The sequence below is a fragment of the Prosopis cineraria genome, unplaced genomic scaffold, assembly GCF_029017545.1.
Source record: "Prosopis cineraria cultivar Desert tree isolate PC_DT_omini unplaced genomic scaffold, ASM2901754v1 PC1, whole genome shotgun sequence".
NCBI classification, from domain to species: domain Eukaryota; kingdom Viridiplantae; phylum Streptophyta; class Magnoliopsida; order Fabales; family Fabaceae; genus Prosopis; species Prosopis cineraria.
In genome coordinates, this window is record NW_026555332.1 from 38,052,022 (window position 1) to 38,124,110 (window position 72,089).

Below are 72,089 nucleotides of genomic sequence, written 5' to 3' on the forward strand. Positions count from 1 at the left end.
CTTAACACCTTTAACTTTCAGATTTATTTAAATTGATTTAACTATCCCAAATTATTAAAATTAATTTTACTTATTTTTCTTTTTATTAAGTCCATACATTGCGTCTTTAAATATATTTTTTGACCAATTTATATATTTAATTTTCTAAAAAGTTACAAAATAAATACAGTTAAATAATAAAAAAATTTTTTTTGGAGATTTAAATGATTGTTGGACAACATTTATACTTAACAATAGGAGTATTTTAATCCAACATATATAATTTAATGGTCGACTAATGGTTAGATGGATAAAAATAAGATCTTAAAAATAATAGGAGGGCTTATATTTTATAACTATTCATACTAAAAAATATTCATATACGTTTCAAAAAATAGAAAAAGGTATTATTAATTAAGACAAAAATAGATAAAATTTTTTTTATTTTTAAGTATAAATTTTGTATGTACTGTTTATATTTAAATAGGAGTATTTTAGTCTAACAAATATGACTTAATGATTAACTAATGGTTAGGTGAATAAAAATAAAATCTTAAAAATAAAAAGAAAGCTTGTATTTTATAATTATTCATATAAAAAAATATTTTATAGGTTTCAAAAAATAAGAGAGAGGTATTATTAATTAAAATAAAATTGATAAAAATTTTTTCATTTTTAAGTACCTTAAGTTTTGTACGTACCGCATCCATGTGGAAAAAAAAAGAAAGAAAGAAAACGCTGGATTCATGAAAAATAAAATAAAAATGAAAAGTCGGACGGACTGTGCATGTCCAGCACCATCTGATGGTACTAAATTTAAAAATAAAAAGAGAAAACGTATGAACCAAAAAAAAAATAAAATAAAATAAAAGTCGGATGGCACTGTGCATGTACAGTACCATTCGATGGTACCAAACTAAAAAAAAAAATGAAAAGTCGGACCTGACGGTGTTGCAATGGCAGAGGTTTAAAAAAAGGAAAAAATTGGGGGCATTTTTAAAAATTTTCTGCTCATTCACTGTTTATCAAACATCTCAAATTTATATAGATATAGATGTTAATTTATGATTTAGGGTTATATTTGACCACAGGTTGTCTACAATATGTCTCATTAATCTGTCCAGTTGTTTTAAAAAAAAAAAAATCAAAAAACAGAAAAATTGACTAGATCACCGTCTAAAATAAAATTGATGTTTAATATTTGAGTTTTTTTTTGTCGGTATATAAATATATGCCCTATTATGCATATATCAATAATAATCTAATTAAAAATACTCACCCTGTACTATATAGCAAACTCTGATTTTTTTTAATATAAGATCAAGTTAAAGTAATTAATTTTTATTTTACTTCTTATTTGTATATTCTAATTAAAATTTCTAAACAATAATTTATTATAGTTATTAATAGTAAAGAAAGATAAAATTACAAACTTGCATATTTTTTTAATAAATTTAAAAATATAATTATTATTTTTGAATAAGAGTAAAATTGGCTAAATTTTGTCGGCCAAGATATTTTTTGGGCTAGCTGGCTAAGAGGCAGAGGGCCAAGAACATTAAAAATGAGCATTATGATCATCATTGAGCCATAAAAGCAAAAAATTGACGACTCGGATTATTATGGATGATGCCGTTCGAAAACCAAAAACCTTAGAGTGGGTAATTCAGACGAGCCAGATATATTTAAATCGAACTCAATTTAAATTAATTTATTTAAATTGAATTTAAAACATTCCATCATTTTAAAAAATTTAATAATCAAACTCTACCCTAATTTTTTTGACTGAGTTTCGACTGGTCTGTCGGATTTAATCAAAATGATCAACTAACTATATATATATTAAAGTTAAAAATTTCAACAATCTAACTTATTTGAATTGAGCTATATATAAAGTTAAAAATTTCAACAATCTAACTTATTTGAATTGAGCTCAATTCAGAGTGAGTTATTTAAATTAAACTTAAAATATTTTTTTTAATTTATATAGTCAAATTTCAATTCATTTTAATTTTTTTAAGAGATTTGAGTTCGCTCAAATTATCTGCTCTAAAAAAACAAGGATTATTATGGATGACACAGAAACGAGTCAGGCCCGCCGTAATTAATAAGCCGAGAGCAACGGTTACTTCGCCGCTCCTTCCTTTCGTTAACCCAATCGCAAAATCTTCTCAGGCCGGACCTCAAAAAAAAAAAAAAAAAAAACCCGTATTCTTCGCCACCTTCTTCATTTTGCATTTAATTAATTAATAATTAATTTGATTGAGGAAATTTTCATTTTTGTCTATATATTCAGTTAGCACCCTCGTTCAGCCTTAAATTAGCCTTCGGCAGTCTCTCAGTCTCAGATTCGATTGCCATTTTCCAAATCGCAGCTTCGAGGTCCTCGCTATGGCGTCTCAGAAACTCATCGGCTTCGTCGGATTAGACGAATTAAGCTTGGAGGTGGCATCGTCGCTGGTCCGTCATGGCTACAGTGTTCAAGCTTTCGAGGTATCTTTCTCTCTGAATCAGAATATTTTACTTTTTATTTCTGGATGAAAATGAGAAAGCAAAAGCAAAAAGATTTGCGGCACAGTTTCTTTTTTCCGGATTCTTTCTTCTTCTTTTCTCTCTGGTTGAATATAGTCGCACTGCTGATTATCATCCATAAACAATATAACTTTCAATCTGGAAGTCTCGAGCTCTGCGTAATTAGTGACCCAGCATGACATCCAGTTATTCCAAGGACTAATTTCATAAATTGTGAAATGAAAGAGGTACATTATTAATAAAATGATCAATTCATCATTTTAATTTATTTATATATGTACACAAGTCACAAGCATATGTTTGCCTGAAATTTTGACCAAAAAACAATATGTTTGCCTAAAATTCATCCGTTCAGTTGATTATTTTTCATGGTCAGCAAACGAACGTCACCGTGTGATCCGGGAGCCAGCGGTGAGTACGGCCACGTCAGCTTTGTTCTTATCTGAGTTTTTATTTATTTTGGTCTGACATCTTTGCGTTTATTAAATAGTATTTTGTATCACGGATCTTTTTTTTTTTTTTGGCCAAGGAATTTTTTTCTTAATTATTTGGGATGAGGGTTTCAATGAGTTATGTTTTGAAATGGTCAAATTATGCGGAGTAGCTAAGCTAAAGGAAAAGTACGTTGTCTCCACATCACCTAAAATGCTTTGATTTGGTATGATTTGGCTGGGACAAAACCCTTATTATTTTTGCCCCCTTTTCCCTTGCCATCTTATTCCCTTTTTGACCATTATATTAGTAGTTGTGCTATTTATATTTAATTTTTATAAAATTATTATTGAAATGTTGAATCATAAAAAATTAAAAATTAAATTTAAACTGTTAAAATTTGATTTGAATTATTTAAAGATGTAAAAAAATTTAAAAAATATTTTATAAACATTAAATCGGAACCATTTTAATATAGTGATTATAAAAGAAAGAAGATGGATGGGGAAAATCAAATGAAGTTTGGCAAATCAAAATATCCAAGTGGAGAACTAGTGATTTCTATTGATACAACTTGGTTAATTTCATTCTAGACAAGTGCAATGTATATTACAAGGAAAAAAAATTGCTACAAATAACAGTCGTGACCTTTAATGGATAGATTTTAGTATAAAACTATGATATTGATTAAACTAAATTATAGCCACCGATCTGTCCGTACTAAAATGAAAATGGCTTAATTTTTTTTAAAACTCAAATAGAAAACTGCCTACCAGCTACAAGACAGGCACCTGTGACCTATATCATATTTATATTAATTAAAAAGTAATAAATTACATGTTTCAGTTGCAATGGGAAGGAATACGTACGCACACGTAGACATATCATAATATATACGTAATGCATCAAGGTAACGGCCGGGGTAGTAATCTCCGGATGACAACATCCTGACTTATGTTCAAGTATATAACTCAGAAAGGGTCACAGTCACAGATGATGCATGTAATTATTTTTTCCTGGCCAGAAATGCATGTAAAAATTAACTAGCCGGAAATCCAATATCTGAAACTAGAGTATTATTAGAATATAAAAGAAGTTTCATATATAAAGATTAAAAGATAGATTATAAATGTATGAGCTTGAGAAGTATATAATCAAATAACTTAAACTATTTTAATAGAGTGTAATATCTTTAGGCATATTTAATACGAGAAATCTAACATTGTAATATGAGTCATTCGATTGGGGGCCCCAAAAGAGACACAGACAGAGACACAAAGAGTGAAAGAGAGAGAGAGAGAGATTAAAGAATGAAAGATAAAAAAAAGAGATTAAAAAAAGAGAGAGAGAGAAGAAATTGAATAGATTTGAGATCTCTGAAATTAAAAAAAGTACAATCCCAAGCAAAAAGAAGAAGAAGAAGAAAAAAAAAGGAGGGAAAAAGTAGTGAAGAGAATATTAGAAAATAAAAAAGTCCCACATCTAAAAATTGAAGGATGGATTGTAATTATAAATATATGAGTTTAGAAAGTATTTAACCAAATAACTTAAACTATGAAAATATTTTGGTGGAATATATTATTCTTAAGCATACTTAATATAAGCAATCTAATAAGTAAGAGGACTTTTTTTTTTTGGGATATTACTAGGACTTGATTTTTACCATAATAAGAAAGTACTAGTATTTGATATCACAAAATTGTGGATTTATTGTGCAAATTCCTTCTTGTTTATTAATTAATGTTTACGGTTCTTATTAAAACTGTGAACACTCGTGCAACATGTTATGTTTTAGAACATATTTTTAAGCTTATAAATTCAAACTATGATAATTAATTATATCAGAAGCAATTATCTCTTGTTGCTAATATCACATTTGAAATAATTTCAAATGGTCTTTAAATATGCCATGATCAGTAGCTTGTGTGGACAATTTCTAGTGACCCACAACATATGGTCTCTTGGCAGAGTGCTGTTAAGCTTGTAGTTCTCAAGGGTACAAATAAAGTATTAGTACCTTAACGATGAGAAGATATTAGAATGTGATCATACAAAATCACACATGTATTGTTTTGCGACAAAAAAAAAAATTGTTTAGGCTTGAGACAATGACCAGCTAACTTGATCACAACACGATCATGAATTCTTTATCTTTGTAACTGGAAAGGACCTTGTGCATTGCACTGGGATCAATAAACAGGGTAAGAAAACAGATTTATGAGAAATCAGTAAAGAAATGGTGACTTGTATTTATATATATGATAACGTTTTTCAATTTGTGTCTGCTACCTCTATTCTTAGAACTATTAGCTAATCTGTGTTTACAAATACTTTGTTAAACTAATTTTTTTGATAGACAAGCGATTCCAAGATTAGTGAACTTTTGAAGTTCGGGGGAATTAGATGTTCAAGCCCAAAGGATGCAGCGAGAGGTAAATAACATTTCAGACGTATGGTGGTTACATTGTATGGTAGCATTTGCTATTGTTGGTTGCAGCAACAAATTTAAATTTCATTCACCATACATTTGAAATACGATTTCTTGTAATAGATTCTGGATAAGATTGTTTAATACTGTGAATCTTTCCTTTGAATTTTTCTAATGTATGATATACTTGTTTGTTATTGATCTAGCCACTGTCCTTCTTATCAAGTCAACTCTGTATGTTCTTAAAATACAAACTTCTTCTGGGTGAAGCAAACCGCTTATTTATGAGATTTTCATTTCCTACGGTATCATTTTTGGCTCATTGATAGTAGGCGCTGTGAGTGACGACATCACAACCTATTCTCACCGAAATTACTGGCAATACACTTGAAGTTTTGGCGTTCTGATTAACGCCGCATCAGGGGCCATCATTTTGGTTTTACTTATTTTTCCTAGGCGTCTTTGTGGGTGGTTGTTTTTAGTGGACACTTTCTTTGATAAAACATCTCTTGTACTAAATCTTGCGTAATTTTTCCAAGGCATAAAAATGAGTGTGCTTTATGCATGTCATGTGCAGCAACAAAAGCTGAAATCTAAAGGCATGGACCAGTTAAGGAATCATACTAAGATCCTTTTAAACAACTTGGTCGTCAAGTTTTGTTGCACCACAAAGCTAATGGAGGTTTAGTATTTCATTATTTATTTTTCTCATGCATTAAAAGTGTAGAAATTTAACTGGGTGGGTTTGCAACTGATGTCAAATCTCCAAGTTGTCAGCATATAACATTTGCTCAAATTGAGCATTTCAGATGTATGGGGTGTGCTTCACCATATTTCCAATTAGTTGTAGTTGAGCATTTCATCCTTTTACTTGAGTTTTCAGCCAGTTAATATCTTGGCAATAGATATTCTTTTTGATTAATTATCTATGTTGCTATTACTTTCTAGCAAAATATATGTATTTTGTATCTGTTTTCTGTGTTACAAGATTAAACTGTAAATTTAAATAGATTCCACGGTTGTCTTACGATCTTCGCTAATTCATCTGTTTCTCTTCCTCACTTTCAGATGTGGCTGCTTTAGTTGTCCTAATATCTCATGTGGATCAAGCTAGTGATCTATTTTTTGGAAATGAGGGTGCTTTGAAAGGTCTCTTTTTGAGCTGTTTGGCCTTATATTTTTATATATTTCCTAGCATCTTGGTTTAGATATGGAATTTTTATTTTCTGCACTTGCAGGTTTAGACAAGGACGCAATTGTTATTCTTCATTCAACCATATCCCCATCGCTTGTTCATCAACTAGAGAAGGATCTTGCAGGTAAAGATACATGCTTTTGCCTTCAAAATGCTGGATTCTTAGTAAATTGTGGGATGGTGCTTCTTGACATTTTTAAAAGTTGTCAACTTATCATGCAATGTTTTCATACTAATGAATTGAATAGTGTTAATGGTTTGTTGTTCCTGCAGAAATTCAAGGGGTAACTTATATTGTTGATGCATATATCTCTCGTGGGAGGTCTGAGGCTTCAGATGGAAAAGTCATTGTATGTTCATTTGTTACTATCACTTAATTTTACCTTGCTTATTTCTGGTGGGCTAGTCTATCTTTTGTTGACTACTTAAGACTATGCAGATTACCTCATCCGGAAAATCAGATTCCATCAAAAGAGCACAGCCTATTCTTTCAGGTACTCATCATGAGATATTCTTTATATATATATATATATATATATTATAGAACTTTGTGTATGTTTGTGTTCGTGTGTTAAACATTCGAGCTTTAATTCTAGAATTTTATTTTTAATTTACTGGTTTATTTCTTCTGACAGCAATGTGTGAAAAGCTTTTCACTTTTGTGGGTGAAGTTGGTGGTGGCAGGTTTATTTCCTTCGTGCTCTTGCTAAAACATACATTTACCATTAGTGCCCCCCCTTTCTAAAAAAAAATTTACTTTTTAACAGATCCTTGAAGTTTTTTCCAAGCACTGTTAAACTTTACACTAGATAATTAATTTATAAAATAATTTAAAGTTACGTTTACAGGTTTATACAACCTATCAGAATTGGAAAAAAAATATGTTATTGAATGTTGCATTTTGTTTGGGTTTCACAATGAAATTTTACTGTTCCTTTCCATTGCAGTAAAGTTAAATTAGTTGTTGAGCTGCTTGAGGGCATTCATTTAAATGCTTCAGTGGAGGCTCTCTGTCTTGGTGTCAAAGCTGGAATTCATCCATGGATAATATATGATATCATTTCCAATGCTGCTGGAAACTCATGGTACGTGTTTGTTAATAAAATTTAGCCAAGAGGACCCTTGCTTAGTACTTATGATCTACACTCTAGGATGCTTATCTCGTTGAAGGCTACTTGGTCGTTGGGCACTTGACTTCACACATCATAAAAATCCTTAACTATAACTTATCTATTCCCTGACGTAACTTATATACTTCTTATAAATTATTCAAATTTCTAATAAACTTTACAAGATTTTTATGATCTGTGAAGTCAAATGGTCAATATATAAGTTACGTCAGGGAATATATGAGTTCCTAGTTAAGCATTTTTCGCCCCTTCTCTGTGTTCATTATGGAATCTGACTCAATTTCTTCTTCTCCAAAAAAAGGTTGAACTTATGATTCATGTTAATCTCTTGTGATCTGTGAACACTAAAATTTTTGCTCATGCAATACTGAATAATTAGATCAAAATGTGACATTTGCGTTCCTTGTACATTTTTGCTCATTGAATTGCTCCCCCTCATTTTGGGTGAGGGGATAATTTAATTTATCCTGTAGGGTATTCAAGAACAATGTTCCCCAATTGTTAAAGGGCGAGATCAAACATCATATTCTGGGTGCTTTTGTTAAAGAAGTGGTAAGATCTATAGACACGAGAAGCAATTAAATTATATATGGCCCATTTTCTGGGCTATCTATTTGTCATGTTAATACATCACTGTTGTCAGGTATGATATTGTTGATAACAGAATGATTTTACATAAAACTTTTGTTGCAACTTTAGTTGTGCTTTTCCAGCTGTTGTCAATCAATATATCTGATGGAATAAGGGATTATGGATAATTAAATTATTTTATTTTTGTTCTATTAAAATTATTATTTTAATCTTAATTTATAATTTAGATTATCTTTTAAAGGATAGATTTCCTTTATTTGAGAATAAGGTATATATATCTTCTTATCCCACGTAGGATTTAGTTATTTTGATCAATTGAGTAAAGTTTGATTATTTTTCAGTCTCTCCCTTAATTTCTCTCTAATCTCTCCCTCCTTCTTCTCTCTCCACCTTCCCCTCCTCTATGTTATATCAATATCCATATATGATGTAAAATCTACACGAAGCTGGACTATGTAAACTATGGACGGTGATGCACGCCTTAGATTCAGTGCAGGGCATGGGGCCCATAATGGTTAGCTTATGAGGATGAAAACTTTAAAGAGAAACTATCCTTTGAAATGATTTTTGCTGATTAAAATTCTGTTTTCCTTGAGTTTGTGGATGATAAAGGTTTAAAAATGTGAACAAGATAATATTTGAAATTTAATCATCATTATATTTTAAGCTGAAAGGTTTGCGGAAATAAATCATTACATCTTTTTTCCTCTCGGGTTTACATATATGAATAGTCCTTTTAAGCATAGAGCAATTTAAGATTGCATTAACATAATACAAGCTCTTTTTTTAAGTTAATGTCTTGAGATCAGAAGTTAAATAGCTGATCCTCAACTTGAAGATTTGTTAGTTTTTTTAATTAAAAATGATATATGATTCAGCATTAATTGTTTAACTAGAATTTGAGATTTTTTTTTGGGTTGAAAAAGGGTGCTAATATTATGCCATAACTTGATTTTAAATTTGACATTCTATCTGGTTGTTGGCACTGTTCGTGAATATTGTTCTAGTTGTTCTTTTAAAACAATCCTTGATAGCAGTTGAATTTTCTGTCTTCAAGGAAATCATTTTAGATATGGCCAAGTCACTTACTTTCCCACTTCCACTTTTGGCTGCTTCGCATCAACAACTTATCCTTGGTATGGAAATTCAATAGATTAAGCAACAATTGTTCTCTCTGTAATTGTCTAGTTTCTGAAAGCTACCTGATTGCTACTCACAACCTAGCAAATTTCTTTTGTCAGGGCTTTCTCACATAAGCGGAGATGATGAACTTGCAGCACTAATGGAGGTTAAATTCCAGAAATTCTGTTTCAGTGATTTTAATGAATTGAGAGAAATTTTTCTTTTCTTCTATTTGCAGTCTTCTTAGAAACACTGCGATACTACTTTCTTAATGTCTTGTTTTTTCCTTATTTTTCTTGATAGATTTGGGGAAAAGTTTATGGAGTGAATATTACGGGTGCAGCAAATGCAGATGTATATAGTCCTGAACAACTGGCAGCTCAATTTACTGCTAGTTCAAAGAGTGGGAGGCGGGTTGGTTTTATTGGACTTGGAGCAATGGGATTTGGCATGGCAACTCATTTGCTGAATTCAAACTTCTGCGTTGTTGGTTATGATGTAATTCCTCTTTTTAAATTCATAATACTAATTGCATTAATCAACTGGTATTCTTCTTGGTAGATGGACATATTGATTAGCCTCTCCAATAGTTTAAAACTGTGCCCGCATGAGTTTTCATTGGAAGCTGGAAAATCAAGAGTCAGGTTCTTTAAGATGCAATTGGAAACTTTTTCCTTGAGTTAACTTGGGGTTTGTCTTAATGATATATAATTCATAAGGATCTGAGTGAAAATAGCATGGCCCCTTCATTTTCTTAAAATGTTGATGCTTACACATGAAGTGGCCAAATGATGTGAATTATCTTTTCATATTAGGAGCTTATGATGTTGACAGGCATGATCCAAAGGTAATTGGATCACCCTTAACTAAAGTTGGACATAAAAAAGTAAGCCATAGCATTGCGTATATATAATTGAACAATTCTTCTGGAAGTAAGCCTATTAAACATTTCAGGAAATGTTGTATGGACAGTGCTATATATATAATTGAACAATTCTTTTGGGCCAAGATGCCATTGCATTGCGTCACTAAAGAAAGTTCATTCTTTTCCTGTGCTGTTTAATAGGAATTCGTGCATGTGTTTCTAAATCTTCATCTTTATGTTTGTTATTATAGTTTGTGTGGTGGCTAGGCTATAATAAGTGTATTGACTAGTAGACTGAGTTTTGTAGTTTTAATTTTGGTGTTTTATTTAACTTAACTTACGACTATGAATAGTCACCAAAGGAAAATGATTAAATTTGTGATCCTGTGCTTACCTCTCTCTCTTCTATCCCTTTATAGATCTCAACATTTTATCAAAGTCTCTGTTAGGCAAGTTTCACGATAGGGTTGTATCAGAAACCATAGCTCTTTGGTCTCTGCGGTCTGAGCAAAACTGCTCTGCTTTTTCTAAATGTTTCCTTTAATATTTTGAACATGATGATATGTTGTGTGTGTTTTTTGGAACCTTTGTGACCAATAAAGTATGTGATCCCATACACGCGTCTCTATTTTTTTGGCAACCACCTGTCTACTTTTTCCCTTTTCTGACATTACCAATGTTTATTTACTGCTGTCGTGTAATGTATTTGTCTAGTTAAATGCATACCCAAATGTTTTCATATTTCCTTAAAAAGATATATTTTCTACAAAGATTTGTATGTTTGTATGTGGTCTAAAATATGGATGTTTAAGTAAATATCAGGGTATTGGTTGTGCCTATGGTATTGAATAAATATTAATACCACTGTCATTTTCTTTTTTATGTGTATATTCTAGGTATACAAACCAACTCTCACTCGATTTGCAAATGCTGGTGGTTTAATTGGAAATTCTCCTGCAGAAGTGAGTAAAGGTAAATAGTTGCATACTTCTAGACCTGCAAATACAAGATGATACACTACAATAATGCTATATTTATATTCATTAACACATGCAACTTGTTTCTGCGGGGAGGTCTTTCCCTGGTGGGAGATGTAAAGGCTTGTAATTCCAGTTATGGTACTAGGAAATGGCTTCCCAGGATAGCACATCGACTAGAGAAGGAAATTCTTCTCTTCATCATCAATGAACGTTCATTTGCTACTCTTTCGAATCAAACTGCTGTTTAATACTATTGGTAAATCATAAATAAATTGCAAAGTTTGTGATTGACTCGGTTTGAGAGATTCTTGATTGCTTTTTCATGTAGATGATGATTGTAGTAATAGTAATTTGAATGACTAAATGAACGTGTTGTGTAAATCATAACAATTGATGAGGTTTTTTCTGATTTGTGATTGCTGGTACCAACGTTGGTCATTCAGCTAATATGAAACTTAATTCAAATTATATGAGGAAATTTATTGATAGCTTCAATAATCAATCATAACTGCTGATGTTGCAATTGGAAGTAGGCTGATGAATCAGCCAGTCATTTCATTTGTCTTTTTCAGCCGTAAGGGCATTGTGGCAGTCTGCATTCTCTTTCTATTCTCTTGGCTGGTGTGGGTTTAAAATAGGTATAGTTTCAATGAGAGTTGATACCGGGATATTTCAATACTTAATTTGATATCTGGAAATTTTCAGCCTCAAGAATAAAAAAAATGTTCTTTTGGAGTAAAAGAGCATCTTGTACATTTTTATGTTCTAGGGTGTCTTCTTGTATTTTTTCAGTGTACAAATTATTTAAATTGATATTTGCACTTATTCCTTAATGTGGTTTGTGAGCTTTCTGCATTGCAAAGAACTAAAAAAACAGACTTGTAATGCTATATTACAAATTAGCTAACCACTTTGTCATGGGGTTCTTGATACCGTGCCGAAGATAGTGTCAATGCAAAAGCTTAATCTTTTAAGTGAAGTCCATGTATAGTTTGATTCTACAACAACAACAAAAAGAACCTAATCCTACTAGATGGGTCAGCTTGGAATGCTATATTTTTTATGCAAGTAAAATTGTGAGATTCTTATAAACACAAAATCTCAAGCACATGTCACGTGTGGTCCTATTTGTCTACAGATGTTGATGTACTTATAATCATGGTCACAAATGAAGCTCAAGCAGAGAATGCTTTATATGGAGAAAATGGCGCAGTTTCAGGTAAACATAAGCATCTCTGTTTCCCATTTTATGAAACTTCCAACTGTATTGACCCTCCTTTGCTGAATTCTGCAGTCCTTCCATCAGGAGCATGTGTTATTCTTTCTTCCACTGTTTCTCCTGCATACGTGAGCCAACTTGAGAACCGATTGCATTGTATGTTGCTCTTCCAGTGAGATACTTATCTAGTCCTTGTTATGCAAACTGATTTCTTTTTTTTTTTTGGGGTGAATATATGCAATGCAAAGATAATTTCAGGCTTGTCAATTTAATAAAACTTATTCTATCAATGTTTTGTTAGTCCTTTTTCCTTGTTCTAAGCATTTCTTTAAGTTGTATTATTGATTTATTTTCACTTTGTTTGATTTAGGAGGATATTTGATGTATATTTTCTTTCTCTTTCATGTAACCTGCCTTATACATATAAAGATTATATCACCGGTTACTGCAAATCAGACATTCCTCCTTTGTAAACATGTCTTTCTACACTTGTGTCTTGTATTTATATCTTTCCATGGCTTTATGTTCAAGGTTAACGGTGCAGACCATTAAGTTCAGTGCGACACATTAATGTCACGGCCTTGGAACTTCTCTATCCTTAAACCGTGCTGACTTTAGTGTGATCAACTTCTTGATCTTTACTAAATTAGCCGAACCCCCAGTATGCAGGCAAAGGAACTAGGAAACTCAAATATAAGAGAGAAGAGAGCTTGGATGAGAGAACTTGAAAGCCTTATTGAAATGTTTATTTGGCTTGTCTTGCTTGTTCTTTCAAATGAGAGGTATGGCGGGGTATTTATAAGCCTCCCCGTTCTTTCAGAACATTCCCACCTCCTTAATGAACGGTGGAGATCAATCTAATCTTATGGTTTACATTCATCCTTTAGAGGGTTTTATAAAAATATCTACAATAGATATTTAGATATTTACAAAGATATTTTTAGATTAATCTTTAAGATATGTTTGGAATGTTCTAGAATATCCTAATATATTCTAGACATCTCTACATTTCTCTCTAAATTTCTAGAACCTTCTAGAAACTTATAGATTTCTCCAGGTATTTCTAGATGCTTCTAAAACATATAGTAGATTCTTCTTGAACGTCTTGGACTCTCCTGGAAATCTCTGCATCATCCTAGATGTCTCCAAAAGCACCGTAATCTCATGGTTTCTTCTCTTTTTGAACAGAGGTTGTGACATTAAGCTCCAAAAGAAAATTAGATCTCCTACATAAAATTTACTACACCCAAAGAGGAGATTGATGATAATATCAATTTGAATTTACGTAGTCCTTATTTTATTTATGATGGGACTTGGGAGATTTTGGCTGTAAAGAGAAGTGTGGTGCTTCTAACAGTAACAGTAACGCAATATGTATTTGATAAAACAACAACAACAAGCCTTTATCCCACTAGGTGGGGTCGGCTACATGGATTGCAAGACGTTATTGTGCTCTATCATTTATCAAACTTTTAGGAATATTATTAATTAAGAGATCGCGTTCAACAACTTTCAAGAGTGTTCTCTTAGGCCTTCCTCTACCTCTCTTAATCGGACTCAAAGTTATATGTTCCACTCTTCTCACTGGTGCCTCCCTTGGTCTTCTTTGTACATGCCCAAACCATTTCAACCGATTTTTTACCATTTTTTCCTCAATAGGTGCCACCCTCACTTTTTCGCGTACGTGCTCATTTCGAATTTTATCTTTACGTGTATGTCCGCACATTCATCGTAACATTCTTATCTCTGCTACTCCAACTTTATGCTCTTGCTGTCCCGTTAGAGCCCAACATTCACTACTATGTAACATTGCTGGTCTGATAGCAGTGCGATAAAACTTTCCTTTAAGTTTATTAGGCACCTTATGGTCGCAAATAACTCCTTTAGCTTTTCTCCAATTAAACCACCTAGCTTGAATTTTATGTGAAATATCTCCACTGATTTCGCCATCATTTTGAATAATGGCTCCCAAATATCTAAACTTTTCCGCTTGAGGTATAATTTGATCTCCCAATTTTACTTCTAAATTATTGTCGAATAGTCCTTTACTAAATTTACAATATAAATATTCCGTCTTACTTCTACTCAAACGAAAACCTTTCGACTCCAATGTCCTCCTTCATAACTCAAGTTTGCAATTAACCTCTTCTCTTGTCTCTGTTATAAGAATTATATCATCCGTGAAGAGCATACATTTCGGAATTTCCCCTTGAATATGTTCCGTCAAAACATTTAAGATCAAGTTGAACAAATAAGAACTCAGAGATGATCCTTGATGTGGTCCAATTTCTATAGTTAGTACAATTCTGAATATCTCCTTTATTTTTATAAATAGGGATTAATGTACTTCTCCTTCACTCATCAGGCATTTTCTTGGACTGTAAAATCACATTAAATAACTTAGTTAACTATCTCACCCCTTCTTCACCTAAATATTTCCACACTTCGATAGATATACAATCAAGTTCGTTGGCTCTATCATTTGCCATTTTCTTAAGAGTTTCCTTTACCTCCTTATCACGTATTATTCAATAGAATGACAAATTTTGTTCTCCTTCACCAGTTACTAAATCCTCCAAGTTACTAGATGAACCTTCTCTATCATTGAAAAGTTTAGAAAAGTAAGTCTCCCATCTATTTTTAATTTCATCATCTGTAACTAAAATTCTTCCCTCTTCATCCTTAATCCACCTTACCTGTTTTAGATCTCTTGATTTTCTTTCCCTACTCTTGGCAATCTTATAAATATCTCGCTCTCCTTCCTTCGTCTCAAGGCTCTTATAAAATTCTTCAAAAGCTTTAGAACGAGCTTCACCCACAGGTCTCTTAGTTTCCTTTTTAGCCATACGGTACCTCTCCCAATTTTCCTCATTGTTACACAAATGTATGGCTTTAAAACAGTTCTTCTTATACTTGATTTTGTCCTGTACACTATTATTCCACCACCAAGACTCCTTATCTCTCGGACCAGAACCTTTCGATTCTCCCAAAACTACTTTTGCAACCTCCCGTATCTTTTTAGCCATATCCTCCCATATGATGTTAGCACTTCCCTGAGATTCCTAAATTCCTTTATCCAAAAGATTTCGCTTGAAAATATTTTGCTTCTCACCTTTTAATTGCCACCACCTAATCCTTGGTGCTACTACTTGTCGACGTTTTTGGATTTTACTCATAATACACACATCAAAAACTAAGACCCTATGTTGTGTCGTTACAGCATCTCTGGGAATCACCTTACAATTTTTACAAAGTCTTCTATCTGTGTTCCAAACCAAAAGAAAATCAATCTGTGACCTTGAGGCTCCACTTTTGTAAGTGATGAGATGTTCATCTCTCTTCTTGAAATAAGTGTTGGCAATCTTAAAATCATACACCAATGAGAAATCAAAAAGAGTTTGTCCTTCATTGTTTAGCCGCGTGCACTTATCTATAATGATGCCTACTCCATTGCGTGCACTTACTTTTCCTGTATACCAAAGTTTGAAACCTTGAATATCCTTAGCTTCTTCTCCACGCCATTTTGTTTCTTGCAGGCAAAGAATATTGATTTTCCTTTGAATCATAACCCCTACAACCTCTACAGATTTACAATTCAATGTCCCAACATTCCAAGTACCAAATCTAATTTTGCTCTCATGGACTAACTTCTTTAGCTGCGTGCATCCAGAATGATGTGATAGCCCTTGCTCATTTAACACTACATCCGAGCGCCGATGCAGCGGCTCTAACTCACTTATCACTGTACTCGAGCCATGCAGCGCGTTACTTACAGACAACGACCTAGCATTAACATTATAACGTCTATTGTCCATGTTCATGATAGATTCAACAAAATTTTACATTGGCTGTTGATGGCCTAACACAACCCTCCTCTTTTACTCGGGCTTGGGACCGGCTATAAACATAGGCGGAGTTAACGCAATATGTATTTGATATAAGTTATTAATTTCTCATAATCTAGGATGAGTAAAAATTAAAAATTGTAGTTATTGTGAAATTGCGACATCAATCATGTTTATTTTTGTGACACTCAAGCATAACAGTATTTTCCTCAGCTTCAGTTCTACTTTTCATTTCATTCCTTGTTTTTTCTTACTTCCACAGCGTTCTATTGTTCCTTTGTTTATAATGTGGTTATGTAAAAGTTGAAATGAAAACATCACAGATGAAGGTAAGGATTTGAAGTTGGTAGATGCCCCTGTCTCTGGTGGTGTGAAGAGGGCCTCAAATGGAACTCTTACGGTGGGAAATACATCCTTGTCTATAGGGAAAATTGCTTCTTAGGTTTTGTTGAGTAAATTATTGAGTTCATGTATGTATCACAGATAATGGCTTCAGGGACAGATGAAGCTCTTACAAGTGCTGGATTAGTCTTAGCAGGTAATGATTGCTTGGCCTAGAAATGAATATATAGTCTTGCGAGAAATTTCAGACATAACTTAATATTTAACTCAAGTTTTCTGTAATCAGCATTAAGTGAGAAGCTTTATGTTATCAAGGGTGGATGTGGCTCTGGAAGGTAATTTTGATTTTTACAAGTCAATCTCTTTGCCTGAATGATTGTTATCAGTTAACACATCTCTCTATATGCATGAAACAATCAATGGACATAAATTCTGATTGGAGGTGCTAGAGGATTGAAATGCATATTTGAAATTTGTACAAATGGAGATATATATAATAAAGTTATTGTAGTATATTTTGTTTTCAGTGGTATAAAGATGGTCAACCAATTGCTTGCCGGCGTACATATAGCATCAGCTGCTGAGGCAATGGCATTTGGAGCTCGATTGGGTCTAAATACAAGATTGTTGTTTGATTTTATCACAAGTAGTGGGGGAACATCCTGGTATGTGTCATTATTTGCCATAAACTATTTCCCCTCCCCCCTCATACCTTCAATAGGCCTAAAAATAAAATGTGCTTCTAGTTTTTAGATATTTAATCCTTAACAACTTTTTCTTCATGCCTTGTAGTTTTCCAAAAATGTTTAATCTTTTGTTGTAAAGAGGGGTAGAGGAAAGCCAAAGAGTGGTAGAAAATGGTAAAGAATCATTTGAAATGACTTGGACATGTATAGAGAAAATCGTGAGAGGCATCAGTGAGAAGAGTGGAATGAATAATTTTGAGCCCTGTAAAGAGGGGTAGAGGAAAGCCAAAAAGAATACTTATGAAAGTTGTTGACTGAGATTTCTTAGTTAACAACATTTCTAAAAGCTTTGTAAATGATAAAGCATAATGGCGTAGTGCAATTCATGTAGCCAATCCTATCTAGTAGGATAAGGCTTCTTGTTGTTGTTGTTTAATCTTTTGTTCTGCTTAAGGTGTTATGTCAACTGGTTTGTCAATTTTGGTACTAAATGCTAGATTTTCTTTCAGAAACAAACCATATAATAAGATTTTGTGTTATAGACTAATTCAAATTTGAGTCAGGCTAGGACTCATTTGAGAGAATTTCTCCTAAAAAGTGTTTTTCCTTTCACATCAACATAAATTTTATTTTCTATATGATAGATTTTAGCTATTTATATATCATGAGAAATATGGCTTATGGATTCCTTAGATTGTTGTTGTTCATATAGGATTTGATACAAACCTCATTGCTAATCATTAGTGGTGTTTGACATTGCAGGATGTTTGAAAATCGTGTCCCACACATGCTAGATAATGATTACACACCCTATTCAGCACTTAATATCTTTGTGAAGGACCTGGTTAGAGATAGAATGAATCCATCCTTGCACTATATTTAGCTGTAGTGGGTAACACTTTACAGGACATCAACATACCAAAGTAATAATACATATATATATTTTTTTTATCTATACAGGGCATTGTCACACGTGAAGCATCTTCTTTGAAAGTTCCGCTTCATTTATCATCGGCTGCTCACCAGCTGTATTTGTCAGGTGCTGTGTATTACTTTCAGTCTTTTGTGACGCGTGGTCCTTTTTTTCCCCTCTTTTTCTTAAACTTACAATTCTCCAAGTCTACAGCTTTGCATGAATAGTGAAAAAATGTCATCTTCTTTTTCCTAATAAAACTGCTTTACTGATAAAAAACATATTTAATGCTTGCATAAACTTGGAAGCTATGCTGCAGGTTCTGCTGCTGGTTGGGGTCGGCAAGATGATGCTGGCATAGTTAAGGTATGAGCAAGTTACGTCAGTCATGAGAAGACTCTAAAGTTCAGTTCTTCAAGTATTAAACTAGCAGTATAGCAAAGTCTGAGATTTTCCTTCTCAACATCCCCATGGACTTTATTTTTTTATTATGGTTATAAAACTAGAAGTTCTGCATTTGATATATTTACTGCTCAATTATCCATTTTGTTTTCCTGTAATTGACCATGGTACGTCTTATGATGATATTTCCAGGAGTTTTACTGGATGTCAATTGGACACTTTAATTAGTAAGAGATTGTCCAAATTAAGAATATAATGCTAGAAGCTTGAATTGTTAATGAAAATTCAACTAGCATGTAATGGTAAAACATATTTACCCGAGGTCAATATGTTATGTGGGTTCTTAGAGTTTCATCAATATGTTAATTATTTGGTTTTACTGTTGCATTTGGTTGATAGAAGTCAACTTAAATATTACACTTACTATGTTATTTTAATCTGCATTTTCCTTATATATTACAGCTGCTTAGAAAGCTATTATCTTCTAGAGCAAGATTCTTCATTGGGTTTTCGAAGCCATAGTTGTCTTTTAACTCTTCTATTTTTCTTTTTATATTTTCTTGTTTCCATCCTTGGGTCTTAGTGGTCAATTTCTTTCTTTATCGTTTTGCCTCTCCAGTGCCTTCTCTCTATAACGCTTTAGTTGTTCAAGAACAAAGATTAGTTCCTGGTCTTGAAACAATAGTGAATGCTAAGGAAAATTTCCTATGCTATTCATTCAAGTTTAATTTCCAATGAATCTTATGATCCTGAAATTACAATATAATATTTTGTCCCTATTTCCAATCTTCTCTGCAAAAAATATATGCATGAGATCCAAGTTTACTCAATCCACAGCAATTCAGGGAACTTTGTCACTGGACTTCATTAGGGCTTTCTGGACTTTTATCAGGTTTATGAGACTTTAACGGGTGTTAAAGTTGAAGGAAAACTTTCTGCGCTTAAAAAGGAAGCTGTTCTGCAATCTCTTCCTTCTGAATGGCCACATGATCCTCTTCTTGATATACAAAAGCTAAATGAAAGCAATTCAAAGACTTTGGTTGTTCTGGATGATGATCCTACAGGAACACAAACTGTACATGATATTGAAGTACTGACAGAATGGTAAGTGTCTTTGTTGTCTGTCTTTCATCATATATAATTAATTGACAGAGTCGATGCTACTCTTAATATTATCTCTTACAATACCAATCACAATGGCAATTAATTGGTACTATTATCTAGTCACTCATCATTGAATATTACTTTCTGTCTGAGATTGAACTGACAATTTGATAGGAATATCTTTTACCAAAAGACAAATCTCAAACTACTCAATTGTTCATCTTTCTTTGCAGGAGCATTGAGTCACTGATTGAGCAGTTTAGAAAAAGTCCCAAATGCTTTTTCATTTTGACAAATTCAAGGTCACTGAGTTGGGAGAAGGTAAGAGCTGAACTTGAATAAAATTTTACAGTACAAATCCTGTGTAAAGTTACTCATGTTAACATAAATATAGGCAGAAACTCCCTCACAAGGTGTTTGAATTTTTGGAATTTACCCTTACTGCTGTCCCCACCAGGAGAAATTTATCCAATCTGCACCTGTATGTGGGGAATCCAGGGCAGGGATAAATGGATAATTATTATCCCTGATTATTTAAGTGTGCAGGGCTAATGTTCTTATATGACATGCTAGACTGCAAAAACATTTGGAAAAGTTATATTTACAGCAATTAAAATGTTGGTTAGTGCTGACCACGAAGGCACTCAAAAGTAACCTGGCCCCATCAGGGAACCTGATTTCTTAAATGATTTGGTCAACTTGAGTTCATTTTTTTCTTGGACATCTTTAATTTTCTTGGATATCGACTTCTATCAAGTTCTCTAGTATTTTTTTTATCCTTGACAGGCTTGTGCATTGATAAAAGATATATGCCGAAATCTAGATAGTGCAGCAAAATCTGTTCAGAACACTGATTACACAGTGGTTTTGAGGGGAGATTCAACTTTGCGAGGTCATTTTCCAGATGTAAGTTTAAGCTCAATAAGAAAGCTGTAATAAATGCTATAGATGTCATATGTTTCAAATTGAAGAGCAAACTGAGACTGTTTGGTCTTGATTGCAGGAAGCGGATGCTGTTGTTTCCGTGTTAGGTGAACTGGATGCATGGATCATTTGTCCCTTTTTCCTTCAAGGAGGCCGTTATACTATCGAAGACATTCATTATGTTGCAGATGCCGATATGTATGTGTTGCCATTTACTATTCAGTAATGAGAGATGTTGATTTTATTTTAAGATATAGCTATGCCTTCTCAACTTTTTATCTGCAGGCTTGTACCTGCAGGGGAAACAGAGTTTGCCAAGGATGCTGCCTTTGGCTATAAATCTTCAAACCTCCGTGAGGTAATATATTGTTACCTTTTTTACTTGATTCTTGGTTATTTTCTTTTCATATTATTGCTGAAAAGTTACTTGGGTGTAGTGGGTAGAGGAGAAAACAGTTGGACGAATACCAGCATTTACCGTTATATCTATCTCTATTCAACTTCTGAGGAAAGGAGGACCAGATGCAGTTTGTGAGTGTCTATGCAAGTTGCAGAAGGTATTGAAAATTACGGATACCTTGTTATTAATGAACTATAGTTTTTGAATGCACTAACTAAACGTAGTAAACCAGAGAGAGTGCCTCTCTGTTTTATATAATTTTCCAATTCAAAAGAAGTTGATATAAATAGGTGAATTGATTGAATTAGGAAAGCTTCAAATCAGCCTCTTAATTTCAGTCAATCCCAAGATTGTCAAAAAGAGAACTACTCTTACCTAATCTGTGTCACAAAAACAGGGACAAAAATTGACACAAATTATTAAACAAAGTTAAAATAAAGATTTGATGAACCAGTGGCCTTGAGGCCTAGATTTTTAAAGCGCAAGAGAATAAAGACAAGGGAGTGCAATGAGCTGGCCACAGAGAGGAGAAAGAGAGTTAGGAGCTGTGAGTGTCACTTTGGCTGTGAGTGTGTTTGTGCGATTGGAGAGGTTTATTAAGGGGGTCTGGAGGTAGGAATATTTTGGTTTTGTGAGGGAGAGGGCCTGGTCTCTTAAACACCATGCTGGGGTGGAGGAAGGATTCTTTCTTCATCATTGTCTTTTCTGTGTTTTAGTGTGTTTTTATTGTTAGTGAGCTTTGTGTGTGAGACTCCGCATTCCTGTCATTTTCAGAAGTTTATTTCCTGTGTGTCAGCTTATTTATGTTGTAAGTCTTTTTCTTATCACTGAAGAGGAGAGTATTTCAATATTGAATATAAAACCAGTGTCGGATATCTATCATTTTGGTTTTGGTTCCCAACAGCATTTCTTCATAATGCTTGGCACGTCTTCACTTGCACAAATGACTTTCAACACTAAAGTAAGAATAGAAAGGATAGTTCTATTTACTCCTGGTGATTTAGGATGAATTATTGACTATACTTTCTATGCACTTGTCTATTGTATGGTGCAGGGATCAACATGTATTGTTAATGCCGCTAGTGAAAGAGACATGGCTGTTTTTGCACTGGGAATGATCAAGGCAAAAGTTCATATCTATCATTCTTTTTCAGAATTTTTCTACAAATATACATGTTTTTATTGAAACATATTTTCTTCTTAACAGGCAGAATTGATGGGAAAACGCTTCTTGTGTCGCACTGCTGCTAGTTTTGTTTCTGCACACATTGGAATCATCCCTAAGGCTCCAATACTGCCTAGGGATCTAGGGATAAGTGGAGAAAGGAATGGTGGTTTGATAGTTGTGGGTTCTTATGTTCCAAAAACAACAAAACAGGTCAACAAAGCAAATATGGGAAGAATTATTGAATTTAATCTCCCTAGAATGTTCTTTTGCTCATTTTCATCATTTCTTGTAATCACCAGGTAGAAGAGCTTAAACTACGCTGCGGTCAGTTCTTAAGAAGCATTGAGGTGATCTGGATCCTAAATTTATCACTAATTGTTAGCTGCGGATCTGTCATGATTGAGAATCAAGATATCTGTTAAGGAATTAGTATGCCTTGTGCAAATAAATTTTTTTCTCAAAATTATATTTACTGTTGTAATTTGTAAGTATGTGAGAAAAGCTTCTTTGTAATAGGTATCAGTCGAAAAACTTGCCATGAGCTCTACTGAAGACAGGGAGGAGGAAATCAATAAAACAGCTGAATTGGCAGATGTATATCTGAAGGCTCAAAAAGACACTCTTATAATGACCAGTCGGAACCTTATAACTGGAAAAAGTCAGTCTTTGTCTGTTTTTCTTGGTCTTTTTTGTATTCATATCTTCCTTAGCTAATAGTCAGATAGTATTTATGGTAATGTCAACAAACAGTAGCTTAGCTTTGTTCCCCTTCTTTGATAGAACAGGATATGCATTATTGAAAAGTTTTAGGTTTTGTTATCTAAACTTCTTGATCTCTTTCATAATTTGCAGCTGCCTCCGAGAGTTTGGCAATCAATTTTAAAGTGAGTTCTGCTTTGGTGGAAATAGTGAAACGGATTACTGCCAAACCTCGGTATATACTTGCAAAGGTACTCTATGTTTAAATCACTTATTACACTGGCATTTTGATATAGAAGACATGACATTTCCTTTGTCTTATCATCCTTTCACCTATTTGAAAAGTAGGCCCTACTTTGTATGGAAATACAGTCAGCATTGAGTGGCATAAGTGGTCTTTTTATTGGGCTGATCTTCCCTTAGCTGTTAGCAACAATGTTATCTTCTTGTTGGTAATGCCCATCAGATGTTTGATTTCCCAGAGAATTGAGCATTGAGGTTTAGTAGTACAAGTCTATTGGTAGTCAAGCACAAGTTGATATCTGGCAGCATAAAAATGAAGGAAAACATGTTCTTATTCCTTTGATAATATTACTGTTTTTCAATATTCTTTATACAGATAAAAGATAACATTTAGAACTTGCTCATTATTTAACCTTCTCCTATTTGTCTCCGTACAAGTCACAATAATACAATCATGTATTCTGTTTGGCATTAAATCTGAAAGTGTGTCTGGGACTTTAAAAACTATGCCAAAATTCCCATCTAAACACTAATCATGGTACCTTTTCTAGGGAGGGATCACTTCTTCGGACCTGGCTACAAAAGCCCTTGGTGCAAGATGTGCCAAGATAGTTGGGCAAGCACTTGCTGGAATTCCCTTATGGCAATTAGGACCTGAAAGTAGACATCCTGGAGTCCCATACATTGTTTTCCCTGGTAATTGAGTATTGACTTTTCTTTCTATTTCAGGCTTACAGTTTCCAAACTAAATTTTAGTATATAATGCTTCTAAATATTGTATTTCATTTCTTTAATTACCAATGATATTCTGTCTATTGTAGGTAATGTTGGCGACAGCAGAGCATTGGCAGAAGTTGTGAAGTCTTGGACTCGTCCAATCAAACTTTCTTCAACAAAAGAACTTCTTATAGTAAGGACCACCTTATTCAAGCTTTGGAACTTAATCTCCTTGCATGTTGGTAGGTTCTAAATTTTTTTTTTTGCTGGGAGTTTAGAATGCGGAAAATGGTGGATATGCTGTTGGAGCATTTAACGTTTACAATTTGGAAGGAGTTCAGGCTGTTATCTCTGCAGCAGAGGAAGAACAAAGTCCTGCTATATTACAGGTTGGGAGCTCCTCATTTTAAAATATGATTAGCGTGTCCCCTTTTCTTATTTTGACCATTAGAGTTAAGTAAGAATATGTTTAAAGTTGCTAAGCTTCTTGCAAATTCAGTGATGGTTGTTTTCTATGTGTTTATCTTTGTTCTCACTTCTTATAGTAAGTGCATCTCTAGTAACTTTTCTTACTTTTGATATTTTTGAAATTATTTTAGTTTCTTATCACTCATCACAAAAACTTGGATGCTCTCTGAACTAGCACTGAATAAAATAACTTTCAGATCCATCCCGGTGCCTTGAAGCAAGGAGGACTTCCTTTGGTTTCTGGTTGCATTGCTGCTGCTGAGCAAGCAAGTGTAAGTGGCATTCCATTATTCAAAACAAATAGAAACATATAAAGAAAAGAAATGAGAAGTTCTTCGTAGCATTTGAAAAATATTGTTATTGCCATTAGTGAGGTTGCTGAAGTAAAGGAAACTAGTGGCATATCTTAAAACAAACGAAGGTAAATTGAAGGCAGCTATTCTCTTCTATTCTTGATTTGGTTCCTGAACTTCATAAGTATTCATTTTGACCTCAACAGTTTGAAAATTTTTTATGTGGTCCACCTCCGTAAATCTTCTAGTATGCCATCAACTTTGATTGCATCGCAAATTATGTGCCACCATGCTCACCCTAGCCACTTAATCTAGGTGACATCGTTTACCATGCTAGTGATTGAATTTCGCTCCATCTACCTAAAGTCGTTTTATTGACATAGATGATGCTTATTCAGAATGTTAAGATGACGAACAGTTGACTGCGTCAACAAAATTTAATCATTCTGGATTCTGGTGATTGTTTGATGATAGGGACCAACTTAAAAACTTTTAACCTTTAGGAAACCTTTTACTAACTATTGGGATCAGATTAAGCATCGAGTGACAATGGGTAAATTTATTTACTAACTATTGAACCAAATTTAATTATTTTGCCAGAACCAAATTTATTGTTAAACGTTCATTTTCTATGATATTGATAAATTCAAATACAATTGGGTGAAGAAGAATTGAATGGCATATACAAGTTCAGACAAGTGTAAGTTTGAGTAGTTACTAAATTTACTTTTATATATCTGTCAGGTTCCCATTACTGTGCACTTTGATCATGGAACTTCAAGGCAAGATCTTGTGGAAGCTCTTGAGCTGGTAATTATTCTTCTTTTAACATCTCATTTTACTACTGATGATTTATCATGAATCGATAGTTAGAAATTTCACTTTATTATCTTCATTTTGCTCTTAAAGTTGAACTCCATTTGTGAATGCAACGTGCAGGGATTCGACTCTGTAATGGTAGATGGGTCACATCTTTCCTTCGATGAAAATGTAGCATATACTAAATTTATATCATTCTTGGCCCACTCAAAAGATCTTTTGGTTGAAGCTGAGCTAGGAAGATTATCAGGGTCAGAAGATGATTTGACCGTTGAAGAATATGAAGCCAAACTTACAGATGCTGATAAGGTTGCTATCTACTTTATGATAGAAATTTCCTTTCTTATTTCCTTGATGTTACCAAATTCACTGCACCTGCTATCCTTCATATCAGGCACAAAAATTCATTGAGGAGACTGGCATAGATGCTTTGGCTGTATGTATTGGAAATGTACATGGAAAGTATCCTGCAAGCGGTCCAAATCTCAGATTTGATTTGCTCAAGGTGATGAGCTTTTTTTCATTCCAACTTTACATAAAGTTAGCATTGCAAATTCAATTTGTTAAACTGTATATAAATAGGCATAAGGTAGAAGCCATAGCTGAACTTTCAAGCAATGAATAAATTCAATTTGCAGCATAAGTTTAGATAAATAAATTTAAAATACATGGGATTGTGTGATTCCTTTGACTGATCCCATTTAGTTAGATGAAACAGTGAGGTAAGACGACGTTGTTGGTTCCACAGCATAAGTTTAAATGAATAAATTTAAAATTTAAAAGAGCACAACTATGTGCTTCATACCTCATAACTTGAATGGAAACAGGCAGGATTGTTTGAAATGTTCTTAAAAATTACTCTTAACATTTGTACCTGTTTTGTTCAACATGGCATTTGATTTTGGTTCTTTTCTGCTCCGTTATTCTGACACTCAACAATGTCAAGCAATTGCATGCTCTAAGCCTGAAGAAAGGAGTTTTTCTTGTTCTCCACGGTGCCTCCGGCTTGTCCCAAGGACTGGTCAAGGTACAGTTGCAATACTTCATTCTCAACCTTTCTTCAGGAAAATTTTTTTATGTTGCAGTTCTTGTCCACAAAAATATAGCTGCGTTGAGCTCAAGTAAGTTTTGCAGTTTATATAGCTAACATCACGAGCTTATTGAATTCTCACAGAAATGCATAGAGCTTGGCGTGAGGAAGTTCAACGTGAACACTGAAGTGAGAAAGGCATACATGGACTCCCTGAGCACTCCCCATAAAGATCTTGTCCATGTTATGGCATCTGCAAAGGAAGCCATGAAGGCTGTGGTTGCAGAGAAGATGCATCTGTTTGGTTCAGCAGGAAGAGCTTGATTCCTGCCATTTTACGAGTAAGGATTATCATGAATCTTGATTAAATGATACAATCTATAAGTAGGAATACAATTGCTTCATGATCAATGACTTCCTTCTTTGACACAATCACACAATGTGATGTTTTTTTTTTTTAATAATAATTTGGATTCTAACACTTCAGAAATTGCAGTGTGTCAAAATAAGTGAAAATGAATATGGCCTTCATTAACCAAGTGTGGTTTATCAAGCCTATTCACTTGTTAACGTAGCACTATCATGATTTCTTTTTTTTTTTAACCTTTTTCTTTTCTTTTCTTTTCTTTTGTTTTTTTTTTTTTGGGTGAAAAGCACGCTCATGATTTCTGACAGTAAACAAAGTTTTACTAAATTGAGGGTCATGTTTAAACTGTAAGCTCCCATTTGATTACTAGAAAGGAATGAAATAGAATGGATTAATAAAATCAAGACAAAAATGGACTAAATTACTCTTTTCTCATGATAAGTATGGTAAAACTCATTAATATATACTACAAATGTGAAAATCATTACATCATCCAAAAATCTCACGAATCATAACTTCTAACTTCATGTACTAAATTATCTCTCTTCCTTACTTATCTCCTTTGATCATCTTATTTTTATCTTTATTTTTTCAATTCAATTAATTCCATCTTATTTTAGTAAGCAAACATGACCTAAAGGAATTTATTTTTTCTTATATTTCAGTCTTCTCTATTATAGTACATATCCATAACTCAATCTTCGTTTGTCAATTTTCAGATAGGATGCACAAGTGAATCCTGGGATTGCTCAACGGGTTATATTTGACATTCTTTCTTCGTTATTCTGGATTTGCTTCCATACTTCATGCTCCGGAAATATTGGCTTGTTTGGGGAAAGAAGTGGCAGAAAATGTTGTAATTTGCTAGTGGCCCCTGTGGCTTTCTGCTGTTTAGGGATCTTCTGTTTATCTTATAATAAAATGTAACCCTAACACTGTTCACAATCACAAGTCATTTTAACTTTCCTAAATATTTTAAGTTAATAAATAAATTAATGATTTATTGTTGGGATCATACGGGGAATTGAACCAGTTAGAGGTCTAGTTTAATTGATCATATTCAAATCATGGTTTAATCGATTTTAATTAAAATTATAAAATTTAAAGATTATATATAAAAATAAAATATTTTAGATAATATTTAACATTAACTTTATCGTGCATGTCAAATTTATACTAAAATTATTTATTGTCCATTACAAATAACTAACATCATCAAATATGCTACATTAATTGTTCACCCAAGCAAATAGAAATTAGAATAACCCATAAATCCTTATATTGAAAAGTAAGGTAATTTTTTTTTAAACTATTTTTTTAAGGAGCAAGAAACCCTTCTATTAATCAGTCATTAATTTTGTCATTTTTTGCTAATGTAGCATGTATGTGGGGCCTAAGATAAGATTCTAACCATGTCTTTTGATATTAATTTGCCTCTGAACTCTCTTTTTTGAAGAGCTAGATACCCTAAAGTTTTTTTTAGGGGTGCTAGGTTAAAATCTTGTTAAAATAAAATTTAATAAATATTTTTAAAATGTTAAATATTTTCATATTTAATAATTTAAATATTATTATTTATAAATATTCATCCAAAATTTACAAATTATTTTTTAAATATTTTATAAATACTTTATAAATATTCTCTAAAGCAGTACCCATATCGTTATCATTATGCCTTTCGTATGGGTAGGAACTTACTTATATTTTTTTAATATTGGTTAAGTTTTTTAAATTTTTAGGTCCTTCTTTATAATTTTTTAATTAACTAATAATCTTTCTCCAAAATATTATACCATCCAAATTTAATACTCTCTATACACTATAGTGTTAGTTGTAAAATCAAAAACATATATGACAAATCAAGATCAATAATATGCTAACAAAAATATTTATTTGAAAGATATTGCCTATCTCATTAATATGCTAAAAAAATGTTACTTAATAAGAGAATAATGGAAAGATGAGGAGAAAAAATCCTTCCATTAATTTGGAGGTTCATTCCCTTCGTTTTTAATACAAAATTATAAAATATAAAAATATGAAAGTTTTAAATTGGATGGTGTAATATTTTAAAAGAAGACTACTTATTAATTAAAAAAACGATTGAGAATGACCTAAGAAATTTAAATAATTCAATCAATATTAAAAATATAATCAATATATAAAAATATTATAAGTCATCTATAAATTTAAGAAAAATTAGTTTAAATTGTTAATATTTAAAAAATAATTTATAAATTTTGAATGAATATTTATAAATAATAACATTAAAATTATTAAATATTAAAATATTTAATATTTTGATAATATTTATTAAATTTTATTTTAACAAGATTTCAGGATGCGTAATGCTCCTAAAAAAATTTAAAGTGCTCAACACTCCTAAAAAAAGAGTTTAAGGACAAATTAATACTATAGGATATGGTCAGATTCCTACTTGTCACTGTGCATGGGCCTCACATACATACCATATCAACAAAAAATGAAAAAATTAACGGCTAACTAACAAAAGAGGTTTTTTTTTGTTCCTCAAAAAAATAGTTCAAAGTTAAAATTGCTCCACTTATTAGTATAAGGTGCTCAGCATTCCTTGAAAAAAGTTAAAAGATAAAAATACACCTTAACTCATCTTTATATATATATATATATATATAACACTAATCCTTTAGAGAAAAATAATGCAACAGTAAAACTATGAGGGAAAACTTTTATAAATAATAAAAAAGTTTACTTTTTCTGAATTTTTTTAAATTTTGTTTGTGCTTTTTTCTCTATCCAAACCAAGCATAAAGAAAAACTAACCATAATAAAAATAAAAAACACAAAATAACATAGTTTTGGGTTATTATGAACTTTTTGGTTAGTTTTTACTAGTTCTTGATTGGCTCACTTTTATTCAGTTCTACACCCTAATCCGGCTGGACCATAGTCTGGTTCAGTTTATAAATAAAAATTTTCAATTCAGTTTATAAGTTCTTTTGCCAAAGTAGTTCCTTCTTTTTATAATATTTTTCTCAATAATTTGGACTTGTCAATGGAGTTGGCTTTCCTTCTCTGCAAAAGAGAGTAGATAATGAATCACTGTAGCTCTTGACCATTAAATTAAATTTAATAATTTAGATTTAATAATTTTTAAAAATATAACTTTAATTTAAACAGTTTAAATTTACAATGAAGAAGTAGTAGAGAGAAACTCACACCCTTATTAATGGCATTCAAAATATTATCTAGGCTTTTTTATCTTTATCATCAAGTAATCAGCAGAATTTTTTGTTGGGCGATGAACATAACATTTACGAGGAGCCTGCAAATCCTGGTAATTGTTAAACATGGAAAATTTCTTTTAACGCTTTGAGCAGGAATGTTATATGAGCAAGCTCTAGCCATAAGCCAACAATAACATTGGTTTTCTTAAAAGAAATTTGCACAATCAAAAGGAGATCTGGAATAGAGTTTGTTTGTTTGTTTTTTAATATCTGAATTCAGAGTCTTATTCTTTGAGAGGAAATACAAGGTAATTAATTATCTGGAATAGAGTTTGTTTGTTTGTTTTTTAATATTTACATTTTTATCCTTGAACTATCTTTTGAGAAATATGTAATATTCTAAATTATTTGTTGTAGCATTTTTGTCCTTGAAGCAATCATAATGTAGCATTTTTTACCTTGACGTTGGTAGGTATTTAATGTCAAGGTAAAAAATATTACATTTTAATTATTTTATGGACAAAAATGCTATAGCAAATAGTTTAAGATATCAGGTGTTCTTTAAAAAATAGTTTAAGAGTAAAAATACACTTTTACCCATTTCTTAAAACCAACTTTTTCAACAAAAAAAAAAATTTAACAACTTATTCCTTCAATATTGAAATGTTATTAATATTATACTAAATAAAAATATACTATAAATTATTTTTCAAGTATTTTCCTGAGTTTTGGTTAATTATGAACGTATTGTTATTCATATCCGAAAAATTACTTATAAATATTTAATCATGAATTGTTCATATGTTAAAAAAATGGTCATATATATACACACACAAATTATTGTTTGGATATGAACAATACGTCCATAATTAACCAAAACCCATGAAAATACTTAAAAAATAAATTTATAATATATATGTATATATATTATTTAGCATAACATTGATAACCTATCAATTTTGAAAGAACAAGTTGTTACAAAAATTGAACAAGTTGGTTTTAAAATTTGACAATATTTTTTATGTATGAACAAGTTATATTTAAATATTTACAAGTGAATGTCTAGATATGAACAACCACGTGTCCATGATTAATCAAAACCCATGAAAATGCTAAAAAAAAATTATCACATCTATGTATGTATGTATATTATTTAGCATAATATTAATAACCCTTCAATTTTGAAAGAACAAGTTGTTTAAAAATTGAACAATTGAGAGTTTAAAATTTAACAACTTTTGTTATGTATGAATGAGTTATGTTCGAATATTTACAAGTCATTATCTGGATATGAATAACCATGTGTTCATGATTAATCAAAACCCATGAAAATGCTTAAAAAAAATTATAACACGTGCGTGCGTGCATGCGTGCTATTTAATATAATATTGATAACCTGTCAATTTGGAAAGAACAAGTTATTTAAAAATTGAACAATAGGGATTTTAAAATTTGACAACATTTTTTATGTATGAACAAGTTGAATATTTACAAGTGATTGTCTGAATATGAATAACCATGTGTCCATGATTAATCAAAACCCATGAAAATGCTTAAAAAAATTATAACATATGTATGTATGTATGTATGTGTAACATCTTGAGTTTTAATTCCCTGATTAATTAAACATAATTAGGATAATTAAGTAAATTGAAATGGTGTGTGGTCAGAGAGGCTTAATAATTATAATGATGTTTTCAGTGCTTGTGACGTGTTGTACTAGTAGTCCTAAGTTTATTGAATATGGTCCAGGTGTTTGAAAAAGTATTTGGCACTTGTTGAGAGTTTTGGACACCCATTACGTGTAAAAGTGTTGAAAAGTTATTAAAATATATTTAAGTGTCTAACTTTTTAGTGTGACTTGTTTTGAAAGTGAAACCAATGCCATTAGCTAGTTCAGGTAAAGAGCTTTCCGTAGACACTTATATCACATCATTCGGACGTCGAACGAAAAAACGGGGCAAGTTGGAAGTTCCCCTAATTCTGCTATCAAATGACAGCAGAATCAGCAAAAATTTCGTGCAATATGTCGCGCCGCATGGTGCTTGAGCCGCAGTGCGTGGCACAGAGAGCAACATGCAACGACACATTATGCATGAGCCGCAACGCGTTGCTCTATATTACAGCACATATTTTGTTTTCAACTGTTTTTGATTTCTTTCACTTTTCTAAGGTATCTCATGCTTTTGAAACTTATTTTTACTGTAATATGAAAGATTTTAATTGATTTTAACCCGTTTCTATTTAAAAAACTTGGGATTCTTTCCTTTTGAATTAAACTTTGGTAATTACTTTTGGAGGTAATCTCTCGATTACCTTGAGCTTTATTTGTTAAGCGTATTTAGTGGAGTGAGAACATTTTAGTATGTATGTATATTATTTAGTATAATATTGATACCCTATTAATTTTGAAAGAACAAGTTATTTAAAAATTGAACAATTGGGATTTTAAAATTTGACAACATTTTTTTATGTATAAACAAGTTGTGTTTGAATATTTACAAGTGATTGTCTGACTATAAATAACCATGTTTTCATGCTTAAAAAATTATGTGTGTGTGTGTGTGTGTTATTGTGTGTAATATTGAATAACCTGTCAATTTTGAAAGAACAAGTTGTTTAAAAATTGAACAACTGGGATTTTAAAATTTGACAACATTTTTTTATGAACAATTCATATTTGAACATTTACAAGTGATTGTTCAAATATAAATAATAATACATCCATAATTAATCAAAGCTCATGAAAATACTTTAAAAAATAAACTTATAAAATATATATTTTTATTTGGCATAATATTTTTTTGCAAACATAATTTAGCATAATATTAATAACATGTTAATATTGAAAAATAAGTTGTTAAAAAAATTGAACAAATTAGATTTAAAAAATTGACAATTGAAATATTTATAACAACAACGCATCCATTACTAACAAGTCACATAAATGCTTGAAATTAAGTTATAATATATATATATATATATATATTATTTTGCAAAATATAGTTAAAAATATTTTGTAGTTCAAAGACAATATTACTTTTAAAACACCTAATGGGTCGAGGAATCAAACCATTTCTTGACCCCTTTTAGTGCTAGCAATAGAGGTCTAACTTTTAGCATGGCAATGATTTATCTATTGGTGATGGAGGTTTGGCAATTGTGTCAGGGGTAGCAGAGGGCTTTATGTCAAGGTACGTAAAATTGGACCAGTCATTAAACCGATTATGACACTGAGTCACAAATTAATGGTTCAACTAGGGTTAAACCGGTGGTTAAATCGGTCATGATTAAAATAATACAATTTAAATAAAAAGAAATTGATTATAAAAACATTCAATCAAATCCAACCACTAAAAAGTCTAACAGTAATAAAATACAATATTTTAAATATCCATCATTATAATTACAACCCTTCAATCATTAAAAAGTCTAAAACTAATATTTACTAACACCAAAGTCATTATTAACTTCATTTAAATCTCTAAGCTTAAAATAACAATCAGCCAAAGTAAAATAAAAAATGTAAAGGAGAGAGGGAAGAGAAGACGAGACACAAGTTACAGAGACTAACTTAATGCAAAGGGAATGTGAGCATGAACTAGGATGTAGAAGACTTTATTAGCGAAGGTGAGAAGAGAAAGAACATCATGCTAAGCTATCAGGCTAGGCTACATATTGTTGACGGTGAGAAGAATTACAGCATCTGATTAGGTTTACAGTGAGCAAATGAGAAGAGACGAAGACGAGAGTGATTGGCCGATTAGGTTAAGATAAGAGATAAATGTTTGCACTGATGCACTCTGCTTTGCATTTGATTTCATTTTTCATTTCATCATTCAATTTCAAAATTTGAAAACCTTAAAAAAATTAGGAGTTTTGTAGAAAAAATATAATAACTCGGCTAACCCAGTTAGCCCACCAGGTTAGCCGGGTTAACTCTGGGTTAATCGCGTCACACTAGGTCAATCATTGACTGGGTTAGGTGGAAACCTAAATTGGTAAAAAAATTGGGTCACTAGTTTATCGATTGATCCAATCGGTCTGGTCTAAGTTTTCATACTATGCTTTATATATATAAACTAAAGGTATTTTAGTAATTAAAGTAAAAAAAAATTAGTTGTGATCGAGGCCCTTGCACATAATTGCAAAAGAGTTTCAAAATCTATTAAGTCTTAAATGCAATTAATATCCTTTGAGGGCTCTAACTGTAATTTCTCTTAATCCTTAACAAATTTTATGGAACAGTATGATATGAAAACCATGCAATGTTGTTTTACCCAAAAAAAAAGAAAAGAAAAAAAGAAAAACCCATGCAATATTGTCTCTTTTTAGCTATTAATATTCAGTGATAGCAAGTCTTCCAAACCACAATAATGTCAGACTGAATGTTATAAAAACTCATCATTGCCCCATTTTAAAATGTTGTCTCTTTTTAGCTATTAATATTTAGTGACAGCAAGTCTTCCAACCCACAATAATGTCTGACTGAATGTTATAAAAACTCATCATCGCCCTATTTTAAAATATTATTATAGATTTGCATTGCCTCTGTGTGTGTGTGTATGGCTCTAACTGTAATTTTTCTTAATCCTTAACAAATTTTATGGAACAGTATGATATGAAAACCATGCAATGTTGTTTTACCCAAAAAAGAAAAGAAAAGAAAAGAAAAGAAAAACCCATGCATTGTTGTCTCTTTTTAGCTATTAATATTCAGTGACAGCAAGTCTTCCAAACCACAATAATGTCTGACTAAATATTATAAAAACTCATCATCGCCCATTTTAAAATATGTGTTTGTGTGTGAAGAAAAAAAATTATCAAGGACGTTTATATAACATTTATATTAATTAAAAATAAATTTTAATTAAAATTCAAATAAAAAATAAGTATGAATGAACTATTATTACTTTAAAATTAATTATTATTAAAAATTTGAATATATATTTATTGATAAAATACTAACCTAAATTAATAAGTATTTATTTGAGTTTTAATAATAATTAAATCATTGATTGATATAATTTTATATAGAGGCATTTAGTTGCTATTTTTTCATATTTTTAATAACATGTATGCTTTTTATTTATTAAAAAAATTCAAGAATTTTTAGCACCCCACCTCTTTTCTAATTTTCCAATACTTGCCCCCCATGCATGTAATCCTAAAATAATTAATAGCAAAGAGCAATAGGGATCACAGGATTTGTCTACAAAAGATTGCCATTGACTCAAAACTTGAGCGGAGATTATTCAAAGCCACACCCCATAGATAAAATTTATTAATTATTAGTTATTAATTATTAAAGGAAAAAACTTTGTACTTAGTGTTTTATATTTAAAGTAAAATTAATTATTTGGTTCTATAATTTTTATTTGTTGAATCTCAATCACTATATTTTGATTCAATATAACTAAGTTTCCATAATTTTAACTTCATCAAAATTTAATCTCTAAATTTTGATTTAATGTAACTTAGTTCATATAATTGTAAAAATTTATTTATTTTTTTCCAAATATAATTTTAATCATTTAAAACTTTAGGTCCTAACATTAAAGAAATAATTTTAACTTTTATAGTTTTAATTTTTAAAGTGTAAGTATTTTAAATGTTTAAAATTATAGGAAATTAATTATTTGAAATTGGAGTTTAAGTATTGAGTGTTAATTAAGTTAAAACTATAATGACTGAATTATATTAAATTAAAATTTATGGACTATTTTTAACTGATTAAAATATACAAATTAAATGATTAATTTTTCCTACATGTAAACTATTTGTTTCCAATTAAATTATTACAAATGAATTTAGAATTTAAAAAAATGAAAGCATTGACAACAAAAATTAGTTAATAAATTAGAGATTAAAAAAATATGCATGTCCTAATTTAATTAATGACAATTAGCAAGCACTAACTACTGGGACAAAGTTTTTCATAGTATCTTTGGGGAGACAATGTACTAATTTCTCTTGTGTAAAATCAAATGCTGACCTGGCTAATTATTATTGGCCAGATGACAGTAGAATACGTGGCCTGGCCTTAACATTTCCAGAAATTCCTACAGTTAAAGACTTACAAGACATAGCAATAGATTCTCTGAAGCTAAATCTGCATTCGGCGTCCATCTCTCCTGAATTCTCATTTCGACGATGCGTCGACGGTCTCTCAACTGCAAATCCTTACTCTGTCTCCTCATTTTCTCGCTCTATCCCCTCTCTCTCACCGCCCGTCCGTTTGTTCTCGTCCTCTCTCAGGACGACCTCAAGGACGGACCCGCTTCCACCGACGAACCACCCGTCGATCCCGACACGACGGCGGAATGGGATGAGTTTGGTGACTCCGACTCCCACAAGTCCGAGGAGGAGCTCGACCCGGGATCATGGCGCCCCGTCTTCGAGTGGGATACGGTGACTGTTGCTGAATCAGACACCGAGAGCGAGGCGCTCTACTACTCTGGTATTCGCAAGATAATGTCGGCGGTTAGTTCAGGTGATGTGAGTTTAATGGACGAGGCGTCCGGGGAGATCGAGGCCGCTGAAAAATTGGGGAACCCGGCGGCGCAGTCTGTGCTCGGGTTTTTGTGCGGGATGGGCCTTATGAGAGAGAAGAACAAAGCAAAGGCATTTCTATATCATCACTTTGCTGCGGAGGGTGGTAATATGCAATCCAAGATGGCCCTGGCTTATATTTACAGGCGTCAAGATGTGAGGAATCACTAACTCTTACGCTCCGTTGTTTGTTTATTTTAAGTGTAAATCCTTATGAGTTGTCAATCTATAGATTCATCAGTGAACCTCATTCTGTTTTCGGTAGATGAATGAACTGATTTATTCAGGGTCAATTGTTTTGTTTCTAGTTACCTACTCCGTATTAACTTGATCGTATTAGCTTTATCTAGTCTCAAGTTATCAGGTCTTCTTAGCGAACAATCTAAAATCATTATTTTATTGTCTGACGCAATCCTGGAATTTCGTTCGGTTCCTTAGGCAGAAAGGAAACTGATAAATGGTGGATCGGTTTGAAAAACAATTCTCTTTTGTTTAGTGTTGCAGTGAAATCTAAAAATAAAAAAGATACAACTTATGTTCCAGTCGTAGAATTATGGTTCTGGAATCATCTTTCTAGGATTCTTTAGTTGGGTATAGATCACGTAAGTATGGTCCATTATTAGGGAGGGAGAGGGGATACACCGAGCCCAATTCTTTTTAAGAGAATAATGCCTATTATTAATCTTTTAACGTAATAAATTAGTTATTTCACATCACATTCCCTTACCTTGCCCCTTGAAGATTTTACAGCCAATCATAACCAACTATTACTAGAAACTTTTTCATATGTGTTGCATGCCATGCTTGTTTTATTTGATGAATTAACGGGCTTTCTGTAATCACAGATGTATGAGCAAGCAGTAAAACTTTATGCTGAATTAGCAGAAGTTGCTGTAAATAGCTTTTTAATTTCAAAAGATTCCCCAGTCATTGAACCAGTTAGGCTCCATAATGGAGCTGAGGAGAATAAAGAAGCTCTGAGAAAATCCAGAGGCGAGGAGGATGAGGACTTTCAGATACTGGAATATCAAGCACAGAAAGGGAATGCTGGAGCAATGTACAAAATTGGGCTGTTTTACTACTTTGGGTTGCGAGGATTAAGGCGTGATCATTCCAAGGCCTTGTCATGGTTCTTGAAGGCTGTGGACAAGGGGGAACCAAGGTCAATGGAACTTCTTGGAGAGATATATGCTAGGGGAGCAGGTGTTGAAAGGAACTACACTAAAGCTCTGGAGTGGCTCACACTTGCATCAAAACAGCAACTATATTCTGCTTATAATGGGATGGGGTATTTGTATGTAAAAGGATATGGGGTGGAGAAAAAGAATTACACGAAAGTAAGTTTATAATTTCTCTCTTTGCATACTTGAACTGTAGATTAAAGATTTATTTGTCCTGTGTGCTTAAGTTGCATGATTTGTACTCACGTTTGCCATTTCCTATCTTGGATTAGTTAATTCATTTTCCTCTTAATTGAGAAACACTTCTTTTTCTTTCTCTCCTACCTGATTGCTTGTAAGCTGTCAATTTAAATTTGACATTGAGATCCCTCCATTGATTGTTCTATTTGGTTTGAAACTTGCAAACCATAGGAAGTTCATTCTTTTTGGTGAGTTTGGTTTCATTTAAAAGTGAGAAATTTATGTTATTCAAGTATTGAACTTGATATAATCTTTCTTGCAATAATATTAAATATTGAGGTTAAACATGACATGATAGAGCCTTTTTTATTCACTGTTTAGTGAAGGGGAGAATTATAGGATGACATCTTCCATGAGACATGCTCTTGTCTTAGTGGTGTTGTGTTTTAAGCATATTGTGACATGCTTGTGTGTTATGGTCAATTTGACAATATTTTATTGCTTATGTGTATAGGCAAAAGAGTATTTTGAAAAGGCTGCTGATAATGAAGAGGTTGGCGGACACTATAACCTGGGTGTCATGTATCTCAAAGGTATTGGTGTAAAAAGAGATGTGAAATTGGCATGCAAGTATTTTATAGTGGCCGCCAACCATGGTCAACCAAAGGCATTTTACCAGCTAGCGAAGATGTTCCATACTGGTGTTGGGCTCAAGAAAAATATTCCCATGGTAAATACTTTATCTATCTTGTAGTTATGTAAATCCTGATTAGTTTTCCTGGATGATGCTCTCTTTACTCCACTCATTTAACTGTTTCTTTGCTCTTTGATCAGTTACTGTTACTGATAAACTGAGCTGTCTTTTCCTTGAAATCAAGAGAACTCATCAATGTAGCAAATGACTGAAAAACTAGTTAGAATTGTTGGGGATAACTTCATGAGATCCTAATGTCATTATAGCAGCAGCCTATTTGTCATGAAAGAGGTGTTTAGCTAGTTATCAACTTATAATGCTTTAATGCTTGCTTTCAATCATACTAATGTAGGACAAGGGGCAAAAAAGAGGACGAGAAAGCGGGAGAATAGGAGAAATCAAAAGAGAAAGAAAGAAAGAATTGAGGGAGAATATAGTAGAATGATGGGAGAAAGTAGGAGAACAGAGGGAGAGGTAGAGAGAAACTAAGGAAAAAGAAGACAGAAAATACTAAATATTTTATACATCATCCAAAAATTCTAACAACTGAGAAATTCCTAGGACTATTTATATGGCTTTAAGTACAACAATAACAACAACAAGCTTTATCCCACTAAGTAGGGCTAATTACATGAATTGCATGATACTATTGTATTCTATTAACAATCAAACCTTTGGGTACGTTGTTAACCAAAAGATCTCATTTAACAACTTTATTGAGTGTTCTCTTTAGTCTTCTTCTACCTCTCTTCACAAGATTCAAGATTATCTGTTCCTTCTCACTGGTACTTGACACAACTTTCTTTGTACATATCCAAATCATCTTAAACAATTTTCTATCATGTTATCCTCAAAAAATGCCACGCCCACTCTTTCTCATATATGATCATTATGAATCTTATCTTTTCTTGTATGCCCACATCCATCCCAACATTTTTCATCTCTGGTACTCAAACTTTTTGTTCTTGCTATCCCTTTAGAGCCCAACATTCACTGCTTATAACTTTGAGTTCAGTTAATGATAACAACAACAACATCAGTAGTTGTCTTCATCATCATCTAAACTAGTTTAAAGCCTGAATATGAAATAGACCTGGTTAAGATGATGATTGATGATGACTTAAGCTAACTTAAACCAGTAAGATAAAAGGCAAGAGGAATCCTAATTCAAAATAAATTAAAAACTGTAACTTCTAAAATATAGATCATTACTATAATTTAAAATAAGCTTAATTAAATTCTAGTCTTCCATTCTCCATCACCATGCTGTCCAAGTTCTGATTAAATCAATTAAAGAGATTAGGTAGCCAGAAAATGATGAAGAATTATGGATGGTCTAATTGTTTAATTTCATTTTCCATAGTTCTTTCAAATATGATGTGAGATCATGCATTTTGTTACAGAACTGATTAGTAACTGGGAGGTTTTGTCTCACTCGTAAGGGATTTGGATCTGTAAATGTGAATGCAGAACCAATTTAAGTGTGTTAAATTGCTTATGTTTTTATTCCTTAATGACTATCATATACAGCCTCGGCCAATAAATACACCTGCTAGGGCTAATAGTTTGAGCTTTTCTGGTGTTAGGCCACTGCACTGTACAAACTAGTTGCAGAACGGGGTCCCTGGAGTTCTTTGTCTAGGTGGGCACTAGAATCATACTTGAGAGGTGATGTTGGTAAGGCATTTATGCTGTATTCAAGAATGGCTGAGATGGGCTATGAGGTGGCACAAAGTAATGCTGCTTGGATTCTTGACAAATATGGGGAAAGTAGCATGTGCATGGGTGAATCTGGATTTTGTACAGATGCAGAAAGGCACCAACGTGCACATTCTCTGTGGTGGCAGGCCTCTGAGCAGGGTAATGAACATGCTGCTTTACTAATTGGAGATGCTTACTACTATGGTCGGGTATGTGATTTTGGGATGAAGTAGGAGTCCATGCTTTGACCAGTTAATTTATGCTGCTCACTCTATGCCGTCTCTCTAATATTTCTGTTGCATCTCTTTACCTTCTCTCAGGGTACCGCCCGAGATTTTGAACGGGCTGCTGAGGCCTACATGCATGCCAAATCCCAATCTAATGCACAAGCCATGTTCAATCTGGGATACATGCATGAGCATGGCCTAGGACTTCCATTTGATCTTCATCTGGCCAAGCGGTACTACGATGAAGCTCTAGAGCATGATCCTGCAGCAAAGTTGCCTGTCACTCTCGCCCTTGCAAGTTTGTGGGTTCGTAAGAACTATGCTGACAGTTTTTTGGTGAGCGCCCCCCCCCCCCCCCTTTCTCTTTTCATGTTTACAAGCCATTGGGGGAATTTGATATATATTCAGAGAGCTTCCTTTGTTCTTCTCCTCCTCTCAACTACCAGATTGTTGTCTTTACCAAATCATAATAATCTGTTCTTTCTTAGCTGCTAAAGGAACTTAATAACTGGATAACCCCGGTGGCTTACATTCTCTATGACTTTTAGTTGTGTTCCTCGTATGCATATCTCAGTTCATCCTTTTCCCGGACAGTATCTTTTTTGTTTTCTATTAAAAATGGGTGTTTTTGTCCAACTGAAAATGCCGATACCAACACTAATTTGGAAATCTGATACGCACAGCCTAGATCCTTATTGTGGTTTTTTGTTTTTGCGTGTTTAATCAGGTGGATATGATTGATTCACTGCCCGAAGTGTTCCCGAAATTGGAAGCATGGGTGGAGAATGTGCTTTTAGAGGAGGGAAACGCAACGATTCTCACTCTCTTTGCTTGTCTGCTAACAGTGTTGTACCTCCGTGAGAGGCAAAGGAGGCATGCTGCTGTTGCAGCTGGAGGGATGGCTCAGCCGGCTCACCCTAATGAGCACGGCGTGCCGGTTCCCAATTAATCGGTGGCCATAATACCACGAGCCTTTCAAAGATACGGGGCCATTTTTGCTGGTGCCATTTCCATATATGGATGGATGTACAGGGTCTCAGTTTTTGACTTCATTCCTCTTTCCGGGAAACACTGTCTAGGCTTAAGTGTACCATAGATCATAGAGATGCAGTTACATAGAAAATTAATATACCAGTGATGTTGATGCATATTGCGAAGGACACAACATTGGTCTTGATTTCAACCAGAAAAGGAAAAAAATGGAGTGCGTGGTCCAAAGTTCTCTTCTGCGGTCCTGATACAGCATGCTATCTCGTTGCTTACATAATCCATTTGCCTTTTAATTTTACGATGCTGCTACATGGAATTCTTTAGATTTCCTAAATGGTTCCATATTTTTGGACCAAAAAAGAAAATATTTCTTGCGAAGGTGGCAAAAATGTACGAATGTTTTAAAAAAATATTGATTTTAAAGTAAATGAAAAGCCATGTTTATGAGAGTATCACGGGTAATGAGCTAGTGCCTCTCAGTGATAATAGAAAAACTACCTTATCCTTCAATAAATTATTAAATTAGAAGATTTAGAGAAAAAATAGTGGGATGAGTACAATAAAAAATTTGTAAGTTCAAAAGTAGTTCTTGAATGGATTAAAACCACCATTAAAGTAAGTCCTTTACAAATTAGAGGTCAAGCTTTTGCTTCAATAGCTTTTCTAATAGAAAAGAACAAGCCGATGACACAATTGGCAACTGTCGAGACTGAAGAAGAACGAACCTCTAATGTGAGAGGTAGCTTCCCACATCTCAAGCAGTCTTAGATGAAGGATCCTTCACATAGGATATAATGATGAAGATATATTTGGTGTCGATTTTAAAGATTATCAATTAGTAACCGACAAGCAAAAATAGCAAAATGAAAGACAAAACAGGTAATTGATCAAAAAAGGCAAGGAAAAAAAAGAGACAAAAGAAAAAAAGCAAAGAAAAGAAAGCAAGTCATGGGAAGAAAAGAAAAGGACAAAGGAGAAAAGAAAGAAAAGCAAGACATGAGTCTTGCATCGAAAAAAATGAATGTTGAGTTACTCAATCAAAGTAGTCAAAATAAACAGAGTTATTCAGTCATGGGTCACTCTAAATTTTATATAAGCAAAAAATCCCTTGCTTTAGAGGTATCGTGTTTTCTAACTCCTCTCTCTCTCTCTCTAAGCCTCTTGTAGTGTTTCTCTTTCCTTTTGAACCTTCACTTTCTCCCAATCTTCTTTGTAAGCATTATGTACCTTTATCTTGTTTTATATAAATAAAGTCATTTTCAACTTATATGTAATGTGTTACTATTTTAATTTGCTCAACTAGTCCTAGATTCCCCAAATGGTATTAGAATCATGTTAATTTTTGCACTTGCTAATTATTTTGTTTAAACTATTTTATTTTATATTCTTTAAATTTTTCCTAGTGGAAATATTTGTAAGCTTGTGAGTCTAGATCTGACAGTATCTAAGATTGTTGGATTAAGCAGAGATATTCCTATTAAGATTAGGAAAAAAAAAAGAATACTAAAAGATAAAAATGTAGAAAGAAAAAAAGAGATGATTCAATAAGATACTAAAATCTAAATCCAAAAAGGAAGATATGATGAGTTTTAAGAGTCTTAGCTTATAGTTAAATAGATAGGAATAGTAAACTTGAAAAAAAAATAAAAGAAATTAAAGATAGTCAAATTTTTTGAAGAAATAGAAATAGCAACAATCAATTTGGGAGTTTCTTTTATAGCTTTGAAGTTTCTTTATATGATTCATATCTGCTTTTGAATCTATTAAAGACAATCAAATTTTTGGGAAAATAGAAATAACAACAGTCAATTGTATAGTTTTAATCCTTCTTATAGATAATTCATATTTGCTTTTGAATCTATTAAGCAGTTATATTTTTGAATATTCTCTATTTATTACAAAACTTACTTAACAATACCATTATTTATAAATTATTTGTGATATTGTGTTCATGTATCTTTGTTGATCTATTTCAAAAAGAAGTTTATTTATTTCACTTTCTGTTTCTTTTTCTATATTTTTTTCTGTTTTTATTCTATTGGTTTCTAATAAAGCTTTTATTTTTAATAACTCTAATTCTCTTTGAGTTTGGTTTTCTTTTAATTCTTCTATTTCTAGTTTTAATTGTTTTAACTCTTTTATTTCTTGCTGTATTTCTTTTATTCTGACTAGGGTAATATTTTCTTTTTTAAATATTTTTAATATATCTTTCATATTATAGGATTACTATTATTTTGTTGTTTTTCTTCTTTATCCAATATATCTTTTATTTTAACTAAATGTTATTTTTTAATGTTTTCATCTTGTAGTTATTTTTCTATAATTTCTGCTAGAAATTTTAGGTTTTCTTTAAGTTTATTATTACACTGTTTTAATAATTACATATTCATTTTCCCAAACATTCTCCTCCTCCTTCTTCTTTTGTTTCTGAATTTTGCTATTAATTTCTTCTCATATGTTTAAAACTTTGTCTACTTCTTCATTAGAATTAGAATTAGAATCAGAATCACTATCTATCATATTCTTAATAAATTTTTCTTCTTTTTTTCACTTATATGTAATTCTCTATTTTTTTATGTTCTACATTTATTAGTATAATGACCAAATCTTCTACATTTATAATAAATCATTTCTCTCTTGTCTTTTTTAGGATTTTTTGTTTTGTCTTTTCAAAATGCTTTTCTATATTTCTTTGAGAAATATTTCTTATATTTTTGTATATCTTTTATAGGGATATTGTATATAATTTCTTTTCTTATTTTGCCTAAAAGGAGCTTGTACCTTTTCAAATTCATATTGCTCACAGAAGTTTCCTAACTTTAGTTTTCCTTGTTTGGTATTGCAATGTATTTTTTTTTGCATTTTTATTTCATTAAATAACTCTAATCTTGTAATATTTATAATATTAATTATCCATCCATATGTTAAAACAGTATAATTTATTGTTCTTTCTTGTTGTTGTCTTATTTCATTTTTTTACTCTTTCTACTAATGATTTACGTAATTCTACTGTGAATTTCATTTTTATATATATATATATCTGAACTAGATTCTTACTCCAGTGCGCTACATGTGATAATCTAACTAAATGTCTGAACATCGAATATCATCTTTAGGTTATATGAGGTCCACACGGAATATTGGTAACCTAATGTATAATCTTTGAGTAAAATTTCAGGGTTATGTAAATGTATATTGTTAAAAGCCCTACAATAACATTAGCTTCTTGTTTTCATTTTTATCTTTCTTTGTTTCGTTACAGAAGCTAAATAAAATAAAAAAAAAGCAACCTCAAGTGCTTTCGATAGTTATGTTTTTAAAAACGGAAATGTGTCAATTATGCACACAAGGAAGTACACTAAACCGGCATAGTAGAAAATCATCAAGATAAGTAGAAAGATTTTATAGTATCACTAAATTAGCATACAATGTTAATGTTTCGACAAGACATCTATTTCAAGTTTTGAAAAATCTCACGATAGACAACAGAGCTCTTCATTATTAAGTTCTAAAAGTTTTCCAAAGAACTGAAAACAACTACAAATATAAAAGATGAAGTGATGAAGTGAAGAAGACAAGGTCGTTACTCAAAATCCTCGAGAATAAAAACACCACTAGACACTGTACATGCCCCCTATCTTTATTGGAACCATATGTCAAATGTCCTTCATGACACCAAATACATCTAGGCATAAACAATTTCACATGTGGGTGACAACAAAAACCACTTAAAATTACATAATAATGGGATGCACTGAAACCACAACTCACCAACACACAGAGAGCCCAGACCAATGTAATTCTCGATTTCCATAACTGATCTCAGGCGAAACTCATAAAAAGGAAGTAGGACATGGGCTCGATCAACCTGAGTGTAGTAGCAGAGATGAATCTCGTACATGTCGTGGAACTCGTTTGGCCATTCGCGCACATCAACGAAGGCAATATAATAGGAAGCACCTTGATCGAACAACCCAAAGAAGCGATCAATCAATGTCTCCCCAATAGCTGTTGTCAGCATTTTTGTTCCTTGCACTGACCCACATCAACAACAAAGGAAACACATTATTACTTCATCGTTGCAACACAATAAATGTGTAGTTAAAACACCATACTTGATTATCCATCAAACGTAGTCCATAGATATAAGGTTTTTTGGGTACTCGAAGTCAGCATCGTCATTGTCACCGCATGCCCTCCAGATCACGCGCAAAACACGAATAGTGATGCACGAGGAATTTTTGTTTGAATTAATCTGAGACAAACACACTTTTGACACCATTCATCCTCTCGAAAGTGATGACAAGAAGACAAAACAAACAGAAGGGAGGAGATAAGTGGTAGTCAGTTGCAGAACAAACGACTAAAAGGTCAGTATTTATAGACAAGATGGTTCATTCTCACACCTGTCTCATTTAGTTCACTGAAGAAGCATTCAATTTGAACCCCTGGGTAGCATATTCTGTGTATCACATGTAGGTGCAACTGAAGAAGAATAAATCCGAGTCAGTACTTCGATGGTGAGGTAGAGAGGATGAACTTGAAGAGAAGGTGTAGCATTTACTCCAAATCACTATGTAAAACCCTAACACTCATGGGTTCCATGCTCGGCAATACCCTAGCATGAATATAGTGCTTACATGAGCGTTAGGCTTATCTCAAAGATTGAATCCAACAATCACCAACAGATAAGCTTCCAGATGAGGAGACATGTGCACAACTATTGGCATTGAAGGGAAGCAAACCCAAAAGATCACCCTGAGCTCGCAATTATCACGGAAGATTTTCTTCCCCTTTTGGTTGAAGACGAATATGCAAAGAGACACCTTCGAACTGCAAGACATTAACAATAGACAACAGGTATAAGGCAAAACCTATCCACTTCATATACTTCTTCGCGTAGGCGCTACTGTAGTACCAAATGACAAAGAGGAGAGGAATGCGTGTAGGGAAAGCTGATTGCCAAGAGCTACTGTAGTGCTTTGAAGATTGAAGCTTCTAACTAGAGTACAAAAAGAGAAACCTTGTTGACTGGCCGACAAAACCTAAGCCCAAATGCTTTTAACCAATGAGCATAAAAGAGGATCAAGAAAAGCCCACATTAACTAGTGGGCAAAAGGTGAAGACACAAAAGTACCTATTTTTATGGAGTGCTCGGGGGTAGAAGCCAAGAAAGGATGCCATGGCTAACAAGCAAGCCACGATTGTAGTCTATAATAGTGAATTGTGCCTGGAGTTGATATTTTTTCGGCTCGGCTTGAGCAATATTAGTGGGGATTTTGATTGGCATCTTGTCTTTGAAATAACTTTGGGATAAAATTATTTTTATATCACCTAAACTGCTAATGTAGGACATCACAAATTCATTAGTTGTTTTAAATATCTTTCTTGCATTCTTGTAGGTTCTCCTACAAAGGACTTTGTCATGATAGATATTAATTGGGTTATGTTTTTAAATATCTCAGTTCTATCTAATAAGATCTATATTTAATGTCAGTTTTTTAATCGATTTCTTTCTTCTTCAATAAAAACATTTTTCCACCATCTTTTAAGACTTCTTGAGAATCCTTGGTGATCATATCAAAAATAATATGATCGTTTTTATTTTTTTATTTTACAAGTTGCTACTGTCATAGTTATTTTTAAACTAAATTTATTATTTCATATTTACTATATCCATTATATTTCACTCATAAATTGACAATCCGTCATAATGAGAGGAGGACATGTTTTGTCTTTCTTCAAACTATAAATTTAACATTGTAAGTCTTGAATAATAATTTTTTATATTTGGGTTTTTTCTAAAATAATTCTTTTTATTTTATATTTAACATTTTTAATTTTTTCTTTATTTCTGATGATAAGTTTTTTGTTTTATTTTTGTCTCTTATATCACATTTTCCTAAGTGAATCGTTTTTGCCTGTCCTACATATATGACTACATATTTAAATATCGACTTCATTGGATCTTTTTTTTTTTTGGTTAAAGAGGCTTTATTTACTTCTTCATTTTCTAATTTATTTTCTATTCGATCTAATTGTTATCCTATGGTATGTAAAGTTATATTTGTGTAAAGACAATATATTCATATGATTCTCCTTTGGGAGTTTCTTTTATAGCTTTAAAATTTTGATATGTTTTTTGTATTTAAAACATAATTCTATTGAATGACCATATATGTAACTCCTTATTTTCAAAAATCTTGGCTACCTATTTCCATAACTAAGGCTCCTCTACAATCTTTGTCATTTAATCTTGTAATATAATTCAGAAAACAATTAAAATAAATTAGTCTTTTGAATAAATTTGACTGTATTATTCTTACCAAAGATTTTTGAAAATCTTTTTCCTTCTTATGTCTCTTAGATATGTGAATATATGTTCATCTAAATGTAATCTAAAATTAGGTTTAATTGCAACTTATATCATTCATATATGCATCCAATTTTACTTTTTTTTATATTTATTACCGTTTCTTTTGTAATCATATAAATATATTGTCTCTCTTTATTTATTTTTTTTTTTTTTGTATTCTAACAATTCTTAGGTCATTTGTATAGGTCTAACTTTTATTGGTATTTATTTTTCATTAAAGTTTCCTTCACAGGTAATTCTTCCATGTGTCTTTTCTGTTCTAAAAACAATAGTTTCAGAATTTTACTTAAAATTTCAGCTGTAGAATTTTACGTTGCTGCTACATAGAATTCTTTAGATTTACTTATAATAAAAAGGCATATGGTTAATGTAAGCAACGGGATAGCATTTAATGCATTAAACCTGTCTTTTTTTGTGCGGGCAGAACAATACTTTCAGAATTCCAATCAACCAGAAAATTTCAACAAATAAATGGTTATACATGAGTTGGGAAAAAAGTGAAATTCTTTACCAATCTGGTGTAAAGTTCTCGAATCAAAACACAAGCGTTTAGTTTATAGTAGTCGTCTATTCATCTTAGAGTATGATATATAATTTATGAATTAAAGCACACATGTATTGTTGAAAAATCACAACCTTATTATAACTTAATTGAAACACCTAAAACAAATATAAAAAAATGTAAACCTGTTCCGAGGAAACTGGCAAGGTATTCAAAAGCTAGCCTTTCTTCATAATTATGCTCAATCTCATGCTTTGTTACTTTGAACTAAAATCTAATTACAAAATTAGGGAGCATAAAAATTATAGCTCAATGCTAGCCTTGCAACTAGTGCTACGTCTTTTTTCAATAATGAAGAGCCAAATATAGAAAATTGTCTAAAATTTACGAAATACAAACCAAAATCTTCGAATCCGCAATTTGGTGGGTAGCAAAAGACAAACAATATGTCGCTATGCTACAAGGACATTGTCAACTCGATGAGTTTTCAAGTGGGCCGTATCCATGTATGATCCTCATCCCTAGCACTTGGTTGCTCAAGAGGGCGTTCAGAATTGCACTTCAGGCAAGTCTTGTTTTTTACGAAGTTGAAGAAATCACATCTACACAAAGCAATATATGAAAAGAACAAAATTTTATCACCGTCTATTTTTGCAATACTCGGAAAGATGCGTGGAGCTGTAGAGAAAAAACAAAGGTAAGAAGGTCATAGACTCACTTGGGACAATTCCAATCCCCAGCACGTTGCATGGGCCTTCGCTCTGGACAACGCAAACACTTCACATTGCCAGCGAAGTTCAAGAACCCGCACCTAGACAGAGGAAAATCAATGAGAAGATGGTTTAATTATTAGGGTATTCATCAACAGAACAGATGTGATTGTAAAAAGTTGAAGAACACAAGGTCATCATCATAGATGTATACTTGGACATTCATTCATATTCTAGCTGCAGCTTTTACTAGATGAAGTTAAAAAGTGTTTGCCAGGTGGGAATTATCAGTTATATTCACAACAAAATGATCTCTCGTTTGCATGAGTCAAAACTTTCAGTGATTTACTGAATTATATGATCAATCAAAGGATTATAGAACACTGGCAAAAAATAACTCTCAACATGTTCCTATAAAACATCAAGCTCATCAAAAATTTAGTATTAATTTTATCTTTGTGTATTACATATTGATTATAGTCGCACAAACAAGGCAGTTTGGAATAAACTGCATCTTCCCCCGGGAGAAATTTATTAAAAACCACCAATAAGATAAAAGATTATCATTATCATCACTTAAATAGGGATTCTTACTTACAAAGGGTAAAAGCCTCACCTCTCCTACATCATAGGACGACAACAAAATCGACAGAATAAATGAGATTGCAGCACCAATAGAGCATACTTTAGTATCATAGTAATTGAATGAATAATCAGAGGTTAAGCATGATTTTGCCTGCTATAATTAATTTATGAATGATTTGCTGTAAGAGAACTAGGAAAACTGAAGTTTGAAGGAGTTTCGTCATCACAACTAAAGGTGATAACTCCAAATAATAACGCCACAGGCAGCTGTGGGATAAAACACACACGTTCACAGTTATCAAATCGCACACAAATCATGTAGGACCATAGTCAAGAATAAAGGAGAGGAGAGATGTAAGAAGCCAGAGATAAACGAGACTTTATTAATTTAATAAAAAATAACAAAATTAGCAAGGATTTATATGGAGCCCAATAGACAACATTTAAATAAAAGCCAATAAAATAATTCTAACAGAAATTAGTCTTAATAGAACATAACCAAGTCTATATCAAGTGGGTATTTAGGATAAAATCTAAAGCGCCTACCAAGACAAAAAAAATTAACTATAATCTTAGGACTTGTTTGGTTTCTATTCTGATTTTGTTTTTAAAAACTATTTTGCAATATAGTTTTTGAAACTATTTTTCAAAACAAAGCAAAAAGAAAATCTGCTTGATTGTGTTAATTCAAAAACAGTCTTAAAATTAAAAGACAATCAATAGTGATGATTAACGACATTTAATTGTGATGGCCTACAATAATTATTGGTTAAGGTAACTGTAGTTTTTAATAATCAAATGTAATGTATTTTGAAAACAAGAAAAATAAAATGAAAACAGCTTTAAGATATTTCTATTTTTTGTTTTTAAAAACAAAAAATGAGAACAGTTTTTGAAACAATTAAATTTAAAATACTCATCCAAACAAATTTTTAAATTTTTTTTAAATGTTTTTAAAAACTAAAACCAAACAGATTCTCAAATTCTTGTCTAAATTTATTACTAATTAAAATACTTCTAATTCTAACAACAACAACAACAAGCCTTTATCCCACTAGGTGGGGTCGGCTACATGGATTGCAAGACGTCATTGTGCTTTATCATTTATCAAGCTTTTAGGAATATTATTAATTAAGAGATCGCGTTCAACAACTTCCAAGAGTGTTATAATTTATTACTAATGAAAATACTTCTAATTCTAATTTTAATTAAAATCCTCTTTCTTATATCTATACTTCTAATTAATAAATAATTAATATTATCTTTTCTAATTTGTCTTCAATCTCCACCAATAAGTCATGCTACCCAAGAAAATGAATTCTAAAATATTGTCCATGAGATTACAATTGTCAGTAATAGGAGACTCACTTTGGGCAATCCCAATCGCCCTTTTTCTTTTCAATATCTGCATTGACCCTCTTTGGGCCCTCTGTGTCACATTTAAGACAGCACATATTTCGTGCAAAATTAACAAAACTGCATCTGCAATAAAAGTACGAAACCAAAGAGCAACTGTCAGCAGACCAGAAGAAACCACATACGGGCAATGGATCACAAGTATCATACGATAACATCAACAGAGAAATGGGAAAAATTTGGGTGGCAAGACAAGCTTATCATCTTTAGAACTAATAAAGCCATCACAACTACAAGGGCATGTATTTAGCAAATAAAGAGAACATTGACCATGGAACACCCAAAAAACAAGCAAACAAAATCCCATTTCCTGTATTTATTTTCATTTCTTAGTTCTCTTTTTTTAGACAATACAGGGCTAAGCCCAAAACGAAGGCGGGAAAAACACCAAATCATAGTAGGGTCGTAGCTCCCACAGCATCTCGAAACAGCAGATGTCTCACATGCTCAGGCAGTTTATAAATAATTAATATTATCTTACTCCATTCTCATTCTCATTCACCCAGGTGGAAAAAACTAGTCCCTAAGTAGAGGACTAGTAGTGCCTTGATTAAAATGAACACTACCATTTTAAGATGAGACAACTGAGATAACTTTTGATTCTTTAACATATCTACAATTATAAAAAAAATAAAAAAACCTCCTTCAGTCCCTAGCATTTGATTTGGTTGAATCTAAACCCAGCATTATGGAGATTTAACTTCAAATTGCTGTCCAAAATGATCAGGAACTCCAGTATCAAAATTTACATCCAACTGCAAATCCACATTTTGGAGGGCAATTAAGTGGATCAATAATGATAATGTTAAGCTCTATCAAGAAAGTTTCATCCAATGCATCGGAATCTTGTTGGAAACACTCTTCTTTTACATTTAACTCTTGCATTTGCCCGTGACTTGTTTACACAGTTTATCAATAGCACTCAAAATATTTTCACATTGGCATTCTATTCTACCAATCACAAACTGTTCATCAAGATTATTCAGGCTAGTCACAACAATTAAAGAACCAAACAAAGTAGAAATACATCCAAAATACATTCAAGTGATTCAACTTATTGAGCTTAGGCAAAAACACATGGAAAAAGAATTGGAGAATGATAGATAGCAGGCAGCACTGGTGATCGAACTTCAAAGACAGGCCAATCTGGAACGTGTGCATCTGATGGCCAAGTCACTTGTTAGGTTTGGTGACCAGAAAAGCTAGAACTTGAATGTACAGCAATGGTTTTGAAATTTTCAATAGATTCCAATAATTTCCCAGCAACAAAACCGTGGATGGAACAAGGAGATCTTGCTCCATCCCAAATTGATGTAGAATTAATAGCAAGAATTAAAAAGCAGAAAAGATGGGGGAGGAGAGAGGAGGAAATAGACATATAAAACATTATTAATTCAATCAGAGAACTAGCCTGATGCTAATTAGTAAGGACTTTACACTGAGGCCAAGAGGTAGCATTTAAAAATGAAAGACAATACAATAGTCCAAACAAAAGATCTTAATTCTAACAAAAGTAATCAAAATATTTAAATAAAACAACTGAAATGTATCATACTAGATGATGAAGATAAGATAACATTTAAGGCTAGTGCTATTTAAAAAAAAAAGAGTAATCAAAATATTAAATCCTAATCTTTGTTTATTCTTAATTAAAACACATTTACTTTCATTTAAAATCATATAGTCTACATCTATTGTTAATTCTTAATTCATAATTAATGACTATTATCTTTCATAATCTCTTCCCTTCCCCCATTAATAATTAATAATTCAATTAAATATTTGAATAAAAGATCTTAATTCTAACAAAAGTAATCAAAATATTTAAATAAAACAACTCAAATGTATCATCCTAGATGATGAAGATAAGATAACACTTAAGGCTAGTGCTATTTAAAAAAAAAAAGTAATCAAAATATTAAATCCTAATCTTTGTTTATTCTTAATTAAAACACATTTACTTTCATTTAAAATCATATAGTCTACATCTATTGTTAATTCTTAATTCATAATTGATGACTATTATCCTTCATAATTTCTTCCCTTCCCCCATTAATAATTAATAATTCAATTAAATATGTGAAAGATATCATCATAGACAGTAAACTATAATAATATTGTCAATGAGACTTAACTTGTCAGTAAAAAGAGCAGACTGACTTTGGGCAAAATCCCAATCACCCTTTTTCCTTTCAACTATATTTGTACTGACCCTATTCAAGTTCTGTGCGTTGCATTTGAGGCAGCATATATTTCCCGAAAAATTTTAAAAATTGCATCTGCCGTAAAATGAAAGAGCAACAGTCAACAGACTAGAAGACACCAAATAGGGATAGTTGTTCATAGGTTATTGAGTGACTATAATATAATTATAAATTCTAAGCATTAATTAAATATTGAACAGCATAGTCCCTAAACAAAACTAACAAAAGCATGTTAACACATCAAATACAATTAAAAAAATTCTAGAGATTTTCTATCAAAAAATTCGAGAGATATATATTCACACAATTTGTTATTCATTAAAGAAGCTCAACAATTGGTATTGAATCACATTATCAATGGAGAACAAGTTCCATGAAATATAAAACTTTTATCATAAATTTGTATTCCTTCACACGAGACGATGCAACCAAAGATCAAACCAGATACAAAAAACATGTGCACCCTATCATGGTTAACTTGACCCTCTATGTATATAGGGTCATTTCCTTATGTAAAAGAACAGCCTATGAAAACACTTTCATCAACATCATTTTGCAAAATTTGACCCTACAAAAATGTTGAATCACAAACCTAAGACCCATAACATTACCAACTATAACACTCCTTTGAGAAATGTAGTCATTAAGCTCTATAAAGCCCCTAATTGGCACTGGTTCTAGTCTTCTTGGGGAATAGAAGAAAATATCAACCAATTGATAATTAGAGGTAGCATAGCTAACAAAAGGAGTCCCTGAAAGTATCTTTTCTCTAATGAAGTAACAATCAACTAATGTTTTTAGTCCTCTCATAAAAATCTACATTAAAGCCAATATGCAGTACCGTTTGATACAAAAATTGTGTCATCAATCCCTCATGTATCCACCCACTCACTTTTGTAAAAACTACTACTGCCACAATTACTACAGTAATGTGACCCTCTACATATATAGGGTCATTTCCTTATTTAAAAGAACAGCCTACGAAAACACTTTCATCAACATCGCTTTGCAAAACTTGACCCTACAAAAATATTGAATCACAAACCTAAGACTCAAAACATTACCAACTATAACCCTCCTTCAAGAAATGTACTCATTAACCTCTATAAAGCCCCTAATTGGCACTGGTTCTGGTATTCTTGGGGAATAGAAGAAAATATCAACCAAATGATAATTGGAGGTAGCACAGCTAACAATAGGAGTCCCTGAAAGTATCTTACTCTGGTGAAGTAACAATCAACTAATGTTTTAAGTCCTCTCATGAAAATCCAGATTAAAGCCAATGTGTAGCACCGTTTGATAGTCACAACCCAACAAATCAATTTTGCCTTATCTAAATCTCCGAAATGCATTCCTTGAAGGAACCATCTCATCCACAAGTCACAACTATTCAAATGTTGCAAAGGCCATGACATGATATTCAACTTTGACAATAGATCTAGTCAAAACTACCTATTTCCTACTTTTTCATGATACACAGTCTCCTACACTGCAAAACACAATGCCTTATAGTGGATCATTAATACAACGGAGATTCTACCCAGTCAATTTCAAATTGGGTTGCTGGCTACCTTGATGATCATGTTTTGTCCTATGCCCTAATGAGCAAGATTATGTGAGGTTTTTATGTGCTGTGATATGGAAACTTGGTTGAGGAAAAAAATTGAAGATTTTAGCCCTACACAATGTTTTGTTGGCGCCTTAATGTGCAAACCATGTAGTGAAGACTAGCTAGGAGAAGGTCAAAAAATTTAGAATGTTGCGAGATCCAAAAAAAATTAGAAGCTCAATCAATTTGTTGAACAATGCCAAGAAGAGCAGTTGGGAGAATGTTGAAAGTCGTTCAGGGGATGGAGGTCAGAGAATTTTAGAAGCTACAAGTCTACCAAAGATGTTAAACAATGTACTGTTTGCCGAAGTTCTTGAATTGCAATTGGGCAGTGACAATGTTCTATTAGGTTTCTGGATGCTAAATCAATTTGGAATACATAATGACAACAGAGGAAGTTTGAGACTCAAAAGCAGTGAGGAGAGAATTTCATCGCACCATCTTTTGTAATTTTACAACAAAAAATTGTTGTTTATTTACAATAGCACATGTTCCAAAGCAAGTTGACAAATACATAGAAGAATGACTGTGACTTACAGCTAAGGCTAGATAGAAAAATTAGTTGCCATTACGTTATTTATGTGCTTTGTTGCTTTGCCATTCTGCTGTGTTTACTTTTGTCTTGTTGGGATTTAGTCAGAGCCCGTCAGTTTGCTAAGTGGAGGGAAGCTGGAAGTTAGGTTGTAACTTGCCGAGAGTGAGAGATTTGAGAAGAATTTACTGGGTTATAGAATTGCGTATGATTGTTTTTGTCCTTCAAGCCAGACTGTTTTAGCAAAAAATCTAAACAAGAACTAGAGGACTTACTTAGAGCAGATCCAGTCTCCTTTTTTCATTCCCTGCTCAGGCAAACCAGCAGGCTTATCCTCTCGACATTTTAGGCATTTCGCATTTCTAGAGAAGTTCATAAAATTGCACCTGCAAAAAAAAAAAAAGTTAAAAAGGACAACCGTCCTGAAGTCATGATAACTTTAAAGGGTTTGGTACATCTCCAGTCTCCACCAACATGAATGATCATGGAAAATGAAACTATTTAATATTTATGATAAGGAGGAAACAAAATTAATTTTAAGGAGTAAGATAAAAAATATTCCCATGCAGCAACAACTGCAAGAACTTAGTTCCACCCACAATACCACATAGCAAAACAATTATCCTTCCAAAATTTGCAAAATGCAATAAAAGCATGCCTATGAACAGAGGAAACCTTTCCACAGCAATAGTTGGATAAAAAGAATAAGAATTCAAACAGATGAAAGAGATCTTTCTAAAGCTTTTAGATATACTGTGCCATGTTTCAAAAACTTCTAATATAATCCTTCAATCAACTCCATCATATCAACAAACAGATAAAGCTTCTCAAACCAAATGACTTTTTCTCTTTTGCTCATATCACACATCCAATTATTATAAGGTAGACCAACAACAACAAGCTTTATCTCATTAGGTGAGATCGGCAACCCTCTTTATAGGGCTCAATACAATTATTCCACTCTCTTTACTAGTGCCTCCCACGGTCTTCTTTGTACATGTCAAAGCCACCTCAAACGATTTCTGCCATTTTCTCCTTAATAGATGCTACACCCACCTTAACTCGTATATGCTTCTTTTGGATTTTTTTCTTTACCTATATGCCTGCATATTCATCTCAACATTCTCATCTCTATTACCCCAACCTTATGCTCTTGCTATCCCTTTAAAGCCCCACATTCACTATTGTATAAAGTAATAAGGGAAAATTTAGTCTAGAAATGCGATGAGGATGAATAATTGAAACTAGGAGCTAAAGATCATGAGTAACTAATCTTGTAAAAGATGATATACTATGTCCATATTCTCTACATATACACAGATATAAACACAGTTGAACACATAACTGGTAAAATTTAATTCTTCTAGTCTTTTTTATTGAAGGTGACTGGTAATTATGATAAAAAGAATAATGAAACTACATAATAGCAGAATAAAATAACAAAATAGCAACAAGGAAATAATTCTAGCTGTAGACTTTAAGGGCTATAGATGTTTATTTTATGATATCTGGTTGCTATTGTCACAAAGTAATGTGAAATTAGTAAATCACAAGCCTAACTTTAGCAGCGCAATGCCTTTTGCCGGGGATTGTCAAAAGCTCCTATCCTTTCAAATTGGGATAATAGTGGAAAGGGCAACTACAATCCAAATCTATCTCCCAAGGGCATTATGAAAAATTTTCAATATAATCATATCTGAAAATACCCATAATATGTTGAGCGATGAAGTTCATGACCTTTTTTAAGAAATTTACACACAAAAAAAGGCATACATGTGCATGGCATAAAGTGAAAACATGATAGAGAAGAGAAGATAAAAGTGGAAAGAGAAATTGGCATTTAATAATTCCCAATGTCATTTACTTTGTTTTAAGTTTTAACATTGTTTTAATAGTCCATATTTTTTTTATTACAACAATTCGAATTAGGTTAGGATATTACAGGATTTTTGGAACAAAAATGATAATAAAAAATGAGTTTGGAGGTGACAAGGGAACAGGCAGTAACAAAGCCAATATGAACCATCAGCTCCACATAGAAAGGGAGAGCACAAACAAAGACAAAGCCACAAAAAAATGCGTGACTATCTCTTCTACTCTATAAACTCCATCAGCTTAAAGTGATTTTGGACACAATCCCAAGAAGCAGATAAAACCTCCATTATGTGTTCCCCACTCATACGCTTAAGGGTGATGTTTTCTACATGCATAAAAATTACTTATTTTGTGGAAATTGGAATTGGATTATGCTTACCACAAAGTTTTCAAACACACCATATTTCACAAACATCTATAATTCTATGTTTGAGGCATTTATTCAAAGACTTCCATTGCTTCAAAATCTTCTCTTGCATAGTCCACTTCTTCAGCATATAAAGAAATAAGAACAAGATACCAAAAATGTAAGCTAGTATGCATTCAAAGAAAGAGTTTTAGCATATAAAAATTAATACTGACTGGGAAGACAGTTGTATGATCCAGAATATGACTTACTTTGGACATGTCCAGTCACCCGACTTCATATCAACATCTTTAGATACTATATCAGTTTTGCTTGCTTTAAACACAGCATGTTTTTAGGGAGCTTTGGAGGTTCAGGAGCCATGGATGATTCACTCAATTCAATCAACTCAGACAAAAGTTTTCTTGCAGACAATTCAATATCCTCTCTGCCTGGAGGTTTCTCTCCTCCAGAAATAACTAGAGGATCCAATGCATGAATCAAAAGTATACGCACTATATCCACAGTTCGGCCAGCTTCATGCTCTTTTAGAATCACATAAGCTCTATCACAGGAGCCTCGTAGGTTGCAGGTACTACAAACCTGGACAGAAGCAAGCTTTCCTGAGATACACAGCAATCGAATGCCTTCTCAAACTTTGAGAGAAAAAATGAATCCTTATAAATTTATGAGAGGATCAGTATCTAGAACTATTCTGCACGATAGCTTTTAAACATAAATATTTAATTAAGAGAAGGAACTAACATACATCCCCTTCATCTAATCCCACGTGAGCTCTTAACCTTTTAGATGAATTAACAACCTTCCGCAACACATTAGGACATCCAGCTTTTGCCACTGTTTGAATATTTTCCTCTGAAAGTGATCTGCATAAGATGCAACATAAGTCAAAGACTCAATGAGCATATATTAATGCTTGAGCTGCTTGTGAGATTTGACAGGCATAAAAGACACTACACCTAGTGTAAATTGCTATATGAAAACTATCCTGGCTTCTAACATGATCGGCTTGAGCAGACAAAGTGAACATCATTTTTTCACATCATTTCTATTTAACCAAGCTGGCAATTACTATTATCAACTAGGCTTTCAAGCTTCCAAGTATGAATGAAAAAAGCAGTCTTATCAGTTCATCAGAATCAAGCTATCCTCTTTTCGGAGTTTAGCCATCCGAATCGCTTTAAGGAAAGACTCAATAAATTGTATTGCCTTTGCACATTTGAAAGTATCCAAACAGAGAATTCAAACGTATAACAATTACAAGAGTAGTCAAACAAACCCACTTGAAGACATCATAGCGGTCACGCGCGAAGCTTAGACAGGCATTCTTGACAAGATTCATGTTCCTGTAAACACTGTCACTTGAGTTCGTGACGCCAACACCATTAGTGGAAGCGTCAAATTCATCCCCAACCTCAGCTGAAGACGAAGAAGAAGAAGCAGCAGACGATTCAGTCAGATAACCTTTTATCTTCAAGCGGTCAACAAAGGACACCCATTCGGGCCACGGATGTTGAACGGATTGATCAACGGAGGACAGGGTTTCGTTCTTGTTGCTGTTGTCAGCAGTGATTGTATCAGCCTCAGCAGAGTAACTGTACCGTTGGAACCGCAGCGTCCTGAGAGGAGGGGGCTTATAAACGAGAAGAGGGGGAGGATTTGCAGAGAATGTTCGTGGGGCACGGAATAGTGCGGTTCCGATTCCGTGCAGTGCGAACTTGGAAGCCGACATTTTCGCTTCTGGTGTAGGTCAAATCTTTCACAGTGTGACGCCCATAGCCTATGGAGGCTTCAGCTCTGAGACATCGACTTGAGTTTATACGAGTTTTATAGGCTTAGCCACTGGCGTTTTGGAGCAGGGTGACCCGGGGCAGGACGTGAAATGAACGTTAGTGGAATGATGATTAAAAACTGTCGCCTGGTTAATATCTTTAATATCTAAACTGCAAGCTTGTTTTTTTTTTTTTTGGCCAAACTAAATTGCAAACTCGTTGAATTTGTTATTTTTTGACGGGTTAGCGAAAATTAAGATTCCTTTTTCATGGGAGACATTAAAAGTAATTTATAAATAAAATTTTTCTTTCACCAACTACATCCTTAGATAACGAAAAATTAAAAGAAACAAATAAAGATTAATTAATGTTTTTTAGTTTTTTAGCAAAATTTAGATTTTTTATTTTGATATAACATGTTAAAAATAATTTATAAATAAAATTTCTCTTGCACCGACTACATTCCCTGAAAAATTAAAAAAAAAACAAATAAAGGTGAATTAATGTTTTACTTACTTTTTTGTAAACAAAATTTTACCTTTAGATTATGTTTGGTTTAAAGGAGGGAGAAGGGGAAGGAATGAAGAAAAAGGTTTTAATGATATCTTACTTGATTTTGTTAGAAAAAAGGAAATTTTTAATGATATCTTGTTTGACTTGAGAGGAGAGGGAGGGAAAGATAATAATTAATTTACTATTACATTACTATATATTAGTTTTTTTTAATTGTTCCTCATGTAAAATATTATTCCACCTTAATTAAATTAAATTATAATTTTTAAATGTTGTGCATCATTAATAAATTTTATATTAATTATTTTTCTTTCATGCTTTCAAGGAGAGGGAGAATAGGATGTAATGTATGTTTGGTTTTTAATTTATTAAAAGTTCATTTAAAAAAAATCAGTTTAATAAAAAATTTTGATCGTAATAAAATTTATATTTAAATATATTTTTTCAAAAGTCAGTTTAGTAAACTAAAAATTGATAAGATTATGATAATAAAATATATTTTTAAATGTACAATTATTAAAAAGGTCATTGATTTATGATGATTTATAATTTTTATTATACAAGTATAATATATTTAAAATATTTAAAAAATATGATAAAGATTTTAAATAACATAAAATTTGATCTACAATACTAAAAACTTGATCTCTAATTATTTGTACTTTTTAAATTTGTAATTTTAAAAAATGTGATAAAAATTTATAATTTTTATTATACATTAATGTTAAAAATTAACATGATTAACTATTCAATTTATAATGTTAAAAATTTGATATCTAATTATTTTTATTTAAATAATAATTATATTTTTAATGAATTAATTTTTTTAAATAAAAGAATGAGAGAGTAAAACAACATCCATATTTCAAGCTCACATTTGAAATCCACCAAAAAGTATACTTTCAAAATTCACTTTTCAAACTCATTTTTTAAAAGTTATTTTACTCCTTAAAAAATTGCTCAAATAACTTTTAATATTTTAAAAGTTTAAAAGTCTGTCCTAAATGTTAAATGAGAGAAAACCAAACGTGCCCATAAAATGTTCATATTTTTATATATTTTTTTTGTGTCCGATATGGGAGGAAGTTTTAGAATAGATAAGTTTAATTCTTTCTTTATTGTTTCACCTTTGAATAACTTAGTATTAGAATTCTGTGAGTAAGTAGGCAGGGAAAAAAAAAGAATACACATGAAATCTATGTTTGTTGCATCTTCTGCCTTCAATTTTAACAATTTTTTTAATATCAACATCGCCAATGGCACTACACTTTTTTTTTTTTTTGCCAACTTATATTTATACACATGTTAGAAGGAAAGTTTTTGTTTTTTAACATAAGGGCATTTATGAAATATCAATAAAAAACTTAGGGTAATGTTGTAACATCCTTCCTTTCCAGCCCTTGAAATTATTTTCGAGCTTAGGGATATGATAAGGTCATGTTTAAGATAGTTTAAAACAATTTGGATTTAGAAAATTATCATAACATCTTAAATTTTATGACTTAATTAATAAAGAGAATTTCAGTTAATAACCACTGCAAATAATTAATTTTAGATGGATTCCAAAAAAATTTAAAATTTCAATTCAATTTAGGTGAAAAAAATTAAAAGAATTTTGACATTAAAAAGATCAAAATACTCTTTACTTGTTATGAGGAATCACTAATTGTTAATTTTCTTACTCCGCTTATTAATTTATGAATATGAATTGTAAATTACATGAGTTGATAAGTTAATAATTATATAAGCTTGACATCAGTTTTTCAATTATAAGCAACAACGTCACTTGTTAAATTGCTAGCTTTACTTATTAATTTACTAATATCAGTTATAAATTTAAGAATATCGTCGGATGGAAAGAAATCAAATGGCATGAATTTTGATAAATTAACCACTATTGCATCTACTAAAATAATGTTATAGGTATTCTTGTTATTTTTTTTTACTTTAAGCTATTTGATACTCCTAGTTGGTGATTTCGTGGATATTTTTGCAGTTCACATTAGCAAAAATAGGTCAATGTCCACTTAGGTGTCAGCTAAACGGTTAACATTTGAATGACTTAACAGATAAGTCACTCTTACACTAACTTAGGCAACGTTATAGATATTTTTGCATTTTTATCACTTTATGCTATTGGATGCTCTTAGCCAGCGACTTTGTGAGTATTTTTGCCCATTTATCCTTAATATTAGGGAAAAAAGTTATTCCATATTAATATGAATTTACTATATAATCTTGAGTAAGGAGAATTTACTCAAAATAAAATAAATTTTGAGATTTTAATTTCAAGGTATATTTTTGAGGAAGGAGAAATTTATAAGGTGTTTAATTTTCTTTTGTTTTACTTTCCTGTCAATAAAAAAAGAAATTTATAAGGTTGAGTAAAATTAAATAAATAGAATCTTAAATTTTATTTAAAAAATATATTTATTTAAATATTATTTAAATTAGATTGAGACCTGATATAGTTAAGATCTAATTTTTCATTTTTTTGCCAACAATTTTTTTATTTTTTAAAGAACTTTGATTAGTAATAACTAATTTATATGAGGGTTTGAAGTGTTAAAAAAAGGGGGAAGCGAAATTCTATTCTATACAGTGTTGTCAGACCTGAATAGTTAGATCGATAGGACCGTCACCTGAATGTTAGAGCAGCTTGTTTCAGTTCATTGGACTATTTAGGTAGTTGGACTAAATTGAACCGCTTTAAATCGTGTAGGTTTTAGTAAACCGAAATTAGACTCGAACTCAAAATGATTTGTTAGCGGGTCAAATGAGTTTGATGCCAAAAAAATCCTACAATTAACACTCCTGTAGATGAAGAAGAAAGAAGATAAAGCAAACTTGGACGCCAACACGTTTTAGATCTAGATTTTTTTTCACTTTGAAAACAACTTTTTCTCCTTGACGTTTCGATCACAATAGGAAAATGAAAAGGTGCCTTGATGGAGACGATGCATAAGCCACAAAGTACACACAGAGTACAATGATGGAGACGAGGTACAGGTCATAAGCACATAAAGTCAGTGGAACATGTAACATTTAGCAAATTTAATCAAGATTAAATAGCATAATTAGTATGATTACTGAATTGATGAGATGTGTGGCCAAAGAAGTCTAAATAGTGTATTTGGCTTTGATTTCGCCTAAAAAGTGGGTCCGAATTTAAGTTAGGCCAAGCCAAGCAAGGAAAGATGAGGAATAAGTTATGAATTGCTCTTGTACTACATGTCGTGGTGTGTGGGCAATTCACCACAATGCACAGAGACAGATTAGCATGCATTGGGCCTCTCTGTGTGGTGCATGGCCAAAAATCAAACTTTATTAGTTATGTTTTGCATACGAAAACAAAAGGAAGGAAGATTGGGAAATGAAAAACACAACTTGGCTTAGCTAGGGCATATCCACTGGGACCCGTGAAGACATATTGAGGCATCTAAACACCTAAGGTAAGTAGTTTATGCCCTTATTTTCCTTTCTCTACCATATTTTATGAAGATTTAAGTTAAGTTTGAGTTAGAAGATTGGTTTTCAGTCCATAGGAGTTATAAGTCTAAGCCCATGGGTTAGAATGGATATAATGGAAGTTGTTTGAAGTATTTAAACCCTAAATTAATGATTTTGTCAAGAGTTAGTTGGGATGAGTTATTTTCATACGAATTTTACAATTAATATAGTTGTTAGAGGTGTTTATAACTCATTAATGGTGGTTTAATGACTTAAAAATAATAATATGAGTTAATGGAACCTAGAGAACATATTGGGTATGAATGGGTAGTAAATTTATGGGATTGATAGAATAGAAATGTGGAGTTTGGTATTGATAAATTCTTAAGATTTGGGATAATGATGATATCTTTGTATTATGTTTGTAAAGTGACTCTTTGGCACCATTTGAGCTTATGAGAAGCTTTGAAAGTTGATATTATAAGGGGTAAATCTTTGACATTTCAAATGTTTAAGATAACTAAGAGAAACTTAATTTATATAATTTAATGTTAATTGATTGTTGTGTAAAGTATGGTTGATATTTTTAACTATTGATACAATATTTAGCAAAATGATGAACTTATGAATTTGTGGTATAATTTTGAAAATAAAACCTTTAGCAAGCATTCTCTTTGTAATTAAAGATTGGATAAATGGCTAATCATTATGAAATTAATAAAATATGGTATTTGGCAAGTCGAGTGAGTTGAATATGTGATTATATATGAATTGATGTTATGAGATTGATGATTGAATTGCATGAATATATGGTATACATGTATCGTATGATCATTGACGAGAGTTCGTCTAGTAAGAGAAGTAGATGATTAAATTTATGTAGTATTGGTAGTAACTATTGGAATCAAAAACTTACCTTGGCACAGACCGTTGGAATTAAGAGGTAGCCCCCGTTCCATAATTGATTCCGGACTGTCTTATTTGTTCTATGAGAGACTCGAACCTAACTAGTTTCCACCAGTTCATGAGGAGGCTAAATTAAGGATATAACACTTCGTGGTTGTTAATATTGAGGGAAACTAGATTACATAAGTGAGTCAGTTAATCCTAACCCGGTAACTCCTCACAAGTGAAAAGTTGGGTTAATCCGTGAAGGACGTAGTCACGTGATAGTTGCTGGTTTTATGTCAGAGGTAACATGAGGGTATAAGGTTAGCATTTGATCATGCATTTAAATCTAGTCATATGATTGTTATTATTATGGTCCGATATGTGTTAGGGGCGCATAGTTTGTATTATTACAATCTCATGTTGTACGTTGTCATTATGCGATTATATGTGCATTAAACTCGGTCATATGGTTATTAGTATTGTAAACTGTGGTCATATTCATCATATGTGTGATATTGTGTAATTTTGCCTATTTGTATATGTTTTCAATTGATATGCAATTGTATGGACTAGATGAAACTTGGTTACTGAGTGGTTGTACTCATCCTTCAATTTTTAATATTTTCAGAACCTAACTCATTGGATCTGGTTTGAGAAAAACGTACTAAGGAGTAGGATTGTGGTGAAAATCCTATTTTCGTGCCTCTATATTCTGTTTATGTGTATTTATGTTGTAAAATTGCCAACTAGGTCATATGTCATTATTTTGAGTTACTTGCATTAGTTTTGTATCTCACTTGTGATTTTATGCCTGGATTAATGAGTTTTAGTTGTAAATTTTTGGATAGGGTCAAAATACTTGTGTAAGTAAAAACATGTATAATTTGACCGATTTGAAATGAAAATGATTATTTTGTGCATGAAATTTCTCTCCCTTGTATTTTTTGAAATTTGAACTTGAGTGGTGAAATTGAGCTTTATATGTTTTTGGTTGAGTATGGTGTGTTTTCCTAAGTTCACTAGAGTCCATTGAGCATGGTCGATATTGGCTTTTGACACTTAATGGTTGAGTTGGGACACCATTATTGTGAGTTGTATGTGAAAAAGTGGTAAAATGGGTCTTGGTGTCCAACTCTTTATAGAAAATAAATTTAAATGTGAAACTTATATTATTAGCTAGAATTAGAAAAAGCTTCGTATAGACACTAAAACCACATCGATTGGATGTCGGATGGAGATTTAGGACATGTCAAAATTTAGCTCCCACTTCTGTCAAATGACAGTAGCTGTTTGCTGTCAAATTGTGTGCAATGTGTCACAGCATATGGTGTCTCACGCCGCAGCACATGGCACAGAGGTGAGTGAACCACAGAGCATTGACACTTAGCTGCAGCGTATGACACATTTTTTAGACAATTCTATTGCTCTGAGTTTTGAAACTCAATAGTTTGGGTCCCATATGATTTTCGGGCTTCTGCATTTCTTTAAACTTTGATTTGAACAATGTGTGAGTTTATAGGAGAAATTTGATTGTTGAAAACTTGGGATTCCATTATAAATGTTTTGAGAATTGTTCTCCCAATTGTGAATTATGAAAATTTGATAATTTATTTAAATTAATTTCATAATTATCTCGATTATAAAGTTGATTATAGTTTACTATGGGAGACCTTACATAACACGTAAAGGAAAGAATGCACCTTGAAATTTTATCTTGAGAAGAAGATGAATAGTTTGAGCTTGGAGAACTTTTGAAACTGACGGTGAGAGAATAGAGAAAAAAGCTTCCCATCTTTCAAAGCTGACCATTAAAAAATAGAAAAGACAAAAAGCAAGAAAAGATTAAAAAATTTACTCCAGTTTACACGAATCATATAACTAAAATTGTGATTATGATAATATTTGTTAAGATTTAACAATAAAAAGATTTAAAAATCTATCTGATCCATAATATATTCTATCTCTTTTAATTTTTTAAACTTATTATTATATATTTAATATTTTCTCTTTATTCTTATCGTTTAGTAATAGGTGAAATATAAAAATGTTAATTTATAATTGATATGTTTATATATAAATGTATGTGTATTATTTTTATTTAATTATTATGTTGACCACTGGTTGGACCACGAAAATCCTTATCCATTGACTTGTTCGATTTAATATTCAATTTAATTTTTAAAATATTGAATCTATCTAATATATATAGTGTGAAAATGAAAAGAAAAGAATAAAATAAAGAAATCAAAAGATGATGATGATAACGATGATGATAATATTTAAAAAACCAAAAAAATTAAGAAAGACGTGTGTGTGTAAAAAGAAGAAAAGAAAGAAACCAACGATGGGCTTTAAGGCTACTATATAACCCTTAACTCCTGTAATCATTTAGGAGGCATTGCCAATTCTTTTCGACGCCGCTAAAGAGAATAGAGAGTGAGCATTCATGAAAGGAGAAATACTAAGAAGTTATACAAATTTCTAGAGCAAGTTGACACTTTTTAAAATCAGTTGAATATCAGTATCTTAAAAATTTACTTCTAGCTTTTTTTTTACACTATATATTAGATATATTAGAAACAAACATAAGCAAGTATAAAAGGACAGCCTAGAAACAAAAAGGCCCCCAAACAAAAGGGACAAAACCATAAAAAACCATAGCCTTAAACAACAGATTAAGGGGAGCTTAAAGCAACTGCCATTGTTGCCGCCGTCACATTGAAATCTATAGAAAAGAAAAAGCACCAACAATAAAACCGAACCATAAGGGGTGAGGGTTCAAATAACCACCCAAAAGATCCCACCCTTTTTAAGGAAGCAATTAAAGAGGTTGAAGAACAGCCACCATGAGTGAATCCCAAAGTAGTATAGACAACCATGGACATCGACTTAACAAACACAGTGGGAGGAAGAGGATAAAGAGATGGCAAGCTTGCACCATGAGTCATCATCTGATGGCCTAAGAAATGTCTTTCCCTAGCACCCTAGAAATGCCACCGCTGTAAAGATCCAACGAGAACCATTATAAAAAAGGTTGTCATTGTCCCATCCCTAAAAACACAAAACTGAGTAACTAGCTTTGGAACAATCCAACCACAAGCAAAACCAAGAACACCCTTTAGATTTGATTATTTTCGAGCCGATGAACCACTCCTCTATCCGCAGACCCAAGCAAAAATAAAACATCACCAAACACAATTAGTTACCGTTGGCCATAGTTCAGTTATCAATAAGTTTTATAATAATTAATTTTCTTACTTGGGATTTTAATGCAATTCTTTCAAATGAAAAACACAATTTTTTTTTTATTTCTGAAATTTTCTTCAACTATCGATTTAATTCTTAAATTTTAATTCAAAACAAGTTAGTCTTTATAATTAATTAACTCATAACAATTCATTTGTTATAATTTTTTAATTTGATATAACTCAGTTCATATAATTTTTTAACTCAATAAATTACCAAAAAAAAGATTGTATTAAATCAAAGTTTAAAAACTAAATAAATCCCTAATCAAAACAAGGTTTAGGGAGTAAAAGTTACATGATCCTTATAATAAAATTATGTTCATTTGCATATAAGTCTTTTTAAAATATCTTACACTTATCAACAGTGATTGATTTTAGTAAGATCACAGCATGATAAATTAAGATTTGAATTTTATTGAAACAATTATTCACATTTAATACTGGCCGTATTTGGAACAATATTGCTTCCCATCCGTGAGCAAAAAAAAATATATCTTATACTTAAAAATAAAATGATGAATTTTTAATATTATTTTGAATTAATTTATTAATCATTAACATTAACTAACATTAATTTTTACTAAATAAAAATATATAAAATCTTTAATCAGCTTCGTCTATTCCATTCTCCTCAAGGAATACTCCCAAACGCTGAAACAAAAGAGGCTAAAATGTACATTCAGTCATCTAATTTTATACAATATTTTATTTTAATTTTTTAATTTTTTAAAGTATCTTTTTAATTTTTTTAACTCTAATATTATTAGTTTTATCCTGATAAATTTTTACATTAAAATTTTAAATATTAAAAAAATATTTTTAAATGTTAACATATTAAGTTTAACTTTTCAAAATAACAATAATTAATATAAAAATAATTATTTAAAATTAATGATATTAGTATTAAAAGACTAAAAAATATTTTATAAAATTAAATAATAAAATTAAAATTTTATGTAAGATTAGAAAACTAAAAGTATATTTTGCCAAAATACTCCCAATTTTCAAACATTAATTTAATTATTTTCTTTCATTTCTCCACTTAATTAATGGCTTCAAAGCCAAAAGTCCTTGAAGGGGGTGGTTTTAAACGACAATATGACAAACATGGGGGACAGATTGGGACATATTACCCTCATCTTTGATGTATACCACACGGGTTGGTAACTTGATATCTTCCTGTCCCTATATATTCTTCGCACTTATAAACCGGCCTCTCTGGTTAGGTTTCCCACTGCAGTGTTATCCTCTAGTCGTGACTGTACCATTTCATTGTATTCATAAACCCTTTGTTGCTCTTTGTGGAATATCGTCGGACCTATGGCGTCTCAATCCGCCAATTTATGGGTCCTTTTGGGATTGGGCTTGGCTGGAATCCTGCTAATGACGAGGAAGTTCAAGAAGGTCATTAAAGAGGACTTTGGCGCTTTTGTCGAGAAGTTTCTTCTTGTTCCTCCACCGCAGCCTGCTCCCCCTAAAGCCCCTCACCCACTCACTGGCCTCACTTTCGCCGTTTCTGATGTGTAAGTCACTGCTGCGGTTGTGTATTTTGGTTGCTTGAGGAAACTTGTGAAACGAATGTCAGAGTAGGGAACATATGCTGGTGTTTTGTGACAAGCCTTGTTTTGATGGTTTGGGTGATGGGAAGCATTATGTTTTTAAGTGTCGAATTCGGAGTTCATCTCGTCAAGGGTTCTCTCCATTAGTTAATTTTTGAACCGGGTATCTTGCGGTAGTTTCGTTTGAAGGGCTTTCTTCTCACTAAGATTCTAGGTTCATGTTACTCCTGGTTGAATAAATTTGTAACCACAAAATTTCCTTTTTTCAACCCCAAAAAACATTCCTTGCTTTCAGAAGAAATTTTACTTCTTATTCAGTTCTTATCTGCTTGCAGAACTAGAACTGCTGGCTTGTGTTTGCGAACTTATAATTGTTGATGAAGCTATTGCGGTCTCTAATTTACAAAATCTTTGTCATGATGATTACCAGATTTGACATAGATGGATATGTCACCTCGTTTGGCCATCCAGACTGGGCAAGGGCGCATGGACCTGCTTCTCAGACATCTGCTGCAGTTTCTTCTCTTCTTGAAGGAGGTGCAACCTGCATTGGGAGAACTGTAGTAGATGAACTAGCATTTGGGTCGGTGTCGTATTCTATTGCTACTTTTACTGATATAGAGTAATAACCGCCTATTGTTGATTTAATTTGGTTAGATAAGAAAACTGATAGCTACTTGCGGGGGGGCCCTTCCCTTTCAGTAAATGGTCATAGGTATCTATATCACGTGAATCATGATTCAAATAATCTGATTTTAAAAAGACTCTGCCATATGAATACATGTTTGAATCAGAAGCAGTCTTAAATTGGCCATGAATCATGCAATACATCCCAACGTGAAAAATCATGTAAAAATGTGCAAAAATAGTGAGATGCCTTGGCAGTGCTTGCATTGTTGTCGAGTGTTATTTTAGCATCTTATAAAGAAAACAGAGAATGATATCACTTTCAAGATTTAACTATTGCATATTTATGAGTAATAATGAGCTTATCTATGACTTATTTCTAAGTAGCCTTTTCCCCCTAAAGTCGTGAGCACGTCCCCTAAGTTTTTTTTGGGGGGTTGTTATTGAATCTTACTGTTCACATTCACATATGTGTGTGTGTGTGTTTTATATGTCATACGTATGATTTGAGAACTATATAAATGATTTCCCTATAAAAGCCCCTGGCTTGTGGTTTGGTGGACAATTTGACTTTGTTTCCTCCATAATATTATCTCTTACTGCGTGTGTGTGTGTGTATATATATTTGTATGTATGTATATACACATGCATTGATTTATGTTTCTATTTTGTCTTTCTTGCATTCAGTATAAGTGGTGAAAACAAGCATTTTGGAACACCAACCAATCCTGCTGTACATGCCCGAGTACCAGGTGGCTCCTCTGGTGGTGCTGCTGTGGCTGTTGCTGCTGGTTTGGTTGATTTTTCTCTAGGTGGGCTGCTTTTTTATTTTTTATTTTTTTAAATTGTGCATACTACTTGTTCAGTTTTATATGACACGTGATGAAGTCATTGTTATTTGTATATGACATTAAAGAAGTTTCATAGGCAGTTGAATTTTTGCTATTTAACTAACTGAATTCTGGATTTATATATTTTTGTCAATACATATTTTTTTTTTTCAAATATTTGGATATGGAATTTGTCGAGTACAAGCTTAATTCAGTACTTATGTAGTAATAGAACTGTTACCAACTGTATTGTAACCTGTAACTTCTCATGCCCCTCCCCTTTGGTTTTCTAATTATGCATTGCTAGTTCATTGCTGCTGACGGATGGCATTAAAGATTGGCTTTAGGCAGTTGAATTTTATGGAAATTAACTAACTGAATTTCTGGAGAAATGGACCAATACCTTCATTTATATTCTATCATTCTGTCATTTTTTTATTATATGGATATGAGATATGTTGAATTTAAGTATAAATCTGTCCACACATAGTAATAGAATGATTGCCAACTGAGCGAAGACAGAGGATAATCTATATTTGTCTTTTATTACAGAATATGGGAGAAGTTTTAAAGGGTTGGTAGCAACAATCCTGCAGCTTGAATCTGTGAAGATCTCAGAGATTCCGTGATATAATAAAGTAGATAGTAACAAGTAATTAAATCTCCTTATAATCTGGAACAAACAGTGGAAAATAATTCCATAATAAATGATTGAATGCTAAATAAATCTGTAAAAATTAGCAAGAAAAATATCTTGCTAGCACCAACTGCAACTCGGTGTACCTTCTCAAGGGTAATGCAGTGAATCTGGACCTTGGTCACCTGATAAAATTATGTTAATGTAGGAGGATAAGAAAGGAGAGAACTATTTGGTTGAAGTTTTGGACCGCTGAATTTGAATTGTGAAAATTTGAGGGATGGTCAGTTGGTAACATGACGTGCCTCTCTCTGAGAGGCCATCTAGTAAACCCAATAATGTTCAATCATCTTTTGGTGAACGCCCCTCTTTCTTAATTTCATTTTTTGAATCAAGACTAGATCTTGTGTTGGTTGTTTCTTTTCAAGGTTTTCTCACCCTCAGCTGGGTCGGGAAAAATGTTCTTGCTTGTTGCATTCTTGCTTGACTCTGGCGAATCCCTGTGTATTGTTTACAGTTTCAATTTCCAACCACAAAAAAAGTTAGGCTCAAGAATCAATATTTAAAGCGTAAGGAATACTTGGACACCTTGTTACGTGAGATTGAAAAGTCCTGTCTGCTTTTATGCCTTTGTCTCATGACAGGTATTGATACTGTTGGAGGGGTAAGGGTACCAGCTGGATTTTGTGGTGTTCTAGGGTTTCGACCTTCTTATGGGGCTGTTTCTCACATGGGGCTTATTCCTGTTTCAACAAGCCTGGA

General features: G+C 32.3%; 4 protein-coding genes and 1 long non-coding RNA gene across 6 annotated transcripts in view; 3 read left to right on the forward strand and 2 right to left on the reverse strand.

Annotated features, from left to right (window-relative positions):
- The first annotated feature begins 2,209 nt into the window (after nt 1–2,209).
- LOC129303365 (uncharacterized) lies at nt 2,210–27,838 on the forward strand. 2 transcript variants are annotated; one of them, XM_054942645.1, is made up of 43 exons: nt 2,210–2,472; nt 5,300–5,375; nt 6,440–6,520; nt 6,610–6,694; nt 6,838–6,916; nt 7,006–7,060; nt 7,202–7,250; nt 7,514–7,651; nt 8,170–8,248; nt 9,345–9,423; nt 9,529–9,575; nt 9,713–9,907; nt 11,171–11,246; nt 12,393–12,473; nt 12,549–12,629; nt 16,642–16,718; nt 16,802–16,856; nt 16,947–16,995; nt 17,188–17,325; nt 18,109–18,190; nt 18,307–18,385; nt 18,579–18,625; nt 19,554–19,765; nt 19,999–20,086; nt 20,552–20,671; nt 20,769–20,887; nt 20,975–21,047; nt 21,127–21,246; nt 22,144–22,212; nt 22,297–22,467; nt 22,557–22,604; nt 22,774–22,915; nt 23,110–23,207; nt 23,751–23,895; nt 24,021–24,109; nt 24,195–24,305; nt 24,582–24,656; nt 25,422–25,487; nt 25,617–25,805; nt 25,891–26,001; nt 26,443–26,523; nt 26,671–26,867; nt 27,613–27,838. In XM_054942645.1, the coding sequence occupies exons 1-42, from the start codon at nt 2,371–2,373 to the stop codon at nt 26,848–26,850; spliced, it is 4,137 nt and encodes a 1,378-aa protein (XP_054798620.1). In that variant the 5' UTR covers nt 2,210–2,370; the 3' UTR covers nt 26,851–26,867; nt 27,613–27,838. The 2 variants fall into 2 exon arrangements, with proteins under 2 accessions (XP_054798620.1, XP_054798629.1); XM_054942654.1 differs by having other exon boundaries at nt 2,211–2,472; nt 6,610–6,690; nt 6,840–6,916.
- Nucleotides 27,839–36,179: 8,341 nt separating this feature from the next.
- LOC129291636 (ERAD-associated E3 ubiquitin-protein ligase component HRD3A) lies at nt 36,180–42,002 on the forward strand. Its single transcript, XM_054929118.1, has 6 exons — nt 36,180–36,807; nt 37,497–37,988; nt 38,527–38,742; nt 40,293–40,616; nt 40,728–40,970; nt 41,362–42,002. The coding sequence occupies exons 1-6, from the start codon at nt 36,253–36,255 to the stop codon at nt 41,581–41,583; spliced, it is 2,052 nt and encodes a 683-aa protein (XP_054785093.1). The 5' UTR covers nt 36,180–36,252; the 3' UTR covers nt 41,584–42,002.
- Nucleotides 42,003–45,103: 3,101 nt separating this feature from the next.
- LOC129286800 (uncharacterized) lies at nt 45,104–46,645 on the reverse strand. Its single transcript, XR_008587520.1, has 2 exons — nt 46,265–46,645; nt 45,104–46,109 (listed from the first exon to the last, which is right to left on the reverse strand). It is a non-coding gene; the product is annotated as an uncharacterized LOC129286800 (long non-coding RNA).
- A 2,065-nt stretch (nt 46,646–48,710) lies between these two features.
- LOC129319244 (zinc finger protein VAR3, chloroplastic) lies at nt 48,711–59,671 on the reverse strand. The gene is given in 8 exon segments (XM_054964247.1): nt 48,711–49,104; nt 49,221–49,313; nt 51,166–51,279; nt 55,834–55,944; nt 58,052–58,106; nt 58,109–58,382; nt 58,549–58,666; nt 59,084–59,671. Coding segments are annotated over 8 exon segments (1,329 nt in total). The 5' UTR covers nt 59,533–59,671; the 3' UTR covers nt 48,711–48,989.
- A 9,218-nt stretch (nt 59,672–68,889) lies between these two features.
- LOC129317897 (translocon at the outer membrane of chloroplasts 64) overlaps nt 68,890–72,089 on the forward strand; it is a 9,989-nt gene continuing 6,789 nt past the window's right edge. Inside the window, exons 1-4 of the mRNA XM_054962320.1 lie at nt 68,890–69,197; nt 69,664–69,816; nt 70,548–70,672; nt 71,972–72,089. The exon at nt 71,972–72,089 is cut by the window's right edge and continues 8 nt beyond it. Coding sequence (XP_054818295.1) covers nt 68,995–69,197; nt 69,664–69,816; nt 70,548–70,672; nt 71,972–72,089 — 599 coding nt within the window. The 5' untranslated portion in view covers nt 68,890–68,994. The remainder of the gene's footprint in view (nt 69,198–69,663; nt 69,817–70,547; nt 70,673–71,971) is intronic.

What these genes read in the sequence shown, in the direction of transcription:
- LOC129303365 (XM_054942645.1), top strand. Translation starts at nt 2,371, where the DNA reads ATGGCGTCTCAGAAACTCATCGGCTTCGTCGGATTAGACGAATTAAGC. An exon ending in TGCTGGATTAGTCTTAGCAG is followed by an intron (nt 16,857 to 16,946) that starts GTAATGATTGCT and finishes TTCTGTAATCAG; the next exon opens with CATTAAGTGAGAAGCTTTAT. An exon ending in GGTGGATGTGGCTCTGGAAG is followed by an intron (nt 16,996 to 17,187) that starts GTAATTTTGATT and finishes TTTTGTTTTCAG; the next exon opens with TGGTATAAAGATGGTCAACC.
- LOC129291636 (XM_054929118.1), top strand. Translation starts at nt 36,253, where the DNA reads ATGCGTCGACGGTCTCTCAACTGCAAATCCTTACTCTGTCTCCTCATT. An exon ending in ATATTTACAGGCGTCAAGAT is followed by an intron (nt 36,808 to 37,496) that starts GTGAGGAATCAC and finishes CTGTAATCACAG; the next exon opens with ATGTATGAGCAAGCAGTAAA. An exon ending in ATGCTTACTACTATGGTCGG is followed by an intron (nt 40,617 to 40,727) that starts GTATGTGATTTT and finishes ACCTTCTCTCAG; the next exon opens with GGTACCGCCCGAGATTTTGA.